Raw genomic sequence first — 72089 nt, 5'->3', positions numbered from 1 at the left:
CTGAAACCCTCGCAGTGATACAGCTCATGTGCCAGATGGCCTTCGATGTATTGTGTCATGGCCATCAACCCCTATCATTTCAGGTTTTTTACATTTGTTCTTAGGCAAAGGTAGCTTTTACAATCGTGAGCTTCCAGGAGACTTCAGACAGCTTCCACCCCAATGCTACTGCAGGGACTCTGGAGTACTCTGGGCTCCCCAGGTCATTGCAACAATCAGACAGTGTCAGTCTCCCCACACAGTGCAACTGGGAAGCCCCATAGTCCTGTTTCCACTATTTTCACTCTGAAGCCTGATTCCCAGAGGTGTACATAAGACAAAGGAGTGAAGGAAAAAGGTGTGTAACCACACAGCTGTGCGACCAGATGCCACATCACAGAGAGAAGCTCCTACCTGTGCTCACACATGCTGTGTGACAGTCACGCCCTATGAGCGGTGGCTTGGGCCAGCTGAAGCTGAGGACAGACAGTATGACTCCTAGTTTCTGTGCACTGTTTCATCTTCCCTCCTGCTACAAGGGAGAAGGAGAAGCCACAGTACTTGCAGAGCATGTTGCCATTGCAACACCATGGGGGAAGGAGACTCCTGAGTACTTCGGTTCCTTGACTTCCCAAGGACCCCATAACTGGAACGGCCTCACTGTGGTATCATCAGTCAGCTATTGATATTGGACAACATTGATTTCTTACTTTAAAACTCTTCCAAGACTGTAAATAACACCAGAAAATAAGGAATAAGGAACCTAATTCCTTTTAGAACAGTTAGACCATATTTCAAGGGGCTTTAATCAAACCAAATTGTGTGCAGTTTAGTTGTAGAGCTTTACTGTCAGTAAGAAAGCCTGAGAGGTGAGTGTTAATGCTGGTTTTCTTGCATCCTGAGAAGACAGTTTCATTCAACTTCATCCCTCAGAAGCTACACCAATAACTTACGCTTCTTATGAAGCCGGCACAAAAACCTCCTCTCAGTAGAATTAAAATGGCACATTTTTGTAGCTGGGAAGGGAAAGGAAAATGAAAGAAAAACTGGATTTGCCAATACATAACCAGATCTCCACTCCAGCTAGTTCATTATGCCCAAGTAGTACCACCACTAAATATGTTAAGGAAAAAAGGTACGCAAGCAGATGTAAAGATTCTGCTTTCCACTGAAGTTATCCCAACTGTTAAGAACTGCAGATCACTTCACAGCCTGAGGTTTTTTCAGCCCTCTACTACCGTTTCTCAAGGTGCTGCTATATGGCGGTTGCCTACCTGAACTTTCACATGAATTGTTGTGTCTTGCTATCTGTAATTTTCTCAAACGCATAGTGGCAATGAGCTCCACTCTCTAATCACACCCTGTTAAGAAAAAGTTGCTGCTTGACTATCCAACCTGGACTGGGCTACCTGGAAACCATGTAACTTATGATTAATGGAACTACAAGTATCCTGCTGACCCTCACTCAACATACTGCTTCTTTTAGGGCAACATAGAGGTGGAGTTCCACAAATTCAAACTGCTTGTTACAGATATATTTCACTTCTGTATGTGTTTCATTTTATACTCTGTTTTGTGCTTTCTCAGGCTGTGGCATATCTGTTTAGACCCTGAATCCTGCAGCGTGGAAAGCCAACCTGATGAAGGCAGAACTTCAGGGATATTCCTGAGAAACCATGAAACAAAGCTTAGTACCTTGATAGCTTCTGTTATTGTTTGGACTTGATTTGAAAATGAAGTTGGTAATCTTTTGATCATATACACTGTAAAATATTATTGTACAGCCATAAATACTATTTCCTGCCTTAAGAAAATCATGGGCTATTTTCCAGCTGCATTGTAGCAAAATGGGCATGGCATCAAAAGACAAGATCAATGAGTACAGAAAAAACATTTATTTCTTTATATATATATTTATATAAAAGGTAAATTACTTGACAAGTTTGAGTGGGAATCCTAACACATCTAAAGTAAGATTTTAATAGAGAAGGAGTGGCCAACACACTGCACAGAAATTTGTCCCTTTAACAGATGTGCTATGAAATATGTGAGATATCCCAATTTTGTCAGAAAAGAATGAGCTAAATCCTCATCTCAGTTACTGACTAGCTTCAGTTCCCATGGGATGGAATTTTGTGCAGTGAATTTAACAGGAAACAATAGACCAAACAATCTCATCGCCTGTAAAAATTAAGCACTGTATTTTCATAACTTGGGAGTTATGTAAGGAATATCTCAGAGGCATGCAGTTATAAGAGCTCCACACTCAGCAAGCATACTTTGAAGCATAAGGCCAAATGATAATTGCCTCCAGAACTTGGGAAGTATAGCGATCTCAAATAATTACAATCCCCAGAGCATGTTAGTCAGTTTGGAAGTTATTTAATGCACTTTTGGAGAGAAGATGTGGGGGGAGAAGCACCAGGGGAGGGAGGAGGCCTTTGTGTAGCCAAGTTTAATCATTCTTGCTATATGTGCACATGCTTGTCCTTAACTAGCTAAGCATCTTCTTCACCTGAAAGTGCCAAAGCATATATGTAGGCAACATATACCCATACCACTCCCATGCACGAGGTTAAATACACTCCAGTATTTTCAGAGGCAGAAACCAAGCCCCAACAACCTTCACCATCACTGGATTGGCTGTTTTTCCATCAGTAAAAATATCTACACTTTAGTCATGCAGGACAGTGGCAATCACATACACACCCTTCTGTGTGTATATTGGCTAACAGAGGCCTCAGCCCAGAGTGCTGAATCCTATTTTTAAACTAGCTCCTTTTATATTTAATATAATACACATATTTGGAAAAAAAATATGAAAACATTCATCCAGCTGAGAGACCAGATCTCATGGCTGGTGAGGACTGGGAACAGGAGATAGATAGAAAAATTCTTAAGGGCCCAGCCTTCACCTTTGTTTTGCTTCTGAATTCTTCCCAGACAATGCAGACACCAGGCCAGTGCCTTTTTGGCCACCTTGTGGTCTGCTTTGTGTTTCCCCTACATTCAGAGCTCGCTTGCTCATGACTGGAAAGCAATAGCAGAAGAAAACTATAAAGAAGTTAGATTTTGAAGAAGGGTTTGAAGAACGCAAGGAGCAGTCCGGAATGACTGGAAGGCAGCCGTAGAAAGCAGGAAGAGAGACAACAGTGGGAAGATCTCTGCCTGCAAGCCCTGTGGGGCAACCGAGGCAGATTTGTAGAGCAAGAGACTCACTGGTTGAGGACCCAGCAACTACACCATGTGCCTTTCGAGGTTTTCTTTGGATGAGCTCTAGATCGACCCTGTGTCCCATTAGGTGTGCTTCTGGAGAACATTGACAGGTTTAGCTTCATGCAAAAGGAATTCAGTCAAGCTGTGTACTCCAAGACTTGCAGCTCAATTTAAAGCACTGCAAGTGGTGATGATGGGAAGGTTTTCTTCAAAAAGCATTCCTGATCCAAGATGGGTGGATACAACCCACGAGACACGGTATTGCCAAGGCAGGGTAACCAGGAAAAAGGAGCTCTTCCGGAATTTTGAACAAGGAAGAGGCCTTTGAACTCCATATGGGTATAAACGAGGAACTTGTACACACCATGCAATCAGTTCAGAAGAAATAGTGGTTTATTGTGATCAGCTATACTACACAACTGAGACCAGGGGAAGGGTAGGTTTTCCATACTTTCCTACTAACCAGGAGCAAAAGAACCACCCTGGTAGTCCATATCCCACCACTAGGTATGCAGCCCATCCTCTCACTGTTCCTGTACCCCCATACTGTCTTGATGTGAGGGAACTCCTGAAGGTTACCATGGCTATATACATATGTTTTCACTTTGGTCTCACAGACCTTATATTACAGCTCTTTAGATGCAGTCACAACCCAAATAAAGGTGTAAATCCTCAATGCAGGACTATATAAGCCTCTAGGACTGAGTCTTAGCACTGAACAGCTTTTCTGTATGCTTGTGAGGTGCATTGGATACAGGCTGTGATCCAACCTGGGAGACATACAGTTGTCACATTTCCCCAAAAATACCCACTCAGGCAGGAGAAAAATCACCGAGCTCATTCCGTGTCTTGTCAGTTAAACTAATGCAAGAAGTCACTTGAAATATTGACCAAAGGAGTAGTCCATCTTCTTATGCTGCTCTCTACAGGGCTGGCACCACAGCAAAATCAAGTTTTGCTGGAATGTTTCACCATCTTTTTAAACATGGACTTTCTGACACCTGATCTCAGACAGAAGCCTGCTGTTTCCAAGGCTTGCTCTACTGTTTGCTACCCTTTGCTGCATGATGAGGAGAGGGAGTCAGGGTCCGTCTGAGCAGCAGAGCACCATTGCTGGATTTCTGTAAGACAGAGGGCAAGTGGGAATATTAGAAGGGAGCTGCAAAATGCTCCTGTAATCAATGTGGGAATTATGACAGGTGAATACAGGCTGGTTTTGGAGGCCACCATCAATGCTACGCACATGGCCCATGTGAAGAGTAAAGCCCCAGCTCAGGACCAGCCAGAGAGTGCCTGCTGGGGCGTGCAGGACCCCGTGTGTCTGCCAGGCTCAGAGTCAAGCACAGGCAAATGCCTAAAAAACCAAAATGGGAACAGCTTATGTCCTCAAGGCCACTTTTGAAGAGCAATGTAGTATCTAAGTAATATCTAATTATTATAATTAAGCTTTAAGAGTAAATTACTACATAATAATTCATTTCCTGAAATAGATGTAGCCTCTGTTCCTCTTTCCCACTTAATTCATCTGTCTATCTGCTTTTCTGCCTGTGCTTCGTGACAATAGGTTAATCCTCAACCCCACTAGATCAATGGGTATTTCCCACTGGCTTTCAGGGAACTTGTGGTCTCCTTGTATTTATCAATGGGAAGAAAGCATAAAGATTGAAGTAATTAGTAAAGATATGAATTAGTCATAAAACCAGACTATTTATTAATATAAATATGTTGTTGTGCTGCAGATACAAACCCTTCCAGAATTATTGAGAGATGGTTTCTGAGAAACACCACTCCATCGAAGTCAATGGGCAGAGGTGCAGAAATTCAGTTCATATTTGTGATCACAAGCTTGAAACAAAAATAAGACAAGCTGCAACATGCAAACAGGCATGTTCAGCTCAGAGTATTATATTAGAGCACTCATCCCACATACACAGCAAAGTGACAGTCAGTTATCACCCTGCACTGTCAAGCCACAAAGCATCTAAGGTGTGGCTCTTCCTGAATGAACATGAACAAAGCAGTCACCATACATAGTGGTGTGATCCTCCTTGGCTACCAAACACTGTTCTGTTCCAAGCCCCAGGATTTTTTTCCCGCCAACCTGCAGGCTCATTCATCACCATATTATTCAAGTTTCATGCTGTTATAACTCTTTTAACACCAGGCCCATAGAAACTCTGATTGCCTGCTGATACTGAAAGAAAGCACACATCTTTCCAGTAACATAAACCCAAGCTTAGTTCTGTAGTTTCTTTCAAAACAGGCTGTTCCACTGCGTACAAGTGAATGACAGCTCTGTAAATTAAGGGGCACTTGGCAGCAGAGTTCTGAAAAAGGTAAATAAAATACATTATTAAAAGTCAAAACTTGACTACATAAAGTAGTTTTTTTCATCCCTTTCTTCTACATCATTTAACTCCTGAGGTTTTGACAGACCTGTATTTGTTGTACACTTCTTTTACAACCACCATAAGAGAGGGGGGAGAAAGGTCAATTTCTTTACTAGACTATTTATTTAACATTTCAATCCAGGATATTCTCGCACCACACTCAAGAAGAATACACAATAATACTCATCAATTTTAAAATCGATAAAAGAAGAGTTGTCTTGTGGGCTTGCATTTAGCCATTTCAGCTGAAAACAACAAACAAATAGCTAAAAACAGCTGAATCCAGTAGAATGTAAATAAGAGATCCTTGCCAAATCTTTCCTGGTTTCCAAATGCTTTACCAAGTTTAAAGATCCCAAAGCGATACCTTTGTACTTTATTTATAAGGCTTTGAGTAAGCCACTCCCTTTCCATATTTGAGTTTATGCCTGTATTCCCATGACTATTGCAGAACAAATCCAGGTGAAAGGTTGTTCTTGTTTCACATCAACGTTTATCTGACTTTTTCTCCCTTTCCTGATATATTTTTAAAACTTCAACTAAAATCTTAGAAGAATTCAACCAAAATATTTGAAGTTCTGTCAGAAACAAGGCACCTTTCACAAAGCACTTTAACTGCATAGTGGGTCTTGAAGAGCTTGAAAAGGAGCTTTTGTGAAGTTTCCAAAGGAGGAAAAACTTTTCCTGCTTTTCTTATTTCTCCAGTGGACTGAGAACTCTCCAAATCAGAGTAAAGAGACCAACTATTTGGGATATCTTTTCACTTCATCAGGGATATCTGTGCAGTACTGGATACACTCCCAAAGTCCTGCCTGAACATATTCCAGGCTGAGTTGTGCAGGACTTAGGAGGGGTTCTCTGAACACCATCTCTCCTCTGCACCTTTGCTGGGAAAGCATAAATGCATTCCCAGGGTGTTACACAACTTCACCGCAGGTAAAGCACGAGATACCAAGTGGGAAGGGTAATTGGAAAAAAATCAAAACTGAGTGACCTTCCCTTAGCGCTAACATGCCACATAGTACTAGCTTTGTCCTGACATGTGAGGCACTTCTGTATCTAATCCAGGAATCACTTTACATTTCATGAACCTACATGCAATGTGAGTCAGATATAAACAGAATTGCCCAACCCTTTAAAAAATTCCATTACACTTACTCTTCCTGGCAATTCAAGTGAAAGCTGTGAAAGTTTAGGCAGAGCAGGTGACCACAACTCACTAACCTTTTTCCTTTGACATGGGAGGCTGGGGTGAGACAGTGGGTGACAGTGCAGATCGCTATATGCCTGCAGCCATCACCAGCTATGTTTTCTCAGCTCAGTCCTGCTAAGAGCTCTCTCCAGATCTCTGACACACTCCCGTCTCTGGTTGGCATGGTCTTTTTCAGGTGTCAGTCTCACTAAGTTTCACCAAGGATGCCTTTCAGGTGTCATCTCGTGCCTTGCGTTCATGGTACAGAGCTGACCAGACAGCTATACAGCTCAGGAGCTTCCCTTGGTGGGTTACACTTCTCCAACACATACCCATGCCAGAGCTGCATGGCTTACAAAATAATAGGAATTCCCTATAATCATCAAGTCTATTTTCTTTTTTTTTTTCCTCTTCTTTTTTTTATTTTTTCAAAGCCTCATGATATTTCCTGCCCACCCCAGAGCTCCACTGAAATGGAATGAAGTTATTTGATAGGCATCTCCTCTTTTGCTATTAAAAAAAAAGATCTGTGGTGGGATCTACAGCCTTGCCAGTACCTCACAGACTCACAGACAAAAAGCTAAGAGAAAACAAGGTTGTTTTGTTTGCAAAAATGGGGAAGAAAATACTTTGTTTTCAAATTCTCGGTACTGAACAGTAAAAGTTGCTTATATTCACTTACACTTTACTGCACAAGGAGCTGGCACAAAAGGTAACTGTGGGTTTCACCCAGAACTTTAGAGAAGGCTGGCTGCTATAGACCAGAGATTTGAAGTTAAAATGAAGCAAGTTCATAAAAGTTTAACTGAAAAATTTAAATTAAAAATTATATGTACTTAGAAAAATAGGCACATAGGACTAGAAAAATACATCTTTGCCCTCCACCTAGTTCCTTCCTGAAATGCTTGCTTGCTGGCTGATTACTGCCATCCTCCCCCAATATAAAACAAAATAAGAAATCTTTATCTCCGACCTCACTCCAGTGACTCACACCAAAAACATACCCTTTTACTTCCCTGAACTTCTGAAGAATTTAGAACTGCAATTCTCAAAGCCCCAAGGGAAGTTCAGCATTTCATAATAGACCAGGAGCCCCACCTGAGGTATGAAGAATGCTTTGAAACATGCCTGTGATTAATTAATTAACATATTGGCACCTAACTAGCTTTTTAACACCCCACCTAATGTTTTAGAACTGCCTGTGCCTGTCACAAAGACTGTGTGGATTGATGCCACTATCTTGTAAAGAATAATGCATTTTACATCTAAGTAAACATAACAATGTAACATAGATAGAGCAAGTTGGGTTAAGGATTAATTACAATGATTCGTAGTGCTTAAAGAGCAGGCAGCATACAAAGGGAGGAAGCAATTACTTTTAAAGACAGGGGGGGTTTTGCTTTAACATTTCTGAGCAGTTGCATCATTTTTACTCCTGACAACAAAGTCAAAATCGGCAAATTGGAAAACAGACCTACAGATGAGAGTCGCAGCTCAGCCCTTACATCTGCTCCCCCCAGTGAGGTGAAGGCATGCTCTCCCTGCTCCCCACCTAAGGCTGGAGCCCTCTGTGCCTGGAGCTCCCTGGGTAGGCGAGTGCTGGTAGGTGCCCTAACCTGTACCCAGGGTGAAGCCCCCAGTGGACAGCAGGGAGCTGAGAAGTGATGGATAACTAACCCAGCAGCCTCACGCACCTTGCTTCCTTGTGGATTACGTGACGCAGTTAATCCTGAGATTTAGGCCCCGTGCACTCTTTCCTATCAGCTGAGGAACTCGACTGCATCATTTGATTTGTAGAAAAAGATGTTTGCTCAAAAAGGGTGAATTATATTAAACCTTCCTTGAAGTGTTAACTAAATTACTTGGTTAACCAGGGTATTTTGGAAGATTCCTGGTTGTTTAGGTAAGCATAAAACCCACACAACCATAATAACAAAGTACAACCAAAATATTTAAACACAAATCCTCTTTCTCCCCTTCCAGCTACTAGAATAAATAACTTGTTTGTTGCATATAAGAGAGTCTTTGGCAAGTACTAAATCAAAGGAAGGAGTTTTGCATTTAGCCCTGAGAGTAAGGAGGTTCATGGCCATCCGTACACCTTGTGGGAGTTCATTTCACCGTGCAGCTGCAACTCCAAGGGAAAGCTGCCTCCCATGCTCGTGGCTTCCTCGTGTCTTTAATATACTTAATTAAAGTACATTAACTTTAATAAATAAAAAATAAATAAAAAATAAATAAAAAATAACTTTAATAATACAGTTAACAGATTTATTATTGTAAGGGGACTGACAGCAGAGGAGCATTTCATCAAAGGCAGTGCTGGTACAACTGCTAGTAGGTATCAAAGGTGGGATTTTTGGGCTGATTTCCATCAGCTTGGAAGGGCAGGGTCAGTCTGCAGGTGGTGGCTCTGTCTGCTGTCAGCTGCTTTGGTTTGACTACAGACAGCAAACCTCCTGAAAGACCAGGAAGCACTACAAAGTTGTATACCAGATTTGGAGGTGGTTTATGAATGTCCCGTGGATTAAATTCATTTGTATCTAGCTTCCAAATTTAAAGCACGGAAGAAAGTAGTACGCAGCACAGAATTTCTCTGGAAACGGTGTGATGTCTAGGTCTTCAAACTGTGTTCGTCAAAGGAGGACGCTTTTTGCTAGTGACATGCAAGATAAACACCAAAACTGGATCACTGCTCACAAATAAAACCATGAGATAAAAAATTTGATGGAAAACAAGCAATTGAGATTTAGTTTAGAAAAAAATGCATATAGGAAATAATAACCCTAAACCCTTTGAGAAAGAACAGCCTTACTAGAAAAGATGGAGTTGATACTGAATGTCAAAATGTTTATAAGCCTAAAAATTTATAATTCGGTACTGTTGGTACAGAACTAGGATATGATGATCTTTCTTGTGTGACTTTATATACAGATCTGGATACCTCAATACCAGAATGACAGCCACAAATTGGAAGGAATTCAGCAAAGAGCAACAGTGGAGATAAAAGATCTACAGAGACTAAGGTATGTTGAGAGAGTAAAGAAGTTAATACATAGCCTGAGGGTAAAAGAAAAAAATGGTAACTCTTACAAAATGTTTGAACAGTGTGAACAGCAAGGAATTAAACTGTTTAGATTACCATACTAAGAAATAAAACTAGTGGAAATAGGAATAGTAACTTACCCTACCCATTGTATTACTAAAGAAATATAAACATCACGTACTGAGTCGTCTCATCTGGAGGTGGAAATTAGGAACCAGATTTGTTTCAAATCTGTTGTTGCTGTTTGTTTTCCACTTTTTTACACACTAGTGTAATTTTTTTCGCTAGAATAACAGCATCGTAGTATACTGAATTGCTTCCCCAAAAGATTTTGCTCGCTCTTTCTAAATATACATATAGGCTAGCCAAGAATCAAAAGTGCAATTTTTTTTACTACTGATTAAGTGTCTGTCATTTCCACTTTTCCCACATTTCCAAACTGTGTACTCTAGGAGTTACTATGTTTCCTCTCAGCAACAAAAGCATTACAACCACAGCCAATGCCATGGGTGCTTAAGACTCAGGCATGTCCTACAGAGATGAGTCTTGACCCAGCATTTCATCATGGACCATGCAACCAACCCTATGCCCCTGCAGGTGGCCAGGTTTTGCTCATGATTACACATCTGTTGGTAGGCTTGAAGGTATATTTGTAACCAGAGCCCTATTGCCTTGACAGGATCATAAATCACAGGCTGATCAAAAATAGCGGATGACAGCATTTGTTGTTCAAGGGAAGGAAACAGCCTTTGAAGGGCATTTCCACCCATTGGATTTCATTATGCAATACTGAAATACATCTTTCTGAGCACCTTGGGATTTCACATCCTGCACCTTTATAAAGTGCAAATTTCACTCCTACCCAAAGGGATGATGGGTGAGAAAAAGCTATCAGGTATAAATTCCAGAACCTGCTTTTCTCCTCCTCCCTTAAAATTTTCAATGGTACAGTCTGAGTCAACAAGACTCAAACTCTCTAGTATGATTATATTTTTGTTAGACACTTTTCAACTTTTGTTCTCAATACATGGCACAAAATACCACATTTTTCAATAAGAATCACCTGTATAAATTGTTATATTCATCATTTAGGATTCTCAGTTTTGAAAAGGCTAGAGGAAAAATTTGAAGTAATGTGAGATCTATAGTATTCAAACCACAATAATCACAAGCTGTATATACTGATGATATATTTGTATAGAAATCTAGTCATAAAGAATCATTGAAACACAAATTCACATAGCATGCTACCAATTTCTTCCTGGGAAAAAAATTACTTGCTTATCTTAAGACCAATTTTAATTTTTGTCAAATATTTGGATAATGAAGGCAGTGAGAAATTCCAGGCTTAATTACTCTTCTTCCACATAGCTTCCCTTGACAAAAGTTAATCTAATGCTATTACACTACCTTTTAATTATAGTTGAAATCCAGCATAAGCTTGGCTTTTTGACTAAATTTTGTAGTTCTTAGTGGAGAAAAATTGCTTCTAAAACTAAAAGGAATGTTGAAAAATACAGAACCGCAAACTTCAGTCCTGTACAGTTATAAACTGTACAGTTGTTTGTATACAAAAACAGCAGTATAAATTAGTCCGAAATCGAGATTAAGAACCCTGATGCAAAAAGAAAATGTGTCCCAAAAGAGTCAGAGATTCAAGGACTTGTTTTATTATTTTTAACCTCTCAGATTCTTCTGTAAGTTCAGCCATGGGTGACAACACAGAAAAGCTGCTGCATCTCCTCAGGTGTTTGGTGGCTGTGATGTGGGTTGGTGGTCTCCGCTGGACAGCTGGCCACAACCAGAAACTGCCCCTGCAGCTGGCAGCGGTTTGTGCACTCGTTTAGGAGCAGGAGGCTGTCTCCAAAGTGACTCTCTTCTCCGCTGGGGCCTGGGCACACACTAGTGACCCTCCCCACTGCTTCTGCTCAGGCTCAGCTTCTCCCGTGGCAAAACCTCAAGGGTGCAAGCCTGAATTTGCTGGAGGCTATAGCAAGGGTTGCACTGATTTCATGCCCTTATGACTATTTCACACCCTAGCTTCAGACACCAGAATTATCGACCTGATGTTTTCCATCACATCCTCAGCAAGTAAAAAGAGAAGGAGGAGACCAAAAAATTAAGTGCCATATGGAACAAAATGCCAGGTAGTGTATGATCCTCTGTGCCTGCATCCTCCTCTGCATCCCATCCCTCTGGTGTTACAGGGACACCTGGCACTTCGCAGCTGGGAATATTTCAGCAGTATAAAAAGCCAGATTGGTAGGCAGCCAGCTCTGATAGGATTGACCTGTTGAGTTGTCCATGTCTTACCAGCAGAAGTATTAATCACTTACTGGGGATGTTAACCCAATAGCAAGAAAACACAGCTATGCCATTACTCTACAGACACCAAGGCAGGTTAATACATTGCACGAGACTGGATTCTGTTCCATCCAATAATGTGACCTTTGTAAAATGAAAGAGCCCATTAGGAATTAATGTACTGCACATAGAAACGTCTGCTTGCATTCCTCTTTCACAGACATGTGTTTGGCGCCTGGGGTATTAACTTTCAGACTTTGTTTCTTTTTACTGCATATTCGTCTGCAGTACTGTTCCCTGCAAATGGGGTGCAGTAGAAAAACAATCTGTGCTGCCTTTGCCCTTTCCCAGTTCTCTCAGATGAAAAGGTAGTTCATTCATAAGATCATAAGTGATCTTAATAATTTCTTATATGAGATGCCATAATCCAATGAGAGTTTATTTTCAATTTTGGTCAGAACTCTAACCCATATTAAGTTTCTATTTATAAGTAACATGGGGGTTTTTTAATGCTCCAGTAGCAATAAACCAAACAGCATCATAATGAATTGTCTCTGGAAACCAAGATGAAAATAACAAATGCTTAGACACGAAACTAAATGCAAATCATTATTGTTTAATAAACATACAATTGCTTCCAAAAATATTACATCCTTGTCTGGTTCAGAGCTACACTATGCGTTATTTTGATTAGGCTTCTTGCATAAATAAAAAAAACTCTTATTTTACAAACACAAGAATGAAAAATATATTCAGCAGGATGTTACTCACAAACCATCCAAAAGAGATTTTTGACCATAATACAAAGAAATCAATCTGATCAATGAACTGTACAATTTATGTTCTGAAAAAGCTCTGTTCTATAAAATTGAATTTGCTAAATTTCTTCAGAACTAACATATTTCTCAATTTATATCCAGACATACCATTAAGTTCAATCCAGTATTATTATTTTTAATATAGCTGAGAATGTGTTTTGATTATATATCTTTCCCTGTGTTCCAATGCATTTTTGGCAGTTCTACTCCTTTATTCTTATTTTGCAAGAGTAGCCATGCAGGTTTCTATTTTGACACTAGCAGGTTAAAACGCTTAAGGAATACATCAAGAATTATATAATTCGACAAGTCACTATTTATTTTTTTCTATGTGTAAAACAGTAGCTAACAAGTATTGGTACCTATGTAAAATGTATATTATATTCATGTGTATAAGGTATATCATATTCATTCAATATCAAGCAAAAAATAATTTCAATAGCAGGATGTAACTGCTTATACGTTATTAAAGGAAGTTGGAAAGAACATTTATGTGAATACTGTGCAGAAAAGAGTAACTGGCAGGAGAATACTTGGGGCAGAAGTCATTTCACCATCTTCTAACATGAGAGCAACTGTGTGTTCACATATGCACAGCTACTCGGTGCAGGAAAGCTGAGATTAAAAGCTCCTGTGCATGAATACATGTGGACAATGATGTTAACACTAGTCACTCTAAAGGGGATAAAGAGGCAATGGGTCAAAAAAAGGAAGTGACTTTTGTTAGCAGCATTATTCTCATGTATTCACTAGCACCAGAGCTTTTAAGGCTTTGAGGGCAGAATTCCTTATTCTGTGTGCTTGGTCAAAAAAAGGTTCACACAGACCATAGTAAACAAGCACTTTCACACAGTGAAGTGGTTACAGTATTTACCCTCCCAAGATGGATGTTACTGGAAATGACACAGATTGGAAAAACACTTCTTTTCCTCTACATGAAATACAAACAGGTTTTTATTATTATCAGCATTTTTTGCTCATTGTTTAAAGCTACTTCCAGTGGTCTCTGGATTTCTAGCTTAAGATCCCCTGTGGGTAATCCATTCTAGATGGATTTCATGACGATATTTCAAAAAAAGAAAATCTTTCCTTGGCATAGCTCTGTACAGTGCTATAACATATCAGTAGCCATTGATCAACTGGGTGCTATGAACCAGAGCAGTACCTGCTATTCTTCTCACAGAAAGGTATATTGATATGGATGTTATGTAGTTAATTTAGTGATGGTTTTATTTTATTTTTCAGCATCAGTTTTACTTATTTCAAACAGCTGTACAGAACCAGGTGGTGTTATTATACAGGTAATAATGCATGGTTACAGAAAAGGCTTTCTTCATTTGTAAAGAAAACCTCATCCAAACACTGTTATTTACAACTCATCATGTTTGCAAACTGAAATATGCAAATTCAGAGACATATTCCCATGCTCCTCCTCAGTTTACCCCAGTGAGAAATAAGCCCCTTTTCTTCTCTCTTTCCATGAATTTTAGCCCCTCTTCCTTCACATACACAGAAGCGGGAGCTCAAATGTGGGATTGTACTCCTTGAACTGTCTTCCTGCCATCACCATTGCCACCATCACTCCTGATTCCAGGTGAGCAGAGAAGCAACACACCAGTGAAGGGATGCAGCACCCTTCCAGTGTACTGGAGCCTCCTCAGAGAAATTGGCAACATTACATTAATGTAATGCACTCGATTACACAGATCTAAAGATGAATCCAATCTGAAAAGTTTCCTTCGGCAGCCACCCCATGGGACTTCAGCGGGCAAGAGGACCAGCACCCATGCAGCTCCAGCCCCTGTCTTGACCCCACTGAGGAACCTCCAGGACAGAATTCAAAGTGGCTTGCTCCAGCTGGGACAGCTCTGGGTCATTAAAACATTAATCACATTAAATCATTACATCTCCTCTTCTGAAAAAGATAAAGGCGAATTTTTCTCTCCCCATGCCTTCCTTGCTTTTACCCACAACAACAGGTGAGCAAAGCCCCAAACCAAGAAAACCTGACACATCCTTTCACTAATATCACTTCAGTACACTATTTTACCCTAATCAAGTCATAGTTACTTTACAGATACTTGTCCAGAAACTTGTCTTGCCTCATTAGATAACAATAAGTAGAGTTTTCACAACACACAGCTGAATCTTCTGTTAGCTGTGGGTATAAATCCCAACCTTAATGTTCTATTAATACATTTCTAAATTGAGTATCTTTTTTTCCTGTTAATTTTCAATTTTAATCATCTAGATTTTAAACCAGATGTCCTCAAGTAAGGATGTGAAAGCTGACTTAGTTCCTCTTCAAATGAAAACCAGACAGCCCTTTCTGTTCACAGAGAAATAATATGACTCACCCATTATTTTGTAAAACTACTCTGTGGAGAGCAGTATGATTGGAGTTGTTTAGAAGGAAAGAAAAGTCACTGAAAGAAAGAACATTTTCACCAGCTCCATCAACCACCAATACCTTCCTCTGTGTTCCTTACAACAGATTAGTTTTTTCTCAGAAGGAGAGTGGAAAGCATAAGAACAGGGATAACAACTTTTCCAAAACATTTAAATAATGAAAAGAAAAAAGAAAAAGAAGAAAAAGTTTTGGCAGCCAGTTATGACACTGGGATGCTAGACAACAGATGTCACTTCTGGGTTCTGTCAAAGGCTTTCTGAGTGACCTTGGCTTAGATAAGTCAAAATCTCTCTGGGCCTCAAGTCCATACATTAGGCAGGGATAACAGTAATACCATCTTTATGAACTTGTAGAGATAGTTCCTTAGTGTAATAGCTGTCTCCTAGTAAGTCCATGTCAGGCACCTACAACATTATTGACCTTTTGGTCACAGGGTTGACCCTGCTCTGTGATGTAGGCAACTATGATGATGCAATAGCTGCTCAACAACTTTCTGCATAATATCATAACACAGATATGCAGATCCAGTTAACCTTGTGCACTTATTCAGTCCCAAATAAAATTCTATGATTGTATCTTTCCTGCTGCCTAATCTCGCATGCACCTACGTCTTTGTCAGCAGAATTCTTCAGCATGCTATCTGTTGCCTGCACGTGAGCCAAAGTCACCAGCAACTGCTCTGTGACCCATGTCCTGTGATATCTACAATACCACTACATATGCTTCCTAGCGCTGCGTGGCACGTGAACACACTCCCTACACCTATAGGTGTAGCACTGGAGGAAGTATTGCAGCAGCTGCTATTTCAGTTAGAGGAAGAGAAAAATCCTGTTATGCAATAGCTTAGCAGTTACAGAAGATAAGGGAAAGCTGCTCCCAGATCCCAAGCAAGTGCAAACCCACCTTTGCCATCTCTCAGAGATAGTCTGAGGCAGGAGGCAAGGCTACGCTGCAGTAAGGGTGTCCTTAAAGTGGTCACACTGCCCATGGCATAAGCAATGCTCCTATAATTTGAGTGTGAGAAAGAGCCTGTGCCTCTCCAGGCAAGGGGTCACACACTGGCCAGGAAGGTAGAACACTGGAGTTTCCAAACCTGCTCCAGGTGCAGTAATACATAAACAGCTTTGTGTCATTCATAGTGGAAGAGCAGGTGAAGCAAATCTCAAGTACTCCCATATACTCACACATAGGCACATATATAAATGTGTCCTAAGAAAAATGGGTCACTGCACATAATTTTTTAGACGAATAGATAGGTACCTAACTCTAAGGAAGACTTCTGATGGAAGGAAGGCTCCACCTACAACCTAGAGTTAGCTCCAAAGCTGAGTAAAGAAATGGGGTTCAGAACATACCTCATAATAAAGAAAACCTGGAAAGAGCAAGGACAGATGGTCAGAGGTCTGCAAGAGCTTCCAGGTTAAGGAAGCAATCAAATAATTCAGGACTCCATAGTCTGCGAAACAGATGACTGAGGGATGTGGCAGAAGTGTGCAAAACCATTAGTATCATGGAGAGGATAGTCTGGCAACAATTTTGTACTGCATCTATCAATTCAAGGGTAAGGGATATCAAATGAAGCTCCAAGTAAGAACTCAATCTGAACTAAAAGGTGTAGTTCTCATGAAATGGGTGGAATCCCTCTTCCTATGTTCTTCCCTAGGCATCCATTTAAGATTAGTACTAGTTTGGAGGTACGAATATTTTTTATTTAGGAAAAAGAACAAAAACAGTGTCCCACATCACAAATTTTAGAGCTAAGTTCCCTGAATCTGGGGAAATCGCAGGAGTCAACCTACCTGAAGTGCTAGTGATGAGGGTCACTCTCAAAAACCACCTTCATGATCAGAATGTCTCCCTGTAAGACATGTATCATAGACTGCCTGCTGGACCGGGTGAATTCTTGTTCTGCCCTAGTGTAAGAGTCGGTCTAAAGAGAACAATATTGTCTCAACATTGCTAACAGAGACCTGGAGATGGAATGAGGTCCTCATGGACACCGAGACCCAGTGATCCTGAAGGAGAATTGCATGGTAGAAGGAGAACTATGCCATTCCCTGATACCCAGCACTGAAAGGAACAACTAGGATAAGGCCACATAACAGCTGTCCAGAAGATGAATCACAATTGTTGTCGTAACAATGAACCAGAACATGCATGATAACCTGGCTTGAGAAGGCAGAGACTGACAACATTCCATGGGCCAGAGAAGGAGCAACGTGTATTGCTCGGCATAAAAGATGACTCCTCAGCAACCGAATTTTAGGAGATCTCCCCCACCAAGGAACACGACGATTGGAAGGACCAGCAGGATGCTGCCTGGACCTGGGACCACAGGGATGCCTTGGACCCGTGGTGGTAGCTATAATCCTCTTTCCTTTTCTTTTTACTTTATCTTTTCTTCACTTTCTGTCTTTCTACCTATCGCACGCCACTTTACGGGCAAACAATAAAATTATACTGTTTGATTGAAGCATAAACCCTTGGCGTTGTCACCTTGATTTTTTGTGCTTCGAGATCATAGTAAATGAACCATCATGAGTCCACTGAGTGGACCGTGACACCCAGCACAGCCATTCTTACGTTCAACCAGCCCCATGGTATCTCTGGTGATTATCAGAGTGTGCTGATATTGACTATCAGTATCAACTTGTTTCAGTACCTAAGTCCACACACACCCCTGCTTTGGCATCCATTCAATAGGTACCACTTACCTAGATGATACATTGGCATTGCAGGTTTGAGTGCTGCAGCTTCTATTTGGAGCTAATGCTTAAAGCCAGCTTCACGTTGCTTAGCAGGCAGCCCAGCACCTGAAAAATGGACCTTGTTAGTCTGTTAAGACATTAAGATGGGAGCCTAGGCATCATATGGAGTGGGGAATGGTGTTCCTGAGGAATAGGCTAAGAACTTCTGCCGAGGGGGAAGTTACCTAGAGGCAGCCAACAGGAAATAATTGTTTTAAGGAATATACTAAGGGCCACCCTTTCTGAGATTTAGACACACTAAATACTTCCAGTGGGTCAAGATGCAGATTTTGAAAGGTAAATGAGCCTTTCTGGAACAAGGCATAGGTGCTGAAATAAACATTCATCCTCATACTCAACTGCCTATGGCCTTGTAGCTTTGAAAGTTGCACAGGTTTTATAAACTTTCTCCTTCCCCAACTTCTATCTGGATTGCACAGGAAGTGTCAACGGGGTATTTTGGATCTTGCCGTTAATACAAACATGTCTTGAGAGGAGAATCAGTTAGCTAAATACAAAGAGTCTGATGAAAACTTAATTAAAGTAGATGGAAGTAACCCCATTGTACATCCTACTCTGGGAATATATGAACCTTATGGTGTTTGAGTTTTTGTGAACCTAAGGGATTTTTAAACTCTCCAAGGGCTTGCAAAATGAATTTGGTCTCTTTTTACTCTGTCATTTAAACTCATAGTTTGTTTTATTTCATATAAGGATAATTCAATTTTTTTAAAAAACCACAAAAATGTTTTTTCTAGCTACAGACAATCATGTGCAATCTATTAAGGACAGAACAGTCTCCAAGTCCAAGGTTTGGCACAGTCTCAGTCCTAAAGAGACATACTTGCAAAAACTGGGACTTTTTTCATTCCTTTTTCTCTGTTGCTTTCCCAGGGTGTCTCTTTTTTTTTTTTTTTTTTCACACAGTCAGTTCTCTGCTTCCTTTCTCACCCTGTTTTTCACCATATATGCCTCTGTCTTCTCCCTTTTTCATAGTCACCCTTAAAGAGATAAGTAAGATGTGCTCCCAGTAATGCTGAAGTCAACGTCAAGATTTTTAATGAATACTCCTTCAGCAGGTTTGCAATCTGTCAGAATGTTTTAGCCCACGTCTAATAAGAACAGGATGTCCATGGATTATTTCCAGCACTCTCTTCTGAGTTTATTGCTTCTGATTTAGAAGCACTGCATTTCGAATAGCACCAGGCCAAACCTGCAAAAAGTATTCACTCGAATTAAAATTTCAATTTGTTTGGGTGTCTTCATGCTCCCTTTTGCATTCACTCATCATTAATATGCCAATACATGAAACGATGACAGAATTGATCAGAGTAAGTTAATTTTAACTACATACATAAAACATTCAGCAACTGGGAAGGACCCAGAAAGTTTTTTAACAAAATTGAGATAGCTGCGAACAGTTAATGGGGATTTCTGTAAGAAAAAAAGAATGTAAAATTTTGAACAGGTACATACCAGTAAAATACTCAGCACGAACATTGAGCATTCTTTTTGCCAAAGACAATGTTGAATTAATCGTCCATTGAGCTACTCCAAAGCAACAGCCCAACCTCCAAGGCCACCAACCACTGGCACCAGGAGGAACTTTAAAGCCAAACTCAGCTTCTACTATTGTGGCACATGACCATGCACATCATCAGTAGTGGCACACATCTCAAATTTCACCTATCTTCCCACAAAAGCATCTTAAAGTCTAGGAATTTTATTCCGTATTATTCATCCTGGGATAATGGAGTAAAATCACAACATTTACATGAAGGATGGAGCAAGAGCTACTGGTTTCTAACCAGCTTCCTTCCTCAGAGACAGACAATTTGAAGCCCAACAGCACCTTACAGATGAAGAAAGAAAACTTGAACATTTATAAAGCAGGGTAACTTCCAGAGACTAGTACATAATGTGCTATCAGAGGCCTAAGTTTCACAAGCCACATTTTTTCTGCAAATAGTAAACAGAAGGTGCATTCTCATACCAGCAAATGCTGTCATTCCTGAGCCTGCTTTGCACAGAGGATGCACTTTATTGGTTCTTTCCTCTGTCACAAAATGTAAAGTAGTTCACAGAGCATGGTGATTCAAATTCCCACATTGTGAAAGACCAACTGCTTCTCCAGACTGTAAAATAAAATCCTTTTATTGTGTCCCAGTGCAGAGCCTCATGCTTACATGACCAGCAGAAGATCAAAAGGGTTGCAGTACTGGCAGCTCTGCACTGGCTTAAATATCCAGGTTAAAAAAAAAAAGGGGGGGGGGGGGGGGGGGGGAAGGTGTGCATTGATTTTGAGCATACTTTATTTCACACATGTATACATTTAAAAACATTTATTGCATCAAAGCTACTGCCAGAAACCAAGTAAGCAGATTGTTTATTTGAATTTACCTTTTTGTTGCTTTTTTAAGGAAAAGTCCTACAACACAGGTCAATCTAGTCTCAGCTTACAGTCTTTTGAAGTACAGTGATAAAGTCCCTATTATTGACAACAGCGTTAGCATTAGCATCTGCCTATTACTGTGTTGCCTGGGAAGTCCTTGGCAGAAATCAGGATCCTGCCTGTTCACATGTTGCAAACAGGACTTCATGAAAAGGTCAGTATTAACCATGATTATTAGAGTTAGCTGTAACCAGAACCACTGCTCAAAGGGAAATTTTGGAAGACCTTGGACCCTCATTCAAACTAGCTGCTCGGGCCACTTCTGTGGCAGCTGCTTAGTCTGCATTCTTGAAACCCTTAGTTGCTAACCCTGACTGGCGTTGAACAGGAGCCACTTTTCCTGTCAAAATCCTGAGACACAGAATTTACAGAAACAATGGAGGAGAAGAGGATGTTACTCTACTTCACAAAGTATTAACTGAACACAGAATAAGGACAGAGGCTGCACTGAAATGTAAGGAAACTGCAGTTTTATGTATTGCAGGCAGTAAAGTGCCTACATCTGAAAGGTTCTTTCTTTTTCTCTAGAAGCAAAGAGGAGGCTGTATACACAAACAAATGGTAAAACTAATATGAACAAAACAGGAAGAACTAAAACAAACAAACAAAAAATCACGGAGTGGTTAGACTCTGTCTCTTAAATATTTAATGACCATCTTGCATTGGTATACTTGCATAATCTCAAAACACATTATTATTGAGAAATGAACACAGATTATTTCCTTTACAAATATGACAGCCAGGATAATTCTGTTACTTCATAGGAGGTTCTTTTCCTTTACAAAATGCCATGACTCCAGTCAGCAAACAATACAGTTTTGTTAACTAGTTACCCAACCTCATATGCAAAGCAATCAACCTTGTGATACGTTGCTCTTGCTCCATAAACTCTCCGATAGATAAATGTCTTTTGATGATAAAGAAGCAGTATCTCCTGTCACCCTTGAGCGAGTATGTGTCAGTTCTTCAGCATTTCTGCGCTACAATGAATCTACAGAAAATATTTGAGGCAATGGAACAGATTTCATAAAGTATATTACAAAATGTTTACATTGTAAATTCCCCTGTACCCACAGTTACAAAGGACATGTAGCAGCTTGCTGTTTTACTGTAGGAGAATCTGCAACACACATGCAAAATGAAAGAAAACAAATATTTTAAAGGACCTGATCTTGCAAGTTGTTGAGTCACCACCAATGATTTCCATGGCAATGTTTTGCTTAAAGTTAAGAACATGCTTAAGAGCTTTGCTGAGTCAAAGCCAGAGTACTCAACTTCTCACCACATTTGTATTTCTCCTCATTTGAAACTACAAAGATGATCTTGACGCTCTCCTCAGCTGTTCTAATTGGTTGGTGTATTCTAGATGTAAGCAAGTTAGAACAACGTGCTTTCTCTTTCACTTAAAACTGCACTTTTTCCTATGTGCCTGAATACTTTAAGAAAACTGCTGCTCTGCCTAACCTGAAAAGAATGCGTTGACACATTATTGTATTTCATAACTAATTAAAGCGAGTACTTTGAGTATGTGATTTACCATGTGTTTTATCTGATTGCAGTTGATCTTCCTGGCCTTTTATTCAAAAGGGGAAATAGATTTACCTGTGGTGAAAACATGGCACGATTACCAACTGCACCTTACTTTCTAGAATGTATAAGAACTTTTTGTACCTACGTTTTACAACTGTACTGTGAGTCATCTTCCCAGCACAGAGATGTCATCATGTTTATGACACCATGTTTTCTTTTTCTTGCCCCAGTTTCCGTTCCGGCTTTAACTGAACAGTTTAACCTTCAACTTTCCCCATGGCTTCCTGTGCTAAATTCGTGCTGCTGAGAACTCTTTGCTGATCTCTTAACCTCTTGCATTCACATTTACTATGTATTGCACAGTCATTATTAAAATTGGTAACATTTCCTTGGAAACATTTTTAAGGCTGTTGAAGTATTTTGGACCGCTGCCTATTAGTAATCTGCCTGCAAAAAATGCTGTAAATCAGTGCTTGGCCAGTTGAACAACGATTGTTGCTTGTGTTATTGGTGTTCTCAAATGTTCTCATTCTCAAATGACTGGGAATCTGGTTGCAACAGGAGCTTCACAAATTCCGGAAGAAACAGTACAAAAGTACCCACTGTTGCCCAGATGATACAGGTTTTAAAATTCTAACCAAAATGACACATGACTTTCATCAACGAACAATGTTGCAATGATTCTCGCACTCTTGGCCAGGGTCAAAAGAGCTACTTTTTAAGAGCAATTTTCTTACAGAAGCTCAAATATTAAGTCAATGCTTTAGTTCTTATGCTCCTAAGTAGAAAATTTCAAATGCAAGTGGTTACAATAATTAGATTTAACACATCAAACTGCAATGTACTCTGGATCTCAAAGCCAAAGCCAAAATTGGGTTGCTCTTGTTTTGTCATGGTGAAAAGCATCATAAATGTGCATGTGTTCAGACCATTTGTCCTAAAAAAGCCAAAAAAAAAGCCCTAGCTGTGTCCAGCCATCTGGACAATTTATAGAACATTTTAACATACTTATCCTAGAATAATTTGAGGAATTATTGTTCCAGTGATTGCTTCACTTGTCACTGGCTTCAGCAGCAAAACCAGTTTAAGAAGCCTGGCTTCTCTTTCACCACACCGGTTTGCTGCCTCCCCAGCAATACCCACAGAGCTGTTGGTGGGACTCTATGGGAAGGTGGATTGCTGAAAGGTTCTTGCTCAGGAGTAACCCTGGAGTGGTTCATACATTGTGGTGTAGGGGTAGGAATGGGAGATGAGCAGAAGAGGCACATATGAGGAGGCAGGACTCCTTGAACTGACATTATCTTCATAACACAGACTGACATCCTGAGAAATATCCTCCTGTGGCTGGGGAGCAGCTGTGGCGAGGTGTGAAGAACTCCGCTGCAAGTTCCTAACACCTTCAGTGAAGGGGAGAAGGCACCAAGTCTTTAGCAGCAGTTGTGACTTCCAAAGGCAAGTTAATCACAGCCATTATAAAGGTTACAAATTCATCCCCCCAACTCAAGGTCTACAAACTACAGCTAAAAAATTCCTCCCTTTCCTGGGATTTCTTGTTCCTCCAGATGTTGTGATGTTGCTATTTCACTGATGCTGCTGTCACCTTACACATTTTTCTTGACTGAAAAATACACTGACCGTGAGGCTAGATTTAAAGAAAGCCCAGCCAGACAAACTTGTCTGGCTGTGGCAGACCCAGTGTCAGTGGTTACCCAAGCAGACCTCCCCAAGCTGCTTACTCAGGCCTCACCACCCATCCTGGGCAAGACGGCTGCACCTTTCCATCTCCTGGCATTACTGCATGCATAGTCTCCTCTAACCTGGTTCTGTCAAAACTGATCCAGGGCTTTTTTGTTTAAATCCCTCACTATGGAGTACTTAAACTCACTCAAATCATTTTGACAGAATAATGTTAATGAGTAACCAGACATTCAATTCTGCTGGAGGCTGGGTGTAGGGAGGGGGACAAAAGTTTCGAGCTGGAAGAAAGTGGCAGGCAGGTGACAACAGCCTGGATAAGTCAGTCCCTTCGCCTCATTGGCAGTCACCATATGTAGACTGGTCTCACACTGGTTAACAAAGCTGGACCTAACCCTTCAGTTAACTAATCTAATCTAATTAAACTAATAAAAGCATCCTAACTGGTGCTTTTCAGTCAGTCAACAGCATCTGTTACCCAAAAACAAGTAGACAAGACAACTCAAGAATGCCCTAGCCCAGACAGTATCTGGATTTGGGGATAAAATGAAAAAGTAATTTAAAAAAACAAATTTAAATGATACATTGTCTGAGGTTTTGTTTACACATCATAAAGTATAAAAACCTGAACATATCCATTTCAGTTTCAACTTTTCATTCCAAGTAACAATACTCCTTGAAATGCAAAATACCATTTTTGAATGAGAGTTGCAAAACTACAGGGCAAGTTAGTCTCTTAGGTTGCGCATTTCCAAACTTTAATAAACCATGGAGAGGCCACTGCCTTATCTTATTGTCTTGGATTTCTCAAGTTCTTTTTTCCATCAAATATGTTTCAGTTGTCGTCATATGTCATTGATTTGGTAACTACATTTGCCCTCTTTTGGAGTAATCTTGTATTGAGCAAACCCTGAGTTAAATCCAGGTCAGTTCATTCAAAATTTGGCTGTGCCAGAAGTGGATCTCTTCAGTGGCAAAAATCACTTATTTATTATTCTAATGTTTGAGATACTATGGGTGTGATTCTGGTTTTCTTATCCTGATACAATGCAGTGACACTCAGTCAAGAGCAATATAAAGCAATATAAAGCAAAACATTGCTTTATATCAGGCAATACTGTTGTTTACTGAGTAACACAGCAGCAAGAATCAGCCTCCCTGAATCATTTATATCTTAAGGGAAAATCACCTGGCTGACACATCATTCTTTAATGTAATTTTTCCATGTCTTGCTCCTTTAAAAGGAAATGCAGGGATATACTTTAGAAACCATGTAATACATAGCAGGTGTGGTATTTGGTAACTTCACTTGCATTAAATAAGCAAGTACTCCTAAACAGCCCTTACAAAAATGTAAGTTTGGTCTCAGGAATCCTCCCTTACCATACCTAAATCAAAGGAGTTACGTATAAGCATACAATATTTTTACAGCTGATTTCAAGGTTGATGAGTGGGCAAAACATTTTAAAATGTTTGCTTGTGAATCTCTTCTTTTTCATATGCTGAACTAAATGACAGAAAGTATAAGTGCCAGTGCACCTCAAACTATTTATCTTCTTGTAACTGGCCTTGGAAAAGAATGCAATCATTGTTAGGAAAAACGGCATATCCATCTTCATCACAAGTTTAGACAAGGAAAGACTTTACAGGAAGCTTTAAGAAAGGAAAGAACTTTCCACAGCAAAATATATTGCCAAAAGACCATTCTTGTAAAGTATCTCTTTATTGGAAGTTATTGAAAAAAATAACTGTAATAGAAACATTCATTTAAAACACATGAAATTATGAAAAATGTGTGTGAAATCCAAATATATTGGGTGCCTCATTTTCATGGAGAAACACTAATGAAAATGAAAAAAATCCTTGTCAACATTTTTTTGAGAAAAATAAAATTTTCTAATGAAACATGCCATTTATAGCACTTCAGTAAGGAAAAAAAAATTATACTTCCAAAAAGGAAAATTAATACCTTTTCCATGAGTAGGAAAACGTATACTCAGAGTACAACAACAGCTCCAGCTCCTGAATGTTTGTTCCCTTCCAACAATACTTCTAGTTCCTGCTCCTATTTCTAGCTTTCTTTCTCTCCCTACTTAAAATTGCCCTTTTTTTCAGATAAACTAGGCTGAACAATTTAATTTTTCACAGAACAGTTTAAATTATGAAAATACTAAAACAAAGTTACCTAACAATTATGTAGGGCTGATTTCTACATTCACAAACACAAAGAGGGAGGGACCACAGCAAATATAATTCCCCTGGCTGTGTGGAAGAGGCAGTGATGCTTCAGGCTATTGTCTTTTCAGCTTTGGACCTCATGAGGGCTTTCAGCACTGTTGCTGAAGATGCTCAGCACTCCCAAGGCCTGGACAGCTTGACACAGCTTTGTTTCAACTGTCTCGACTCACGGCATATTGGTAGGATAATTCTCCATTCACATCATGCCTTTCCTGTGAGCTTCCGTAATGAAAAGTCACTGATCAGGACATTCCATACCTATTACATTGTACAGTATTTATCCCAGATCTGGCATTTTTCAGTATTTTCTCTAATGATTTGTACAATGGAATCGATAACACTCGTATCAGCTTTGCAAAGAAGGCAACGCTTGGAAAAGCTGTAAGCCCTACACAGACAGCAGGATTTGAATTCGGAAGGATGAACTGAAGAAATAGAGATGATGCATTACCAGACTAAGATGCATGTGGTCATTAAACAAATGGAACGCATTTCACTAAGGACAAATCCAAAGCACAGCACTTGGGAATAATTCACTGAACAAATATAAGAAGGGGGTGACCGGGCAGCGGTTCCACAAACGGGATCAGAGGTCGCAGTGGGTCACAGACTGAACATGCGTCAGCGATGCCACAAGGTTGCAAGAAAAGCAAATATCATCCTGGAAAATGTCAATAGGAAGGCTTTGTTCAGATGAAGTACTATCTTCAGTCTGAAGCATCATTTCCAGAAATGCCAGGAATCAAATGGAGAGAGTACAGAGGAAAACAGGTAGAGCTCTCCAAGCCTGGGAAACAACGAAAGGACCAGGCTTTTCATCATCTACAAATGAGAAGACTGTGGGGAGACATGCTAATGGTCTTCAGACATGTAAAAGGCTACTGCAGAGAAATGGGACAGCAATGGATTTAAATTGTAACAAGGGAGAATTGGACAAATCTCTGCCAAGAATGATTTAGGCATCCTTAGATATGCCTTGAGAACAGAGGATGGACTAGCTGCCTTTGAAGGGCTACTTTCTTTGCCTGTTTTCTACAACCTCTTTAATAAAACCTTTTAATTGCTCCAGAAGCAAAACACAAACATGTCAGCAGCTTTGGAGGGTTCTTTTTCAGTGTATATGTAATTTAATCTAATACTCCCCAACTAAAAATTACTACCTCTAAATTTAAGAAATAGTCAAACACCAACTTCTCTACTGTCTACACCAATTGTGAGAAAAGATAGAAAGTAGAAAAACTGCTTCTTGGTAATTAATAGAAGTATTTTCAAAAAAAAAGAAAAAACACAGTAACAAGATGATTGCTCAAAATACAACTGTTAATGCCAGACAACTGTATATGAATGTGTAGGACTTTTGTAAGAACTTGCTTCCTGACAAAATGAATCAACAAGCTTGAGCAAAATAACTATTTCTTGTGTAGACGCAACATTTTAGAATAAAGTATTCACCTTGTTCTTCAAAGTAATTTTTTTCTTGGAATAGGTTTTCTCACAGGAGAATTTTAGCTACAGATTTAGAACAGGTTAATTACTCTAACTATTTTACTACCACCCACAAAAGGAAGGAGACTGGCTCCTTAGGCTTCCAATTAACCAGAACATGTTCTTTGGACTCCAGGGTATGCTCAGTGTTCCTTTTTTTTTTTTTTTTTTTTTTTTTTTAATCTAAATAAATTCTAATGGGGGTTTTAATTGAATTATCCCTTTGCTTGGGACATATTTCCTGGTATTGTCTAAGTTGGCAGGACAAAAGAAGGCAACGCTTTGTGTCAAATACTTCTCCCACACAGAAAGGACCATGTCTCTGTTGTCAATTCCATCCACAAGTGCATGTGCACAGAAAGGCATGATCTGTCTTTCTAAACTTAGAGAAAGGATTGCACAGATAATCTGGAATAAATTCGCTGAACAGCTACAGACAGTAATATTAGCAGAGAATCTGCCTCAATATAGACTCTCCCTTGCACTGCTTGTATAGTAGTATTTGATGATAGTCAACAACTGCACCTGATTTATATAATTGTTATCTTACAACTACAAGAGTACAGTATCATCAGAGTAATTTCATGCTTTAAAACTGTGAGAGGATAAATTTTACAATATCATTTTGCTAAACATTCAAGCGTAGTTATCTTTGCACCAAAGTAAGATAGCTGGGCGTTGAAACAAAAGTTTGTGAGACATCAATGAAGAATTTTACATTTGAGATGCTAGCAGAAAAAGAGAAAGACAGGAAGGAAGGAAGGAAGGAAGGAAAAGAACTACCAAACCAGTTAGAATTTCAGATTTTGCAGCAACCAAAGTAAATATATCACTAACTGGTTGAACAAGCCTCTGTGCACCTTTAAGCCTCCAAATACATTTAAAATTTCACAGTAAGTAATTATTCCATCCAAAATATGGAATATCTTCCTCAATAATATACTGTCATAAAGACCGAAACAGCACACGAAGATCAAAGTTTAGTTATTTTGTGTTTCATTTCCACTGGAAATAGGAGATTTACAAAAATAGAAAGGCAAGAATATCACTTATTACTCACATAATCTTTTATTTATAGACCTGGAGAATGATGAGATACTATACTTAAGAATGCATATGCCATTACAAAACTCTATGTCAGCTCTTCTCAGGAAATTCTGATACTGTTTTGCCTGTATATTTAGGCATGGTATTAAAGATATCTGGTTGTAGAAATGCATTGAAAATAAGAAGTAGAAACAACCATTTTAATGTTTGATAGTTCTTTTCCTGTATCTCTTTAAGTTACCTGGAGTAAGCAGCACTTGTTCATATATCATAAAATATATAATTTTTAGTACCCTTCATTCTCTTGCAATTTCACTAGCTTTAAAGAAGGTAATATTTGTATTTGAGTATTTAAACAGAAACAAAAATTTTAAATGTTCTACCCAGCACTGGGCATCACAAACTACAACCTTCACTCCCGATCCCAATGCCTGCATGCCTGAGAGGGACCAGCTGGCTGCACTGATCTCCAGGACATACATGCCCCACTGAATGAAGTCAAATGGTTAATAAAAGTAGAGCAGACCACATCACCCCATGTCTCTTCTCTTCCCTTCATTTGCACTCAAGAACACACCGTGTATCTCAGCTCAGCCCAGCTACAAGAACAGTTACCGGTCACCAGATGTTTGCAGTCACAAATTTAGTGAAAGATGCTATGTCCAAAGCTGAGCTGATGAAACACATGTGAGCTTCCTTTATGCATTTCATGCAAAATAGCTTGGGTTGTTTAAAATTATCCTGGAAAGTTATTGACTTTGCACTGAAATAAATGAGGAAACTTCACAGCTGATTTGGCTGTGGAAGCAGTGACACCCCAACACAGCAGAACCTTTCTGCATCGAGTTTCTTATCATGGCATTAATATGTGTTTGGAACCTGAGACCATGCTTGGCTCAGAAGGATTACAGCTTCAAAGACAGCAGCTAGGAAGAACTGACTGAAGAAAATCCAACTGCCTACCCGCTCAGATTTACACTACCAATTTTATTATCTGTTCAGCATTCCTGTGTGCCTAGCTTCTACATGATTATCCATAGATAGATAAAAGGCTGAATTAGTCATACAAGTCCTGATAGTGTTTAACAGAATCGCAGGTTGGTTATTGCAGCTGCATACATTTTACAGGCACGTAATAACAAGAAAATTTGTAATTTCTACCACGGGAATATTTTTTTAAATAATTATGTGGTCTTATACAGCAATAATCATCTACATACGGTAGTGCGTATGCATGTATTTGTGTGTACAGAAGCATGAAACCTGATAAGACAATACTGTAAAGTTCTACAATCCTATGTGCTTTAAAAATATTAGCATAGTATTTGTATAGTCCTGTTAATTTACAGAAGCAGAATTCTCCTTGTTTAATTCATTCAAAAATAAGGAATAAAATACCTTGAGAGAAGATGTTACAACAAAGTTACTGGCATGTTTTGCACTCTCTAAACTAATGTAAGATGGTACTGTCCTTCAATACTTTTAGCTTGTGGAATTATATCAATTAGGAAAGAAGAACAGCTATACTTTAAAATGCAAAGGCCTTTCCATCAAAGTTGGGTTTAGATGCTCACATAGAAACTGATTAACTAAGGTATGCATGTAAAAATAGATCATCACAATCTAATACTATCTTTATCATGATTTATAAGCAGCTGAAGCTTCAGACTTGAACTAACTTTTTTTTTTTTTAAAGTGTAGCACTCAGTCAGAAAGTATTTTGTTTACCCACAAAAGTTTGCAGTGACTCTACACAGAGACACTCCCACACCTTCCTTTTAATAACTGCAGGATTTGGGACCAGATCCCTCCTGAAGGTCTTCAAATACAAGCAACATAATATTATCTAAATACAAAACCCCTACAGTAGTAAAAGGTGTCTTTAAGTGCTGTAACATTTTGGAAAAACATTTATTTCTGCTGCGTGTACTAAAAGTTACCAAGAAAGACACAACTAGGTAGCACAAAGCTGTAGCACCTTTCCAGGAGTCACAAAGGTTAGTAGACTTGAAGGTGTATGTAGAAGCTGGGTCCATCTGAGGGTGTGTTCTTACCAAGCTGCTTGGTGAAGTTAGGCAGTATCAAGAAAAGACACAGATATATTTTGCCGCAAGGAAGGATGAGCTAGGAGCCTATGGAAACCCCAGGACTGGCATGCAGAGACCCCCAGCACCCCCAGCAACAGGGCAGTCCCACACCCAGATGGGACCAGGGTGGTGGTAGGGTGACAGTCCACCAATGGTCCCAGACATGGGTATTGAATAGGTCCGTGGTCCATCCCGGGAGTGCACCCTGGTGCTCCTGCAGGAGAGCTCCAGGGATAAGGCTGCCTATCATGTGAGTTCAAGGTGCGGCCAGGAAATAGGGCTGGAGACAAAGCTGCCTATAATGGTAGGTCCAAGGTCCAGCCAGGAAGGCAGCCAGCAAACCTTGACTGCAAGAGAAAGAGCTGGACACAGCCACACCTGCAACACCATGCAAGCAAGAATGGGATGTCCAGACTGGAGCTTAAATAGGCAGGGTGGGGGTGGGGGTCCTGCGGGGGGCTAGTTGGGGCAGCTGCAGCCTGTACAGAATAACACAGGTTTCAGGATCCATTTAACTGCAGAGGGAGGTTTCTTACAGGACCCAATTCTCAAGCAAAGGGCTGACATCCTGACTCTGGCACCAGCTCATAGCCAGTTAGTACCCAGGTCCTGCCCTGTGTTTCCTCCCATTGCTTGGGGGGATTTTGTTACAACAGCAAAGGGCTGCCAGGACAAGAGGGTATGCAGCCCATTCTGGGTCGTCATAGACCTTTAGGGACGCTGGGAATACATGAAAAATTTGTGCCAGTCATAGATAGCCTTACTCTCAATGGTCCTTCAATTTTGGGGACAACGGTTGTACGAACGTTTTGTGCCAGTGACTGGCAACAAAATTATACACATGCAAGCAAGAACTCAGCCTAGGGAGTATGGCAGTAAGGGGTCCATGACAAGATCTCTATGGAAATTTAGTGAAAAAAGTGATGATCTGGTCTCTTGATGACTTTCTTGCTTCTCCGTGACTCCTCCTAATGAGCCCTCCTCTGCCTCTAGCCTCATTTTTTTCTCATAAAACTTTACTCTAGGTTTATTTCAAAACTTCCATAAAATCAAAAACAGAAAAGCAGTTTTGCTATGCCATTAAGGTTTTAAAAGGTGCCAATCTGATCTGAAGAGTAAGGGTCCTGGACCTGATGCAGACAGCAAGAAGCAAAGCAGACAAACAACAGAACAAAAGATATCTCTTGCCAGCACTTAGGGGAACTAGAAGGATAGGTGTGGAAAAGCAACATTCTTAGTTTTGTTTAATTTTCTACATGTTTGTATGATTTTGTCTAGGTCAGTTACTCTCTATTCTATGATACTGTCTCATATATCTACTGTAAGAGGAAAAAAACTTTCTGAATTTGTGTGTTATCTAAAACCGTTTTGGCAACAGTGAAGATCTCCAAGTTTCTATTTGGCAACAAATGGTATTTATTACATACAAACCCAACTATATTAAAATAAAGGATATTTGTAAAATTTGGGAGGAAAAAATAGTTTATGGGCATGTCTAGTAGACTGATATAAAAACCTACATTCCCTTCATCCTGTGGCAAAATTTTCACTTATATTATTATCTCAACAATTTTATTTTTTTGTGACACTTTTCCATTTCAGACTGTTTATTAGAAAATTACACCAAATTAGACCATGACCTTGAGAAGTTCTGTAAACTAACATGATGTTAAAAATAACTTAGGAATTCAGAACAGAAAGGAACAAGCTGTGTTTAATAATAGCATTCACTAGCCAAGATTAACTCTAAAGTCCCATTAAAACCAAGTTTCTCTTTTCGTTTTAAATATATTACCTGTTTTGCATTAATTAGTGAATCTACTTAACAATGTCTCACAAGGCAGTATCTTAAATTATGTTGAATTTCTCATTCAGGGATTCCGTGCCTTCCTGTAGCTTCCCTGTTCATTAACAGCAGCCAAGATCACCCGCTCATAAGTTTGTCTGCATGTGTATGTGTGCACGTAAGTGTACTGTATGTAGAATAAAAAGGAGAGTTTGTGATCTCCACTTCGCACTCTTCCTAATTTGAGGTGGTTATGAGTTGTGTAGATTGTTCCACGAGTGTGCTGATGAAGAGTTAAACCACAAAACATCATTATGTGTTCTATACACATTAGTTATTTATAGAACTGTCTGCTGTTTTAAATTTTTTCAGATAGTTTGTACAATTTATAGTTACTTTTTCATGTCACACCACAATGAAAGCTTAAGATTTCTTAGTATGGCATGACAAAATCCTGTATCACATTCCAGTGCCATTATTTCAATAAAGTATACTCTGTCACAAACACTGCAACATGAAATCCATCATGTCCAGTCCTGCAAAAGCTTTAGTACATGCACAAAATCAGGCGTGTAAAGGCTCTATGACTCTGTTCAGATGAGTAAACTGACCACACAGTGAAGTCTCAGTATTATGCAACTGAGGTACTCACGGGCTATAAGAAAATCCAAATGATCTGAAATCCATACCGTAATCTATTTTCAAGCCAAAGAAGGCTGGCCATCCGAAGAATGGTATAATAAGCACTTCCATGACAACAACCAAATAAATGCACTCACTCTTTCCCTGCTGAATGCACTGACAAACCTTTTTATGGAATACCACGGGAGTATGGAATTATGAATACCAATATATCTCAAAAAGATGTGAGTTTACATGATAAATGACAGTAAAATCTTTAATGGTCAAAGGTAAATTTCTGTCTCTGTTAGAAGATTATAACCATACATTAAAAAAAAAAAAAAAGCAATGGCTGAACAAACATGAAGTACCATGCTGTTCATGGAATAATTATGCTTCTAGTGGCCACATAAACTAACTACTGAAAGGATTTTAAAGTCAGTAATAGCTGCAGATATTTCTGTAAATGTAAACTGGATTCTGCTTGTCACAATTCAAACATGTACTAATGCATTCAAGGTAGAGAGAATTGAAAGTGTCGTATAGGTAGGGGAAATAAATGTATTGGACATATTTATGGTTCCATAATAAAACCTTCCTACATTTATGAAGAGGAAGGCAATGTTTACAGCTTCTCATAATTTATTTTGGCCTCACAAATTATTCAATATAGGTTATATATTGGTACCATAAAGTGTAGATTATGTAGGTTTAGACTTAACCACTCTAGTTATGAACAGATTTTTCTTTGTTCAGGAAACATTGCCAACAGAGAGCACCATGTCTCTCTCAGTTCTATTACTGCTCATATATTCAGGAAAAATTCCCTTTGAATAACTGCACCGCAGAACTGCTAGTTCAGCACATTGAAACGAACGCCATTATATTATTTTCTTTAATAACAAATTATCACTGCCAGTAAATAATTTAGTGTGGATAGATTATGATTTGTTCTACATGGCTGCCTAAACACTTTTCCATTCTCCTGCTTATAGCATTTTCAATGTAGTCTGCTATAATGCTGTGTCATGCTTTCATTTCCTAAGTAAGGGGCGTAACACTGCTCGCCTGATACACAGGAGACAAGGTTTACCAGTTCTTAGCAGAAAGAGGAGCTGTCAGTCATTCAGTGAAACCGTGACTCAGCAGCTGCTTATTCTGCAAAAGTACTCTGCATGCAGGAGATAAACAGGAGGGGCGATGTCTCTACAAGCAATAAAATTCTCTGGTACGTATACAAACAAAAACGTCCTTCCCACCATACTGAATTTATGTAATAATTACTCATTTCCAATCTTCTCATTGCATATAAGGGAGACTGTATAAACTGGTTTATTTAACCATCCATAATTTTTGCCAGGAATTGATCCATGCAGTTTTCTCTCAGTAAATTAAAGATGTCTATTTTGCTCACTGAAAAATCATACATACTCAGGTAGAAGAGCGACTTTTCTTCCCACAAGCAAAAAGTTTACAAATGTTGCTCATAATTATTTAAAACTAAAAACCATCTTTCCAAAATAAAATATGGCTACACGTTTTCCACATGCGGACACCTGCCAACGTAGAACACAGAGACCTACAGCAAACACCCAATCTAAAAAGCCAGGGGGAAAGTCCTTCCCCTGAGTGTGCAGATGCACATACACCACTCTGAACACAGAACAACAGCAAAAACATGTAAAGATGAAATCTGCTTATGGGCACTTTATAAGAGACTCTAGGTCTAAATTTTATTCTCTAAATGAGAAGACACCTGTAACATCTTGAACGATCTTTATTTTCTCTAGTACAGGAATTCACGGGAAGTGAAGACATGAAACAGTTTCTATCAGATTGACCAGGACTCCTCAGCTTCAAGATGACCATGCGAAGTATAATAAAGGTAGACAAACCCCAATTCTTACTGTGCAAAACTTGGGGATCTCAAATGAACTGATTGGGATGAAGTCTGGGGAAAAAAATTAACAAATGGAGGAAGTTTTTGTAAATGCCTATTGTAAGCTTTGCCACCACTTACAATAAATATCAAATTAAACATGGGTTCAAAAGTGATTCCACAATTTCATGCAAGTAAGTACCAGAAACTGTTCAACACAAACATGTGGATACAAACTTTGGCTCAGTAAATCCTAAACATCAGAGTGCTAGAATGTGTAACTGTATGGTCCTGTGCTCCTTCCTGCCTTTTGTCATAGAGGAATCCTCTACCAGCCACTGTGAGAGGAAAAGCATCAGATTTTAGGGACCTTTTGTCACACTGGATTCTTGTGCTTTATGTACTGGAGATGAAAAGCAGAATTTTAAGTTCAGTAGATAATGGTTGTTGTCCACAAATTAGGATCCAGCCCTCAAGTCATACAGTCCTCAAAATATTTATATCAGCAATTTTCCAAAAAAAAAGATAACGCATACAAATTTGCACACATACTTTTACAGAATGGAGATCCAGCTATAATACAATTTATTGCTATGTGTTCTCACTGTATTTTTTGGCAAGAAATACTAAGTGAGGAGCTGATCTTGCTGGTTCACTGAGGCTTAGTTTTCCCTCAAAATATAGTGCTTGTTGATCTCCTGCCCTTTTTCGCACCACCAGTGTATCCACACTTACTCTAACCAGTAAAGCACAGAAACATCTTGGTAACTACACAATTATTCCAGTTTTGTTGCCTTCTGAATACAGCTTCTGCATAGAGCCTTGCCTAGAGAACTCCACCTAATTTCTTAAAGATACACTATTTTTAAGGAAGCCACAAAAATGCAAGTGACTTTTCCAACATGTGAAGCATTATTTAGTTGACAAACAATGTCCTCAAAGATCTGCTGACATAATAAGTGATGCTGATGTACAGACTGCTGTAATTATGGCAATAACATCTCTGGAAATCCAAATGTATATCTAAAATTGAACACACTGCCACCAGCAAATGGCAGAAGAATAAAAACAGTAGCTTTTATTCCCGTAAGAATTCAAACAAAAATATGTGGGATGGCTTATAGAAAATGTGTTTCAATTAATTAACAAATACCATTTCCAAAGCTTTTCTAGATTTGTAATAGAGTACATATATGTATATGTAAACATTTAAAAGCTTATGTTAATTTCACACAGGGAAAAAAAAAACAAAAAACAATGTTTGCTGAGCGGAAAAGATGAATCAAGATTAATGGAGACATGCTATTTTTAAAACCCGTAGAAATGTTACAGAGTTAAAAATACGAAGTAAAATTTATTTTTATAGCAGCTGGCAATGTCCATTTAAGGCTGACAATTTCTTGCAGATGACTAGTACTATGTATCTCATGCAGCATCCACCGTTTTGAGTGTATTGCAGTACAACAGCATAATCAGATGGCTTTAAAACTCTCAGATGGCTCAGAATCTCCCTATTTTTGGCTTAAATCCAAGTTATAATTACAGTAAATGTACTATTTTTTAAAAGAATGCTGCTGCTCATGTTCTTAACATAGTGATTTTGCTGTTTTCATATTGCAAAACTGAAACTAGACTAGAATAAACACAGAGGGGAAAAATTAAGGCTTAAACCGAGTTTAATATGTAACTCCATTCACCATCATGAAGCCCAAGAGGCAGGATATGCAAACCTGCATTCCTTACACACTCGTAATACCTCTTGGCTTCAGTGGAAGTTTTGTTTGAGAAAGCATGTAATCAGAACCTATAATTTCATTAATTGCTTGCCACAGGCAGTCCATGTGAGGTAAGAATAAAGAACCAAACTGGTTGGAAGGGCGGTGGAAACCTTAGCCCCGCCTGCATCTTTGTGGACCACTGAGTCCACACAGCAACACCATGAATCCTCGTTTTTCCCACTCGCCCACACTTGAGCTCTTCCTCGTGACAGACTGCGTCTGTCATGTAGAGGAGATTACAGTGCAGATGCCTCGTTGGGGACACAATAGCACTCCCAGGTCTCTGTCACTACCTTGCATTACCATCCTTCCCCAGGCTCCTGGCAGTACTAAGGATTTCACTCGATGCAGATCCTTACTCTGTTGGGATTTTCATATTATGTACTAGGCACAGGAAAATGAATGTCATGTAGCTATTAGTACTGACTGTTTTGAATAACATATTGCATATTTCATTAGATATCCTTTGAGCAATTCAGGAAGTATCATCTAAAAACCATGTGGATGGACTTGAATTTTACAGTATTACTGTACACATAACTTTTCAATGCATACCATAAACATAAATGACTCTACTGGGCATGTGCTACAGACAGTTTTACAGTATTCCACAAGGTTTGTTTATATAAGTAGGAAGAAATAGCATGAAACAAGAACCTCCCATAGTATAAAAACCTTTTATTTGCTAAAACACAAATAAAGAAAAAACACAGGTACTTGCCACCTACTTCTTCTTTTTCTAAACATAAAAACAACTAATCCAATTTAAAAAGAGACCATTCACAGGCTAAGAACTGGTAGGCCATGTTACAGTGAGGGGTGAATCTACAGTGCAGTCTCGGCTGCAAACTGACATTTAGAAGTGCAGAGCACATAGCTCTTCAGCTACAAAACCCCTGTTACTTTCCTGCACAATAAATTGAAAGCTCTAGTTCATCTCTTCCTGTATAACTGAACACAACTCAATTTTTACAATACCTCACTAACACCTAACTTACAGTTCCTTTTACAACATCCTTACAATAACGTATCTTGGGTTTGTTTGTCTGGTTTTGCTTTGTTTTGAAAGTGTAAAGCGTCACCCCCTTAAATGATTATAAGGTATTTCAGCAAGGGAAACGTTAAGAACAAGACACATCACTCACAGCTCTATAGTAAACAAAATACAGAAACCTGAGTTTGGTATTAAAAAAAAAAAAAAAAACAAACAAAAAACCAAAAAAACAACAATGTAGCAGTCTTTAGTCTCCAGAATTGTGCTGGATTATCTTATGAATACCTAAAGTAGAAACAGAAATTTCACCTTAAAAAAAAAAAAAAACAAAAAAAAAACCCAAAACACACACCATAAATTATTGTTAACTATCCTAAAGGCTTAAACTTTGTAAGGAAGCCTGCAATGAGTAGATACACACAAAAGAACAAAATAAAAGGCAAACAAATGGAAGGTATAAAGATGAGTGTGACTGACAGATAAGCAGGATGAAAAGAAAGGGAAGGAAAAAAGAAGGTAAGAACACTTTAAAAAAAGGGAGAAAGAAAAGCAAGACAATGAAAACAAATGAATCGTTGAAACTATGGTGGGAGGAACTGATGAATGTTAACTTTTATTGTTCTGATTACAAAATACATTTCAAAATTGGCTTGAAACACATTGTATGTATTTTTTGCCAAGGACATTCTTGGCAATTACAAAGTCAGGAAAATTATAATTCAATCAGTGAGGCATTACTTAAAACCACTTGAAAAAGCAGACCATTTGAACCATCAAACAGGCTGCATGGGTAAAGATTTCAGACAGTATTCTGGAGCAGTGCAGATTGCACTCCTGTGTTGCACATTGAACTTTCCAATAATGAGGCCATTGGAAAAATAGCAATTTTTATTCCTGAATATATTTTACCAATTTTTCTTCTCATAAATGAGCAACAAAGCCTCATCATTTTTCCATACAAAATGAAGGCAGTTCTAATATAAAAAGAATTCAAGCACTTGTACAGTAAAACTTTTATTTTGCTATAAAATCTGGTTTTAACTCTTTACGAAACTGTACTGTTCATAGCAGCCCGGTCACACCTATGAGGATGGCTTCTGTATTTACCAGATGCGTGCGGGGTACTTCACCATGCACCAGATCTGTGCGGTGGCCTTTGAAAAGGATGCTACAGTCCTAAAATCGTTAGGGCTACGGCATCATGTTTGTTGCTATGCTAGCAAAACCCACAATAAACAGGTCACCTTGACCTCTCTCACGTAAACTGTAATTTCACAGAAGTGCTAACACCTGAAGAATGGGATTGAGTGAAAAATGTGCCAGGCATTCACCGTTCCCATTCGGAAAGGCGTGTGACTCGCCTCCCCCGCAGTAACGCGCATTTACGTATCACTGTGGTCGCACTTGGAAGCGGAACTGTGCAGTCCCGCGGCTTAACCCATCCCCATCAGATCGCCGTAGCCTTTGCGAACTGCCCGTTGGCAGTTCTCGGGATGCCGGTAACGCCGGCAGCGGCACTCATGGTGCGGCTGTAAAGCACCGCACGGTGATGCGGGCCCCGAGCGGCGGCAGCCGGCCCCCAGACGCCGCGAACCGGCGGGCGGTTGGGGCGGGAGCCGGTTCAGCCCCAAACGCCCTGAGCTGGGCTCCGCGGTGACTTCAAACCCCGCTGCGGGATCGCCGGTGCCCGACCACCGACCACACACGCACCCCCCGCAGGACACGGCGCCGGTGGCTCGGGACCGGCAGCGCCCGCCGGCCCCTCACAGCCCCGGCCAAGGCCAGGAGCGGCGCGGGGAACCCGGCGGCGTCACCGGCCTGACCTGGCGCCAGCCCGGGGCACACACGCCGCGGCACCGGCCCCCCACGGAAGCAGGTGCGACCCCCGCCGCCGCCGCCCCTCCCTGCCCGGGGCTGCGCGGGAAGGCGCCGCAGCGCGCCCCGCCCCGCCCCGCGCGCCGCCTCACACCACGCCGGGCCGGGCTGCGGGGGGGCGGGGCGTCACGCGCCGGATGGGGGCGGGGGGAGAACTGCAGTGATGGAAAATTTTCGGCTCCGCATCTCTTGCGCGTGCCTTCGCCGAGGCCCGCCCCCCCCCCCCCCCCCCCCCCATCCCAGCGGCGGAGGCGATCCAGAAAGTTCTGCGGTGGTAACGGTCGGGCTGCCGGCGCCTCGCGCCGCCCGGTGGCTTCCCGCCCGCCCCGGTGGCCGGCGCCCAACGGCAAGGCGGGGGGGTGCGGGCCAGGCCTCGGGCAAGCCTCGTACCCGGCAGGGCCCCGGCGCCGCGTGTGCTTCAGTGGGGCCAGAGGCGCGGCTGGTGGCGGGGGCTTCGCTGCCCCTCGAGGGTGCGAGCCGCCCGTGTGCCTGTGGCCGGCCTGACCCCGGGCAGGCAGCGCGGCTGCGCTGCCGGCTGCCCTCGCACCCTCCACCGCTCGTCGATGCCGCGGGGAAGGGAGAGAGGGAGGGAGGTGACACAGAGGGGCCCAACGACTCGGCGGCCGGGCGTCCTCTGCACTCGAGGGCAGCAGCACCAGAGCGGCTTGGGAGTGTCCAGCTGCCGCGGGGACAAGGAGCAGGGAGGCTCCTCCAGCACCCTTGCCTCACGAAGCAGTGGCTTTGTGGCCCCTCGCCTCGCCCGCGCCAGGGCTGCCGCCTCGCCGCCTGTGTGAGGGGCTGCAGTAGAGCCCCCAGCCCCCTTCGAGGGGGATCGAGCAGCGAAGCCCTCAAAGTTCGCGGCGTGATCACCTGAGGAAAAGGAAGCGAGATCTTATCTCCCCCCGCCCTTCCCTAAAGTGGGTTTTATCCTGCATGGCATCACTAGGAGGAGGCGGTCATTCCGGGTCGCTTCCCGCACGCAGCGCTTGGGGCCTGTGGGCTGCCGCCGCGGCCCGCGCTCGCACGTGCACCACCGCTTAGCTCGCGTATTAAAAATAGCAAGTGACTGCAGCGGGCAGCGACGGGTCGGGGGCACCTCGTCCCCTGCCGCGCACCAAGACACTGGGAAACGCCAGACCCGGAGCGCGGCGGCGCGCCAAAGGCGGGCGCAGGGTGGAACCGGGGGGGGGGGGGGGGGGCCGGCGGCCCCGCTGGGCCCGTACCCGGCGCTGCAGTCCGGCTGCAGATGCTGCGCCGGGCAGGTGGAAGCACCTCTCAGACAGGGCGCTCTTGACAAGCGCCGCAGCGTCCCGTCTCCGCTGCGAAACGCAGTTGCCCCCGGCGTAAACACGGGAGAGATGCTCGCCGCAACGACCGCTGTCATGTGCCGGCGGCCCCGCTCCCGACCCCCCGCCGGGCACACGCCGGTGACCGGTTCCACACCTCCCTCGGGCGCGCCCCAACCCGCCGCCGCCCCCGCTGCCCGGCCCGGGCGGAGGGTCAGTCGGGCAGGGAGGAAGGCGGGGGGCGGCGCGGCGGCGGGCGGGCGCCGCGCCCCTCCGCGATGACGCGCCCGCATTCCTGCCTGAAGAGCGGCGGCGCCCCGAGGGGGCCGTCAGACCAGGAGCGACGCTGCCGCTGCGCGCCGCACGCCTCCGCCAGAGCGCCACGGACACGATATTTTCTTTCCCTTTCATACCGCTGGCTTCTTCAAGTGATTTTTTCCTACCTTTATTTATTTAGCGTTTTGTTTTCGCTGACGTTTTATAGTTAAGGGGATTTTTTTTCCCTGCAAGAAGCAGCAGCAGCGGGCAGAAGAGCATCTCCTTATTCCGAGGCTCCGGGAGGAAACCTCGCGTTCAAGCTCCTGCGGAGAAGGTACGGCGCGGCGCCGGGTGCCGGCTGTTGGGCGGCCGCCAGCAGGAACGGGGCGACTTTCGGTGGCAGCGCGGCTCGTCCTTGGCTCTTTGTCTGCCGGCAGCCCCCGGCCCGCCGCCCAGCACCCTGCCGGGCTCCGCCGGGACGCGCGGCGGCGGCGGGCGCGCGTAGGGAAGGTGGAAAAACCCCAGGCGACTGCGGTGCGGCGCAGCGCCGTGACTGACCTGCGCTTTTCCATTGAAAGCGCCGGGATGCCCGGTGCCGCCGGCGGGGAGGGGGGGAGGTAGGACACAGCGGCGGCCGCGGGACGGGAGGCTCCAGCGGCCGATGTGACAATCGTCCGTGGGTGTTGCATCAGGCTGCGCCCCGCTATCGGGGAGGGGGAGGGGGGGTAGTGCGGCGTGGCGGTGCCGCTGCCTCGGCCCGGTGCCCGGCGCCGCCGCAGGTACCGGCGCGGGGCGCACCTTTGTCTGCGCGCGCCCCCCGCCCCGCGCGCCCCCCGCCCCGCGCGCCTGGTACTTTTCCACTCGGCGGCGGGCGGGGGCCGCCGAGCCGCGGGCGCGCGGTGGCCACGTGACGGGCCGCGGCGCCCGCTGCGGCACTGACGTCGCCTCCCACCTCCGCAGGCGCGGCGAGCCCCGCCGCCAAGGACAAAAGAGCGGCCGCCGAGCCCCGACCCCCGGCACCGCCGCCGCCATGAGCAGCGCCGAGATGGGCAAGTTCAACATCTCCCCCGACGAGGACAGCAGCAGCTACAGCTCCAACAGCAACGACTTCAGCTACCCCTACCCCACCAAGCCGGCCGCCATGAAGAGGTGAGGGGGGGGCTCCGCCGCCGCGGGACGGGCGGCACCCCGCCGCGGGCACCGGCGGCCGCGGCCCCGGTAGAAAGCGCCGCCCCGGGCCCGGCGGCGCGCTGCGGAAAGGCGCTGTGCCGGGCGGGGTGGCTCTCCTGGCACCGTTACGCCGGTGGTCTCGCTCCCCCCGGCGCTGGGTGGGAATGCTGAACGCGAAGCCCGTACGCAAGTCGCCCGTGATAGCCGCTAACGATGCAATGTTTTTTACAGCCACTATGCGGATATCGATCCAGAAAATCAAAATTTCTTGCTTGACTCCAACCTTGGAAAGAAGAAATATGAAACTCAGTATGTAAGTACATAGCAATGACATTTCAAAACAAAACAAAACAAAAGCTTCCTTTATGTTGTTTTTTTTAATTCTGAAATAACTTTCCATTAATTTTTACCTATCTCCCTTTTCTCAGCATCCAGGTACTACTTCCTTTGGAATGTCAGTATTTAATCTGAGCAATGCTATTGTGGGTAGTGGCATCCTTGGTCTTTCGTATGCCATGGCTAACACTGGAATTGCTCTTTTTGTGTAAGTATCATTTGGTTCTTAAAAAAAAAATCTTTCTGCTGTGCAATTCATAATGGAAAAATACTTGATATAAGAATATGACCTTTACAAAATACCTAGTCATTGCCATAGGTGCAGAACTGCATTCTAGGATTTATGGCTTGTTTTAAATTAAGAGATCGTGATACATTCAGAAGTATGTGCAAAAACAGACAGATTCACTGCAAGCTCTGTAACCCACGAAATATTTTACGGTGAATTTTCCTTTCCTTAGCTGTAGTTTCTCCACAAATAACTGATAGACTTCCCTTGAAAATTCCGTTATCCGGGTGGAAAAGAGAGGTTGCTACTTGACAGACTGAAGTCCGTGCTAGCTTTTTCCTTCAGAGTTCACTGACTGAAATTAATGACAACAGAAACTTTTCAATTGGTGGAAGTCATAATTGCACAAAAAGTACAGGATCAGGCTGTAGAGAAAAGAAAAAAGTAGGTAGAAGGGCATTAGCTTATTTGCCTCTTGTAAGTCTGGCCATGACTACTCTTAAAATTTCTGTGGCCCAGTCCTAACAATCAGGGACATGGTTTCCTTTTCTTCAGCTGACATAGTTGTGTTTCTAGAGGTACAATGTGCTTACACCAATAAAGGAATCCTTTTTACTGCTGTGCTTTTACTCAATTCAGGGAACTGGTTTCAGCTACACCTGTAAAAAATTCTGTCTCTCTGCAAGGGAGGGTTGTGGAATAACCAGCATGTCTTTGTTGGTATTGGCAAAAGCTTTCAGGTAGAAGACCGGACTAGTAACATAATCGGAAATGGCATGAGGAAACAATTATGTACAGTGCTTCTAAATGTCTTGGGAAGGTGCGTTTTTCATACATTGGAGGCAGCTCAGCTCACACAACATGTAGTATCACTGACTGAGAGCAAATGGGAATCTGTGGATATGTTTCAAGGAACTTGTTATTTTTATCCTGGAAATAGATAAATGTGCTGAATGTTCAAGAACAAGTGGAGAATAACATTTAGTTTGAAATTTGCGTTACTATGTTGCCAGGTTTCCAGAAAGTTGCAGGCCAGATTTACTTCCAGATATTTTGCAGTATATCAGAGTGGCATTCAAGTTTCCTGAGGAAACTACCAGTGTGTGAAGTTTTGACCTAAAGGATTTTATTTTAAATATATGGCGATATGTTGATTTTTTACTAAGACTTTTACTTACTTAGATGATGCTAAACTGAATGAACAACTTAGCAGCATGAATTCAGAAGATGTAGATACTTTTGTCTCTCCTACATGTCTCCTATATGTCCTCTAAAGATGTTTTGCAGCACATAAAAAACCAGCATAATGCACATTAGAACATCTGAGGGGGGGGGGAAGAATTTAAGGTTAGATATTTGAGCAGATTTGCATATAATGGGGGTCCTTTCTTCTGGAGACAAAAAAAAAAAAGGTCTCAGACTGTCAATTTAATGACTGGGTGCTGAGGTCGTTTAGTTACCTTTCATTTCCAGATACAGCACTCAGGTCTATTTGCGTTAGTAGTGATTCAAAGATAAACTCCTTAGTGGAGTTTGTATACTTCCCAGGTGGGAAAACAGTCAATCACTGATGTTACTGAGGATTTGTGATGACACTGAGGGCGTTATAGACATCCTTTAATAACAAGGTTACAGATTCAGATCCAGATACAGTTGATTAAGGCAGTAAATTCTTTGAAGACTCTGTGGAGTCACTTGTGTCAGTTCTGTGACTTGTCACTCGTGTCAGCACTAAATGAATGAATGATACCGTCTGGAAGCCAGAAACCGATTGAGCTTCAAGATGAGTTTGCTGACTGATCTTGCCAACACTGTGGGCAGCCCTCCGAGGTTAGAACTGAGGGGTGCAGGATCTATGCTGTTTTAATGAAATGTAACCCTTGCACATCTCACTATGCTGCTTCTAGTCGATTGCTGAACTAAATACTGGTTAATCTCTACCTGTCAAAAATAAAGAGGTTTATTTGTGTGCATGTGTTGGTGCTAATTGACACAGTAACATGTTTCCTGGATTCCTTGGAGAGATCTGTGAAGCTTTTCTCAGATGTTCTTGTTTCCAGTTCTTTGTGCTGTGTTTACAAATTTCACCAAAGTTAAAAATGACAGAAAAGGAAATGTAAAGAGTACTGTGGGAGCTCTAAGTGGATCTTGCTGTTTTTGAGCAGATGTGCTGATTCTTAGCTTTCCTATAAAGCAGAATGCTTGTATTGGTATAAGAAAGGCCAGGGTTTTTTTGAATATCTTGTAATTTTCCACTGTGTTCTTCAGCAGTTGAGAAGTCCCCCCTAGTGTGCCACTCCGGGAAGTGCATTTGTTGTGGGAGAGATTTGTTGTTGAGAGATCCGAATTTTAGATGTTGCAAATGGAAATAATACATATTGCATGTAAAAGCTGTGGGGAAGATGAACAAGCCACTAGCGATTCCCATGTAAGCACACATGAAGAGTTAACGTTTGAGCAAAGAATTATTTTTATTTTTTTTAACGACAATAAATACGTATTTTCATTTGAACATGCAACTCTTGATACATCTGAGTTTTCAGTCAGTTCTTTAAGGCTTTTGCAGTTTCATCCCTACATAAAAAAAGGTGTCACACACGTTTAAGCTGAAAAGCTTATTTGTTTAAGACCAAGAGATAATCTTCACTTTAGCTACAGTTAGTCACAACTTCATGTTTGGTACATGCATGACACCCTGTTGAAGACAGGAGAAATACAGTTTCTTACCAGGATACAAAACCATTCCCATCGATACTTTGTAAGTTATTTGTATCAGATGTAGCCAGTTACAATGGCCTGAGACTTGTCAGTGCTTATGACACTTTACACTGAAGTGTTGTTGAATCCTATACTAGAATTTCTATGCCTGCCTCTGAAATGCATTTTAGTATAAAATCCTTTCTAAACTAGGCATTAATAGGGTTTTCAGAATGCTTTTAGCTGCCCATAGCATCTGTGGGTTTTCCTACATAATATTTTAGTATGATTAATTTTTATGTTTTATCTGCATTTACTTAATAAAGTTATAATAAGTAATTTATGGCTACTAAAACTTTGCATGTTTTCCCCTCCCCAGGATACTCCTGCTGTTTGTCTCAATATTTTCTTTGTATTCAGTGCATCTCCTTCTGAAGACTGCCAATGAAGGAGGTAGAGCAAATTACTATTTTACAAACATACGGTATTTATTCATTTGGTATTTTTGTGAAACACACCCTCCCAACTGATTATTTTTGTTTTCTTTTAGGATCTTTATTGTATGAACAGTTGGGAATGAAGGCATTTGGTATGGCTGGAAAACTTGCTGCTTCCGGATCAATTACAATGCAGAACATGGGAGGTGAGGACAAGATCTTAAAATGCCTGCACTGTCAGTAGTTCCCTACTTATTCTTGGAGACTTTTTTTTCACACAACATGTGTTCATTAACTGCTTGTGTTCAAGTGAAGTTATGAAACATGTTATGTGATTCTTGCATCTTGTGGCATATTCTATATTTGTAATGATCTATGATGTTATTCACCTACAGCTATGTCAAGCTACCTCTTCATAGTGAAATATGAGTTACCATTGGTCATCAAGACATTTATGAACATCGAAGAGACCACAGGGTAGGTGTTAGAACTCCTCATCAGAGAAACTATTAGGAGAAACAAATACGGAGACTGTACATATTTTTATATGAAGACCACGTTCGTTACACCATAGGGTAGCTTCTTACTCAGACAGAGATACAGTAAGTTTGCCCTTCCCCTGAGTGCTCCACTTCATTTAGATCCAGCCTGTCCTGGGAAAAGGGTAGAAAAACACAGGTATCGCATCATATTACAGAAAGCTGTTCTCTAAAGAACATAAGGTAAGTGTTAATGTATGTACCAGTGAGTACATACTTTCAATAAGGAAAGGTAAATGTGGTTATGGTTGGTGGTTTTTTTTCTTCCTTTTTTTTTTTCCCCTTACTGCATTCCAACTGGTTTGGACTGATTATTTTGGTTTTCTAGTGTTAATATTGTGGAAGGTGATTAAATATAAGACTAAGGTGCGGTTATGTAAAGAATGTCTTCAGGAACGGTTCTCAAAAAAGCATGAGGACTAAACATTGAGCTAAAACAGAGTATATAGGCCCAAGACTAAAGTGGTGGATGTGTTGCCATTTAGCCCTGGAGACTCCTTGACTCCGTAGTGGCTTTCCTGCTTGGCTTTAAAAGTGGGTGCCTCATGTAGGGTTCATTTTAGCTAGGCATACCATCTGAAAGTTAGATTTTGAGCTCACCATTACTCTGGTCTATGTATAATCAGTGGAGAAGGGCAATTCTCTGTAGTGGTCAGTTCAGTGCACCTGGCTTAGACACCTGTTTTGGGCATCTCCAAAGAACAATTTATTATAACACTCTATATGGAGAGGTTGTGTAAAAACAGCTATCTAAAACAAGATGCCTGACTTCAGATGGATAGAGTTAAGTGCTATAAATCTCACTCTTCAGAGTTGTACTTCTGTGCCTTGTCCTGAAGTGTCCCAGTCTTGAGAGGGCTGAGCAGCTCAAGACTCCAACTTACACCTAAGCCTGAGTTCAGAAGGTAGGCATTTTTCTGCCTCTGTTCCCCAAGGGGTTCAAGCCATTTGGTGGTGTTCATACAGCTTACTGATAGATGTTGTCATGACAACAGTGCTAGCCATCTTTCTTTTTTTTTGTTTGTTTGTTTGTTTGTTTTTTGGGGGTTTTGTGGGGTTTTTTTTAATGTAATCAAAGAACGCACCCTCTCCATTTACTTAGTAGTGTAATATTTACAAATTCTTTGCTGGGAAGGTTCATTTCCCTCCTTTGGCTGAATTGAAGTCCTTATTTCACACTTCTTAAGAAAGTCCCTGGAGTAGCCAGTACTTAAGAGGGGTCTTGGAGGCAAGTATTTTTACCTGTCCCATCTTCAGAGAAGAATTCAAAATCAGTTGCAGTTCAAGAGGGAAAGTTAAAGGCTGTGAACCTCACTGGATACAGCTGCTGCTATGCAAATCTGGCAGACAAAATTAAATTGAGATTTGTATTTTAAGTGTTTTCTCGTTGGCTAGTACTAGGTAGCTGTACAATGATTTAAAGTAGATCTTTTCTCAGTGCTCTGGCAATTGTGGACCCCATTTAACTGACTGTCTTCATGCATTGCTTAGGGGAGTCTGGGTGGCTACCATTGGCATGGATTCCACTCTGGCAGCCTGATGCCTAAAATGTAAGCACTTACCTGTTTAAATGTCCCAAAATAATGCTTACTGTAGAAGATACTCTGGAATTCTGAGACCATATTACAAATACTAGTTCCATTGTTTAAATTAATTTAGCGACTTTTAAAATATTCAGCTGTATTTAAAAGCTGTGCAATCCCATTCTTTTCTCTTCAGCACAGAACAACTTTTAAGTCCTTGCTCTGAAAGTCCTGATGGCCTCCATGTGGGGCATGTGCAATAACAGTGCACATTCTTGTGACTGTATTAAATGCAAGGAATCTCTGTGCTGCGATTTCTTTTGAAATTTACTACAAGACTACTACATTTAAAAAAAAAAGACAACAAAAAGTACATGATATTAATGTCCTACACATCCAAACTTTCTCAAATGCAGTTTTTGCATTTAGTTACGCCAGATAAAACTGGGGAAGAGATGACCAAATTGTTTTTGCATTTACTACATAAAGCCAGAGCAAGTCTGTTAAAGTGATTCCATATTTCCAGTACCATATGCAGGCTTATAATTCACCTGAGTTTGAATGCACAAATTTCCAGTTAGGTCATTATTTTGTCTTTGTTTACCTAAATAATATACAGTCAGTTAAAGCATTAATATTTGGGAATAAATGCTTAGTGTTACTTTAATTGCTTAGAGCATATAGGATGAACCTGTAGGACACAGGAAGAAAGCAGTTACTCTGCCATGATTAAATATTTAAGATCAGTTTTTCTGTTAGTTCAGTGAAATTACATTATATTCAGACAGATCTAACTTTTGTTTTTGTGTGTTTCAAAGGGAGATGTTAGTCTTCTAACACTCCAGAATGTTTTTCAGAAAATAGCTGCTGCTTCTTATGGAATAAATGGTAAAAATTATCTGAAGGAAAGAAACTTCTGAGGTTCTTACCATAGTTTCCCTGCTGAAAGGGACTAAACGTGCCTCCAGGAGACTCCCAGTGCTCGGTGGAGTTTTCTCAGCCAGTGGGCCTGAGCTACTGCCTTAACTCCAGCCCTCACCTGTTTTTCTTAAACTCCTGCAGGGCACCCAACAGAATTTTATTCCCATTAAAAGTGGATCACCACCCTGATGGGTCCCTGCAATATCCTAATACATCTGGAAAGTTGGGAACCAGCATTTAAATAAATTACTATTTTTGCCATGATTGATCCCAGTTGACTTTTTTTCTAACCAGTCATTTACTTTCCTGTCTTCTGACTTCCAGATGCATATTAATTTTAGAAAAGGACACTAAAGGAAAGGCACAATGCAGATTTGGGGTGAGATAAGAAGGAGATAGGAAGGTATTGTAAGGCTTTAGGTCCATAGAGTAAGTTGAATGCTAATCCTTGTGACATCAGGTATTACTTTTTTTAAGAAGCCATGTGTTGTAGAAGATGAGTGAAGACTCAACTGCAAATGTCATAATTTCAAATACTCTGGTTACTTACAAATACTACATTTTTTCTACAGAGAATGGTATCTAAATGGAGACTATTTAGTGCTGCTGGTGTCTGTCATCCTCATTCTCCCCTTATCCTTACTGAAAAATTTAGGTAAGCAATAGAGAACAATTAAAATAAAAATGCATTGTAAATACTGAGGGGGAATGGGTTGATAGAGTGTTTGAGTCTTGGAAGTAAGTACTACGGGAGCTAACAGCTGTCTCCAAGCATGTCTCTTGGGCCGAATCCATGTTTAGATAATTGCTGTCAGTCTACGTAAGAAAAAAAAAAAAATCAAGACAAGTATCTTAAGTTACAGATGTGTTTGTGGAAAATGAAGGGACAATAGCTAGGGTAGCTTTAGACAAGACTGAGCAGTAACTTTCTGTTTGTGTTCTTATAACAAAGTTTGACCTGTTTCGGTCAGCAGTGAAGTAGTATAAAATTGTTATTAGCTAATAGTGTTATTAACTATCCTGTAACAGTCTGAAAAGAATAGGGCTAGCCCTGGGCAGTTAAACTGTCTTTGCAACATAAGTGGAAGTCACCTTTTGCATTTTAGATCCCAAGCAGTAGTAAAGCATCTCATACAAGATGCTTTATCTGAAATAGCTTAATTCACTGACAAATGTGAATAATTAAGCTAGCACACTAGTTTTTTCAGAGGATCCGGTAGCAGAACCTTACTAACTGAGAGGTTTAATGTGAATTACTTTCTCAAGTTACTACGTATTACAAGAAAAGTGAGTTAATAAAAACATAAGGGAAAAGGCTAAATTATCTCATAGTGCATTCTATTAGAGTTAATCCTATAATCTTCCTTAGTATATAATAAAACATTCACATAGTTCTTGGTGGGGGAGGTTGTGATATTTGTTTGGTTTTTTAAGTTATAAAGTTTTAATATTACAGACTCGCTGTATGTGTAGACCCTAATATGTCTGAGAACTTTCAGATCTGGTTTAAGATTAGCAGAAAGTCAATGAATAATTAAAATGGCAATCCATTGATCACTGACAGAATATATTTTGTCATAATGCTATGACTTGAATGGTGTTTCTGTTCATTGTACCTTAGATTTTTTTTATCTTTCTCGATCGCAGGATATTTGGGCTATACCAGTGGCTTTTCCTTACTTTGCATGGTCTTCTTTCTGATTGTTGTAAGTATAATCTTGTATATTTCCAGTGCTTCTAAAACTGCATTTCAAAGTGAAATTAAACTCAGTTTCTGAAAAGTTTCACATAGTGCTTTAGTCAAAGTAACCATAAATACATGGCTTTATTTCTAGGTAATTTGGAAGATGTTTCAGATTCCTTGTCCTGCAGACAGTGACATCATGAACATAACAATAAATATGACACTGGCACCTTTGGTAGATGAAAACATAACAAGTGATGATGTGTGCAAGCCAAAATACTTCATCTTCAATTCACAGGTAACTGACTAAAAATCAGACTCTCTTGAAAAGAAGTAACTTAGCCGATGAATTAGGTCATTTTTCCTTCTAGTAATTGCCCAGTTATAAACTTGGGATGTGCTAAGACTTCCTGTTCCAGTAGAGTTAGGCACTGTTTACCTCCTGTAGACTGGATGTTTCCACACTACAAATAGATAGAAATTAGAGGAGCTTGAGGTGCCTGCCTGAGTTGAGTGGCAATAGACACAGCTATTATTCTTCAGCACATCACTTCTCAAGCTTTGCCAAGTTAAGTTAGTAACACATTTTAAAAAAACTGATTGCAGAAGAGGATGAAGTAAATAGTAAAAGCTTGCAAATGGGAAGTTTATGCCAGGGTTTGGAACAGACTTTAAGTTCCCAGCCATAAAGTTTGGACTTCCATGAGTGCTCCCAATTACTTGTGTAATTGTTCATGTGTGGTGAACCTCTGCACATGGGGAAGAAGTACATCTAATGACCAATACCCGGCAGCTAAGATCAGGCGGCAATGGCTTAAGCCTATGAGATGCAGAACATAATTCTGAATGCAAATACATTCAGCTTAGCATGGACTTCAATGAGATTTGAGAGTATTTGCATTTAAGAAAATGTGAACTTGTTTTAATTTTTGCCAAAGTTTCTGTTGTGAAGAATAGCTAGTCTTTAGCAAAAACAAAACTGATGCCTAAGTCAAAACTGAAAAATCTACTGATGAATATTTTAAGACTAAATTTCTAATGTCTGTTGAGATACTTAAGAAAGATACATTTGTTTTTCAGACTGTCTATGCTGTTCCAATCCTAACGTTTTCTTTTGTCTGCCATCCTGCAATTCTTCCAATCTATGAAGAACTGAAAAGGTAAATGTTAGATATGTGTCTGTAATTTCACTAAACGAAAGTAGTATTATAAAACAAAATGTTCTTGTTGCTAATGTTTCTTTTTCTCCTTTTTGTAGCCGAAGCCGTAAAAGGATGATGAACGTGTCCTATGTATCTTTTTTTGCCATGTTCCTCATGTACTTATTGGCTGCTCTCTTTGGATACCTGACATTTTATGGTGAATATTGCCTTCTCTGCTTTCTTTTAGATGAATTATGCTCTGCAGAACCGCAGTATTATTTTTAGATTCGAACAAGCAAGCATTTGCTCTGGGTTCTAAATATATGCTCTTTGTTGGTTTTGGGTTTTTTTAATACTTTTGTAAGTGCATACCCAAAAGGAGATAAGTAGTAGAATTAGGCCCAAGGCACAGGATTAAAACTGGATTAAAACAGATTCAGTGTCTCCAAGTTATCCTGTGTAAAGTGGAGGCGCGCTTACAGGAGCTGTTGAGGCTTTCAATTCATGTTGCTGTGACTGCAAAATTCACATAGTATTCAGAGCAGAAGTGGTTGTCTAAGAAATGTCAACTATATCTATTTAAAATACTGTTTTCTTTATAGGAAAAGTTGAACCAGAACTGCTTCATACCTACTCTGCTTATCTGGGTGCTGATGTTCTTCTTCTTATTGTGCGTCTTGCTGTACTTATGGCTGTAACCCTTACTGTACCTGTAGTTATTTTCCCAGTAAGTGATTTATTTTTTTGGTCTTAATACCATTCTTTATTTTCATCACCTGTCCTGCTACAGTCATTTACTGATTTGGCAACTCCCATTTATTAACAGAATTTCTCTCTTAACTGAAAAAGGAAATTTAATCTAATAAGCTTGAGGACATATATCTATACTGTTAATTCAAATAAATTAAATAAACAGACAACATTTACAAAGCAGTAGATATAAATACATTGGGTTATGTTGTTTTCCCAGTATGGTTTAATTGGGGAGATGGAATAGATTGCCTGTTTATAAAAGTATTTGCCCTACTGTATTATCAACTTTAAAAAGTTTTTTTTTGAAAGTACATTGTGAATATAAATTCTGGTTATTTAGTTATATATTGTTGAGCAGCATCCTTAGATGTTACAAAAAATCCCTGGGGTTTATTTTTGTTCAAGACAGATGTTTTTCCTTGGGTTTTTTCTCCATTACTGGCTGTGCTTTGGAAATCTGAATCATTGAAAAGAGAAACAGACTAGAAACACAGAGCTGTCTCTCAAGTGCAGGAAGTAAATATTAAAAAAAAAAAAAAAAAAGAGAGAGAAATTACTTTCATGTCTTTCAAGTTTTATTAAAATCTGAAGTGTTCAGGAAAATTACATTAACATACTTTCTGAAGGAAAGTCTAATTCAGGTGGCGGTCACTAACTTCCACAATGAAGACTGAACTGTCTTTATTTTTTTTCTTTTTTCCCCCCTTCTAAAGATCCGCAGTTCCATTACCCAGCTGTTGTGGGCAGGGAAGGAGTTTAGATGGTGGCGTCACTGTGCCATTACAGTTGCTCTTTTGGTGTTTACCAACGTGCTTGTTATCTTTGTCCCTACTATTCGAGACATCTTTGGATTCATTGGTAAGCATTTTCACATCAGTTCAAGTAGTCTTTGAAATCTCAGAAAGTGCAGTTTGGATTTAATTAAGTTATGTTTACTTATTTATGAATATTTATTTCTATGCTTTTTCAATACAGGTGCATCTGCAGCAGCCATGCTGATCTTTATACTTCCTTCTGCCTTCTATATCAAGTTAGTGAAGAAGGAACCAATGAAGTCAGTGCAAAAGATCGGGGTATGTATAGACAAATATGTCACAGTCATACTTGCTTACTAATTCAGAGCAAGAACTTTGGCTTTTTTCATAACAATGTAAGAATTTTGAAGTCCTGGTGAAGGGCAGCAGTGCGTCAGCATTTAATCTTCTCTTAGTTAACACCTCGGAGTTGCACAGGTACTCAAAACTGAGGAGACAGCCATCGTAAGGCTCAGTTCACTCCAGTGACTTTTCTCACCCCCCAACCCGCTATCTTAACTATTGTTGGGTCGCTCTGTTGCTGATAAGAACCGGATTCCAACAGTTTATCCTTAAGAGCTATAGTAATAGTCTTGTTCTCCTTCAGATTTTCTGTCAAGACTTATTTACATAATTTACTCCAGAAAAGCTGGTCTTCAGTATTCATTTGGGTGATCCTGACTGATCTTGGTGCTCTCACTGACCTTAGACATACTGACTCAGAATCAAATTGTAGACATACTGAGTCAAAATAAAGTCAGCGTAGTGACACAGCCTGACTGGTATCAGCAGCTGCATTAACTTCCCTCAGCTGAGGGTGAGGTCTGCTACACTTAAATGTACTTTTTTATTTGAAAAAGGACCTCAAGTATGAGAAGGGTACCTAGCTTGTTACTGTTTTCCATGATCTCATCTCTTTCTTCGTCCTCCATGAGCAATGGCATTTGTGCCATGTATGGGTATGACTTTATAGCAGAATCTGAAATCTTTCTTTTATGTTTTCTATTTTCAGGCTGCGTTCTTCTTCCTAAGTGGTATACTTGTGATGACTGGGTGTATGACACTGATTGTTCTAGACTGGACCCAGAATGTTGCATCTGATGGCCATTAACTGTCCTGGTTTAATCTCTAATACTCCACTTCAAATGCCAGTGTTCACTCAGATACCTACTGAGAATGAAAATGAGCTATTCAGCTTCCTCTAAAATGCAGATTCTTTGTTGATGGTTCTTCTGATGGTTGAATACCTGAACTCTGTCTTTAAGAAACTATTCGCATGGTGGAAGTGGATATAAACATCAAACCACATGAGTGTCTGGCTGAAGGAAGTGACAACTTTATTCCATTCCAGAGAATGGACAGAACTCTCTGTAGACTTTTATCAAGCCATGTTTGGCTTTCGTCATTGTTACTTGGATATTTTGTTATTTTACTTGAATGTGCCTAATGGAACCATTTGATGTGAGAAATAACTCTTTAATTTACAGCAAAGTGTTTAAATAACCAATGAGAGAGAGAGAAAAACACTTATTTTTTGTACCAAAAATTCTTATGGACCTCAAAAGCACTATTTTGACTTTAAGAAACATTTTTCTAAAAAGAATGAAAGAATAACATAGGAGAGCTCATACAAATATTTAATCAGTGTCCTAAATTAAATCTAGGTTGCCTTTCTGTAGAGGCATAATTAGAAGAAATTTTATTTTAAAAAATACTTCTAATGACCAAAACAGAAAATTAACCAATTCAAGTAAAAAGTCTCTAATGACAAATGCTTCCCATGAAATTCACTTAGTTTGAAGTAAGTTTGAAGATTCAGAAAATCATTTGTCAGCTTAATTAGCTACAGTTACCTTAGTTCCAAAAAATGGTGTGGAAACCCAAATTTCCGAGCTTTAAAAACCTCACCTTTTAGAACAATTATGTTTTGACAAAAATATAGTTAATCTAGAAATCATAAAGACGGCATTGACATTTCCCTTCTTGAGGTACTCAGTAGTGCAATTGAGTAAAACAGGGTTTGGGGGTTTTTGCTTTATTTTGGGGTTTTTTTTCCTGTTGTAGATATAAATTCAGTGGCACTGGAGCATATGATGCCATTAATATAAAACTCCCTCCTGGAGTTCTCTTTATTAACAAGGTCCATTACCAGTTGTAGCAATGTTTGTTGGGGTTTTTTTTCTGTCCAATCTTATCTTGAAACACTCTGTAGGAAAACAGAAGGGTCCTAATGTAGTTTACTAGTTGTATAATATTCAAAAACTGTACAGTATTTCTCAAATTACTCATCCATTATTGGATTTTGAATTACTTGACTATTCTGTTTCTGAGTCAGATCCACAAAGTAACTGCACCAGTATTTCATGCTTGGTACAAACTCTCTTCGCATACCTAACTGGGATTCCTCTTCCAATTTATACTGTATAGTAGTATTGAAGATAACCTCATAGGCTGGATAGTCATCTCATACTTGTTTGCTTCAGAAATAGGTAAGTTTCTTATGAGCCCTAGCTAGCTAGCTGATGAAGCAGGTGCTGTATGGTTGTGATTAGCTGTTTTGTTTCTAGTGCATGTTTACTCTTTCATTCTTATCCCAGGTTGAAGAGAAGTAACATTTGTATAACAGCGTACTTGGCTTATAAGGGGTTCTCAAACACAATATCGGGTACAAAAGCCTAGATAGAGATTATTAATGAAATAATCATGGCAATGTGGTCAACTGTCTTCATCTGACATGATGCTTTAAAAATCTGATATACAAAGTTCCACTCGGTCATTATGTCAGAGGGAACAAGTAAGGGCCTGTAATCCCTTGATTAAACAGCGCCTGAGACTTTTTTGCTCTTGTAGAATTAATCAGGAACAAATCCAAATGATAGTCACAGTTTGGCAGATCGTGTCAATCTCTGCCCAGCCATTTAAAAATCTTTGAAAAGAGTTGCAGGTATTTTGTATTGATACTTCTGCATGACTGTAAGTACTGGTCACTAAATCCATAGTGTAAAACTGTAATGAGAAGTTATATTCCTCTTGTGTTGTTTGTATTATTTTAGTGGTACTCAACTGGCAATTAACAATCCTGGAGTCAGCACTGACTAACGCTCCTTAGGTACTTCTCTGCCTCAGGTACTGTGCATTGGCCATCCATGGCTTACTGCCCCATGTTACCTGATCTCCACAGAAGCGCTGGGTGCGTGCCTCCTCAGTCCTTTGGCAGCTTGTCTCTTCCTCTCCTCAGATGGAGAGAGGTGGAAGAGGATTAAAATGTCGTCTACCTTTGAGCAATTTGTAGCACATAAGGGATGAAGTACTTCCTCAGCCAGCATTTAGAAAGAAGGAAACAAAGAGAAACAGCCTCCTTTCTGTCAGTGACCACAGAAGAGGAAGGAGGTGTAAATGAGAAGTTACTACACAATCCTTCTCAGCAGCCAGAGAAGAGGGAGATGTCACTTAATTCTCTGAATGTAGCAGTTTCCAGATTTTACGTGTTACATGATTTGATGACTGGGTCTCCACCTGCAACAGTTGAGTTCCACTTGGCTGGGTTGATTTCCAACATGTGAATTATTTAATTATGGGGTTTTTTACAAACCTGTCTGCTTAAAGTTACCTACATTACAAACCACCTAAAAGAGCAGCTTCAGTATTAAACCACTGTCTTGTCACCTCAGTTAGACATTACTGTCTTCCATGATATTTCAGTCATATATGTAGTATGTTATTTATAAAACATTAATCCATTAAAACTAAACCTATTTTTCAATATTTATGATAGTCTATGTACATAAATTGTATGTGTGTATATACTGTAATTATGATGTATATAATGTAGGTTTCGAATCTGGGATTTATGTATATATTCCTCTCATTACTGATTGTTGCATCATTTCAAGGAGTTGTTCATGTTGTACATCTGTATAACAACAGGAAAGATTCTTTTACAACAAAATGTAATGCTTACAAAAATGGAAGAAATGTGTTATACCTAAGGTGTGTAAGAAAACACTAAGACTGTATTTATTACAAATGTATATGTTGCAATAAACACAGGAGTCACTTGGGTCCATAAAAAGCGTTGTTTCAGGTTCACGCATACTTTTCCTCTAAAATTTACCATGGATGTTATGATTTCCTGAATGCAGCACTTAACAACTTTGATGATCTAATGTATTTGTTAGGCCACCAAATTCAGGCATCCTACGGTACATCCGTGTACATATGTAAATATCCACTGTATTGTTGGAGGCCAACAGTCTAGCTATAGTTGTTGGCAGAGAGTGCAACACAGTTTCAATGAAACATTGTATGTTTGTTTTAACTGAAATAAATAAACAGATAATCCTAAGCAATGTTGTGGTGCTTTTTTTTTTTTTTTTTTTTTGGGGGGGGGCAGGGGGGGAGCATTTGAAGGATTTTCAGTGTAGCTTTAATTTTGTATATGTTTTATTTATGAGCGTTTCTCAGGAAGGGGTGGGGCAGGGAATAGCATACAACTAAGTCCACAATTTATGGTACTACAAGAGTAAACAGAACAAGTGGACATTAAAGAAAACAAGATATTGCATTACACAGGAAACCTGTATTGTGTCATTTGTTGCAGCACAGGTGTCTGCAGACAAGACTCAATGTGTTAGGTCTTGTAGAAGTATAACAAATCAGTGAGTCTTGCCAAAATTCCATGCCATTTTCCTGCAACTGAATCTCCAGAAGAAAACTGCTTCTGCAAAAAAATTCAAAACCGGTGCATCTGTTTCTCTTGTATTTTAGCAGTTCGATACAAACCAAGTGCGGCCTATCAGTTCTTTGTTCTGCAGAAACCTCTATGAATTCATATGAATCTTTGTCTTTCCCAAATATTAAGAACTGAGTGAGAGAGACATGGAAAGTGTAACTTGGTGTGTTAAGTAAGCAACAAAGCACTGTATAAAAGGAATATTAAAGAGGCATAGTTAAGTACCCTGAAATTAGGAAATGCCTCAATTAAGGTTGCTTTAATTACATGATTGCATAGTATTTTTCACTGGAACCCCTACTGAGTAGCTATTCATTATTTTTTTATCATGTTTTCTATGTGTTCACTATGTTTTTGTATTTGTTCAAAGTCCAAAGCCCATCCTGATGAGGGATGAATGTCCTCATTTCTCTAGTTCTCATTTTAATGTCATCTTTGTGAAATACAAATGATTACTCATTTTCACAGCATTGCAGGTCTGTGAGAAGGCATTAAGCAGTCGACACCTCTGGGGACCTGAAATGTGGGGAGGCAGCACTGTGAAGCAGCCATGCATTTGAATCCACAATTTAATGACCTGCACTTGCTTAGTTTGTACTTCAGCATTTGCTTACTTGCCTCTGAAGCGTAACTGCAAAGAGATTTTGAGTTATCATGAACAAGAATCCTAAGCTTCAAGTTAGCCACTCGGTAATCGTGACTGGAAATGCTCAGTGTTGTAACTTGCCTACCATCATACAGGAATTTCATAGCAGTAGAGAAGCCCTTTCCCCAGAATGCCACTTGACAGGTTCAACAATTAAGCCCACATCTCTGCAATCAGGTATTTCCATCAACTCAATAAGTGAAGTAGTCTTTTCTACGCACTTCAGATTCCCCTTAAGGGCTGGCTCACCCTGTGTGATGAATGAGACTGTACAATACTTTAAAAAAAAAAAAAAAAAAAAAAAAACACAAAAACACAACAAACTTAAATAATTACATTGTGCAACAGTGCCTAATGATTTGAACATCTTTACCCACCACAAAGCTTTTGCTCCAGAAGAGGGATAAGCTGTCGCTTAGGGTTTATTCACAATACTGAGATTTGGGAATCTCTGTATGCCTCTGCAGGTGAGATATGCCTTCTTTACTTTCTTCTGGTTCCCTTAAAGTTTACCTCTTTCTTCCCCCCTTGCCTTGCCAAGTCTGTTCTGCCCCAAGGTCATGCCTAGGCAGCTCACTCCCATGCCCAAAAGGTCCCCCATAGTTTAGCTCATATACCTGTTTGTAGGGCAGCACAGCTCCCATTCGGTCTGTGTGCCCAGGTTTCCTTTCAGGAGAAACAGAGGAGAGAATGGCCAGTGTATACCCAGGTTTAAGCACCAGAAGGAGCTGAGATGTCATGAGGGAGCCCCCAACCCTGTCCTTCCAGGAATGTGGGCATGCCATCCCACCTCCAGTGCAGATGTACCCCGTGCCTGGTTCCTCAGCCTTTCTGGTTTCAGTCTCTTGAGCATGACAGTCTAAACCCCACCTGCTTTCATATGCATTTCCTTCTGTCTTCTTGCACAGCTGCTTTCAGCTGTCACAAGGTAACTCCTCCTCAGCTCTGTCACTCTTGCTCTGAACCCAATCCCAGTTTGCCAGCTCCCCATTAACACCACCTCTCCCAGCTCCTCCTGCGAGCCACCTTCCCTCATCTCACTACCTTCCTGACTACGTGCCTGCCCAAGTCCAGCTCCCACCCTTCCACATTCACTTTACCCAGGCACAGGTAGGAATATCTGCCTTTGATTTTCCCAGCCTTTGCCCAGCTAGTCTCCTCATGGCCCCACTCTAACTACAAACCTTATGTTCTTGCTCTCTGGCCATCCTTCCAGTCCCAGCTCTCCAGCAGTCCCCATGGACTCCTTCGGCAACCCGGAGAAGCCCACTTCCACACTCAGTTCAGGCACCTCTTGCCCCTCCAGCCTTTGGCCGAGTGCAAAGCCCAGCGGTAGAGAAAGGGAGGGGCAACTTTTCCCAGGAAAAATGATTCATTATTTCACTATGGGAAAACATCCTCTTTCCCCCAATTTTATTCTCAAATGGGTCAGATCATTTAGGCTGATTGTTTTTCCACACAGATGCACAAAAACACTACCCTGCCGCAGTTACTCATAATGGAAAATGTCAGGAGAAACATCAGAAGTAGGTAATGTTTGAAAGAACAGAAACGTATTCCAGTAAGAGCAGAGTCAGGTAATCCCAGTAACAGCTGGATCATCAACCACATTTGAAGAGGTTTTTTAAATTAGAAATAAGTGCTAGCTTTTATTTTCATTCTTACTTTTAGATATATTAAAAAGAGGTGGGGGGGAAGTTTTTTCCAATTTTCAGAACATAAATTGATAGGTAATATATGTTGAATAGGTACTAACAGTAACATAGAATTTCAGTATGAGTCTTGGAAAGGAAGGGTAGCTTATATTACTAGCTTTTTGGTGATCTTTAAGAATCTTGTTCACATCACCTCCAAACAGCTCAGATTGCAGGAAAATTAAATGGAGCCAAGTGAGGTACTGTGGGTATTCTCACTCAGGAGTTATTGAGCCAACATGGTAAATCACATGTCTACTTTTTTAAAAAATAAATACCAGTTCATGAATAGCCAATATTGTTCCTTCCTGCCCACTTCAGCAGTATAATTGAACATGTCAGCAGAGCATATCTCGGGGCTGGAGCCCAGGTCACTACACGGGACGAACAGCCAAGTCTCATGACAGGCGGTGTGGGCTGGGAGCTACCCCCCGGGCACCTCCCCCTGCCCGCAGCAGTGCCACTTGGAGGTCCAGCCTGAACCCCCACCGAGGATTTGGGTGATGAGTAAAACTGGCAGGTGCTTCCACTGTGGGCAGGACATGAGGAGCGTGCCCCAGTGCCATGGCTGAGGAAAACGCTAAGAAGGCAATCAAAAAGGCCACAGGAGAGTGACAGCTTTGTGGAAATGTGGAGAGCAGCCACGGAGAGCGTGAACAGTTTCCCTCTGTGTCAGACAGAAAACAGTGGCAACCAGGAGACCTTCAGAAGACTGGTCTGAAAATAGCTGCCACTGAAATATTTGCATTTGTGCTTGCTCTTTTGACCCAGCTGGGGAGGCATCAGCTGTGAAACTGTTGCTCTGCAAGGATTACTGGACTCCAAATGAAAACGGCATATGGGGGATGTGTTTTTTCTGTGGAACGAGTGGGGAAGTTCCTAAGATTACCAGCTGCAGGAAATGGAGCTGTCACAAGAAGCTGCAAAAGCATTACCAGAGGCCAGCGCTGGGTGCAGGTATTTCCTACCAAGGAGCAGCAAGCCTGCTGCATACACCAGCCTGCCTGCAGAGATGGAGCCAAAATGTCTTGACTGCAGGAAATTAAATCTGCACTAACACGGATCGACCGCCCATGGGGACGATCCGTAGCTCCTGCCATCACCCAGCTCTCACTTGTGCAGGATTTTGGCACTTGCCTTCTTCCCAAAGATTAGACACGTCTCCTGCCTTACTGCAAAGATGATGTTTCTGAGAACAAATAAAACTTACAGTCTTCTAATCAGATTACTAAAACCATGGGTGTCCCAGGAAACATTTTGAAGTAAATGAGTCATGCTTGATGTAATTGATCACGGTTTGGGGTGAGTCTGTGTGTGTCCATGCCTGCATCTCTGTGTGCACACTAGGAATAGAGGCTATAAGGGCTCTTCCAATCTGCTTGGATTTACTTGGAAAGACAATTAAAGGTCAAATGGGGAAGTGAAACCCACAAGTTCTCCTCCTAGTAAACCAGACAAGAACCAATTTTGATTCTCACAGCTACATTATTTTTCTGGGTCCCAGAAAGGTCCAGGATTCTCCAAATTCCTCTTGCACACTGTGCTTTGGAAGCCTGTACTCCGGTGGCCACTGCAAACTGGCCTTTAATCTCCATGTCTTCTTGAGAGCACTCATTTCAGCTATGTTGTATTTCACATACCTGGCTCCTTCAGAACTTATACAGTTAACTTAAATACCAAATTGATTATAATGTAGCAGCCTTTCCTTTCCCAGGACCTAGCTCTATGCTGGGCCATGTCACCAGCTGGGTTACACTAGCATATGAGCTGTTTCAAAACCAAATCAGTAGTTTAATGTAAAACAAATGGTTTTGTTTTTTGCTGCCACAGATTTCCAGCCATCGTGGTAGGTCAAATGCAGCACTTCACTATTCCTGCACTTAACAGAGCTAGTTTCCATTTTGTGGTTAAATTTCTCAACCCATTTAAACAATCCGTATCTTGGATCAACACACTGCTTATCTCAGAGTCCCAGTGGAGAAGTTCTATGACATTTACTATGTCTAAGCATGGCTAACTGCTAGAATATTCATCTGTCCTCCCCTGCAAGTTTTAGTTTGGCATGGAACAGCAGTCCTCTTCTGCATTTTCTAGCAGCAACTTGACCAAAACTAAACCTCTGAAGTATTTCCTTTCTTACTTGTAAATGGATAATTGTGGGAAAGAATCAGATTCTATCTCTGTCATCCAGAAACTCTGGAGAACCATTAAATCTTTCTGGAAAATGCATCAACAACTACTTGGAGTAACTACTTTGATTGCCTTATTGTTTTTATAAATATGAGAACATTTAAACACATGGAACCTAAGGTACTTTTACAGATTATTTTGTTTCTGTCAGTTCTGCTGTTATCCAAGTGAAGTTGCCTGTGTGATTCAGACTTTTCCCTTGCCTAAGTGACTAGACATGGTGCTTTCCCTGTCTGTGCACAGTGTGTTATTATACACAGTCCAATAACAGAGATATAACTACAGAGGTTCCTCTGCAAAATCTTTCCTACTTTCATTTCTTTCACTCTCCTTCAGACTGATGCATGGTAGCTTTCCCTTGTCCCCTCCACCACAAGCACCCTAAACCATTCACTTTTCAAATTCTCACAAGGTTTTGCAAACTTCTTAGCACTTCTTTTTTCCCATAAATAAATATCTTTGCTTTTCACTTGCTGTGCAGTTTTCCATATGATCTTCTCATAGACTGCAAAGACTAACTGATTTCAGAGAGGAAGTACATAAGTCCTTTTCACCCAGTCCAGTGAACTGACTACCATATTTTATAAAAATATAACAGAGGGGGAAATTTTGAAACACTCAGTGATAAAGAAGCAGTAAGAAATATTGCAATATCACAGCAGTGAGTACGACAGCCAACTGATGCATTAATGTTACTAAACCACGGTTTGCCTTTGACACTGGAAAGCGTAACTGAAAACATAACTGCACAAAGTTTTCTCTGCATCCTCCTGCTGCAGCTTGACCGTGATTACCTGCTACCCTGTGGACTGATCTGGCTTGAAAATCTTCAGGGTTTGTGCTTTTGTTCTTTAGCCTGTGTTAGGTCCATGAGCTCACTCACCCTGCAGCCTTCCAGGGAGCCGGCAGATGCAGGGCCAAAAGGGTGGGCAAGCCGCTGAGCTGGGTGCACTACACAAAAGAGAAAAGTGTCCAAGACAAAAACTTGAGTGTGTGCTAATGAAAGGGATGCTTGACAAAAGGTCCCAGCCTCGTGGTGCCTGAAGGATGGGAGCAAGAGCTGCCAGCAGCCAGCTCTTCTGCACAGTGAAAGCAGCCATCACTCTTGGCCAAGCGCCTATCACAATGGGGGCTGCTAGCCCCTCAGGTCTCCTCACCCTTCCCAGCATGCGTGCTCACAAGCAGGTTGATGTCACCAAGGGCTCCCACAAGCATGAGTGAAGACACAGGCAGCAACTGCACTTTTGGAGTTGGCAATGGGGCTCACTGAAGATGCAAGCCACAGGAGGAAAACAAGCCAGAAGAAACACAGGAGGAAAAAAAGGCCTGGAGAGGAACAGAAAAAGAGAATAATGTCATGATTGTGAAGAAGAAAGAAAGTGGACCCGCTGACAAACAAGAAGGGAGACGAGAAGAATGTCTGTGTATAACATCAGAACTCCCAAAGTGATTTCATGGTTATTTGTTTGCCTCCTTGCTTTCCCTGAACAGGAAAAGAGGAAGGACTTTGTGGAAATAATCCTGGCTGAGGTACTTTATAACAGAATGTGTGAAGAACTGAACATCAGCCAGCCCAGCCCATAAAGCAGCTCAATTAATAAATATTCATAATAATTTGAAATTACTTTGAAATTATGTGAAAAAAGGTTGGAGAAAACTGCATGTGTTGACAGTCTCCAAGGGAAACCTGAGTCATTACTTTTGTTACTTAGCGCCCACAAGGCTATCTTCTATCCCACTGGCACATTAACGTAAGTAATAAATCACTATCAGCCAGAACCCTTTCCTTCTGACTGTGAGCAATTACTAGCATTTATATGCTCAGTGAAATCAAGAAAATAGTTCATCCAAGTAGCAGGGAGGTCCAGATCACCATCTGAACATGGATTTTTACAGCTGATAACCATTAGAAATAAGCTAAAACAGGATGAGTAAGTTTTCAGGCTTCACTTGTTTCTGACTTTTACCCAAAGATATATAAACCTTTCCCTGTCCTGATTTTCAAGCTGACTATGACCAAATTCATCCTGGAAAACAAAGGAGCACTGGGTCCCAGCACAGCAAAGCGTCTCAGGGCAGCCAAGAAGCGGTGGGCAGCCACAGCTGGTACAGCAGCCACGGCCTATGCACCAGCCAGTGCAGCCACACAATAGCCCTTACGGGCAAACTGCAGGCAAATCATTCCTCCTCCTTCTAAACAGCCACAGATCAAATATACAGACATGTGTGTGTCCCCCTCACCAGAAAAATGTTTTCTCTTGTTATGGAAACCTTTTGCAATGATAAGTTTTTGTGCTACAAATGTAAGACATAAAACTTACTCATTCCCTAGGGAAATGGTCAGCCTGGTCCGTAGCTTTGAGGGACCCCAGGATTGTCACTCTATACCAAATTGTACCAGTGATGCTACATGCTTTTCTAATTGCACTCAATTATTATATTCTAAATCACAAGGATCATGCAAAAATTTGCAAAGTCACAAACAAGGTTCTGACCTTGAGCTAGTAACTTCACTTCCTGAAAATAAATCAACAAAAAACAGTGGGTTTGATGCAATTTTCTAGGAAGCAGATAGGAAGGAAAAGACGGTAAGTATTTCCTTCTGACCAAGAGACTGATGGTGATATTTACATTTGAAGGAAGGAATTTGCCTTGACTTATTGGAAATGTCTTTGTTCTTGGGGATTTAAAAACAGGCTCTGTGGAACAAAACAGATGGCCTGAACTATGCCTGTGTTTTGAGGAAGGATAACTTTGTCTATTAAAAAGAATAACAAGGTGAAAAAGTATTTTGATGGAGTATGAGGGCATTTCCATTTTTCTTTATAGCTGGCTGCAGCAAAGGCAGATGACAGTGGTAATTTTTTTAAAGAGGATAGCAACACAGAAATTGAAAGATGTCAAGATTTTGAATAATTAATTTGGATTATGTTGCTGTTGTCAAGCTCTTCACTTATCTAGAAGACACAAAAATGGATAAATTCTTTGCTCTATAGGCATTTTAATCTAACAATGGTGATCTCATGTAGTATCAGTACTAGCTGTCACATATTTACCCCAGCTCACATTTTTTAAACCTACCACAAAGTTAACAAGGATTGCTTGAGACAATAACAGAAACAGCTGCAAATCCCCTCCAAAACCCAGTGAAAGTGCTTGCTCATCTTCTAACCAACTTTCCTATGCACAAGAGTGGCCAGGGCTTATTAAAACCATCTTAAAACCTGCCAGCATCATTATTACAGTCCCAGGGTTGCTTTGTTTGCTGGAACATAAGCATTTGTACCACAGGTGCTGGAGGAGACCAGCAGCACTTGGTCCAGCTTTGCCTGAACTGTAAGGCAAAGTCTGCATTCATTCTGCACTGTGCTTGGGGCTCTGGGAATCCAAATTAAGTATATGCTTTAAGCAGATTGAATGGTCCCACTAACTTTAACACTTACTTTAAAGTAGTTTTGGACTTGAGCCTAAAATAAGTTATTTTTGTACTCAAGTCCTCCTATATGGAATTAATACAGAAACTGAAAAAGGAAATGGAACTCAAACTTGCACCGCAACAAGTAAGTAACTTGGGCACGTGCTGAGAAAGGTGATGGAGAAAAGCCCTGTGGCATAAGAAGAGTTACCCCAACTCCCCAGCCTGCTGCTGACACCTAATCCTATTATGAATTGTGCCTGGATTATAATCAAAACTGTTCTCATGATATTTTCCATTTCAAAACCAAAAGGCCTGAATGTGTTTCATAGCATCGGACATGGCACACACAAGGCCAGGCACAGCACTGGCATGGCCAGGCAGGCCAATGGTGGTAAAACAAGCTGTGCTTCTGGGACACATTTGCCAAGTATTTGGCCTTTGAACAAACCACCTTTTCAGTTTTATGGCCTCTTGCAAAAATTCTCAGACTTGCTCCAGCTGTACCAGTGAAGGAATTTCTCACAGATGCCCTTTTACGGTAAATGTTTTGAGGAAATCCTCAGATAACAGACCTGAATGTATTTCAGGGAAGACAGGGCCGCTTTTGGAAGGATACTTCTCAGCAGGGGAATTAGGAAGATTAAGAGAACTGCCTCAACGTGGCTGCCATGTGAATATCTTATTTAACTACTGGTGCGGGCCTGCAGCCACCGCCACGCATGCAGGCGCCCACACACAAGATGGCGGCAGGGCAGGAGGGCAGCAGCCACGCTGCCGTTGCTGGGCCTTCCCCAGCCCCTCACGCAGGCTGCCAAAGCCACTGTTATCCCGTGGGCGAGGTCATATGACAGCACAAAACAGTATTTCTGTGTTTCCTTCCCAATGACTAATTAGTGGCCAATCTGATACCTAAGAGAAATTAGGACAATTCCTGCCTGCTGCTTCTAAGTAGTCAAGCTATGAAAAAGCAACCATTTCCTTTAAATTCTCTTCTCATTCTCCTCTTGTTACAAACATCTTTTCATTCTGCTGTGATATAAGACCTTGTAACATTTTCTGTCTGTTAAGTTTCCTGTGTGGGAAGCATCGTCCTGGCACACTGTATTAATCCTTAAAGAGGATCAAACAAAAAAAAGATAAAAATATTCAAATTTCAGAGTTATTAGAGTCCTCTTGAGGATGATTTTCTTGTTTTCCATTTCCTGTCAGAATTTAATTTTGCAAATGAAGCTGACATATGCAAACCCTGATCACATCTTGCTTTATATTTAGACTTATGAGCATGATTTGGATTTAGCTTGGGATTATCAGAACTTCAGCTGCTCATTTCTTTAACTCTGGGCTCTGAAAAAAGCTTTGCAAGGAAAGCGTGCCTGAGGACAACATCATGATAGATCAAGAAGAGTATTACATGTCACAACTCTTTTTAATAAAGGTAAAGACACATCCCACTTGTCTGAAAGGTGTACACCTATCTCCTGGAACAGCAAAAAGGAAAAGAGACAAAACTATATATACCCCAAACCTGGATATATATAGCGAATATATACACACACACACACACACACATATATACATATACATATACATATACATATATATATATATATATATATATATATATAAAATACCAAAACTGATGGGGAAAACAGAAATAAAGAGCAGAATTTTCAATTTGGATATCAAAGAACTAACATTTAAACCTCTCTATACATCTTAAACAGAATTGCAAAAAAACTGCAGTGTAGCAGAGGAATACATATTCTCAGAAAAGTCTGTTATAAAACCTGAGGTATCCCATAAGAATCCTGATTTGATTTTGTTACTTCCCTCTGTGAACTTTGTCACAAGAACATAATATCTCCTTCACATGCTGTAAAATGGAAAATGAGAATATGCTACCATATGTATCTAAGTAAGTTGTATCAAAAGACATAGTAGTATTGTAGCCAAAAAGTCTTAAGAACATAAACAAGACAAATTTTTTAGGTAGAGGAACTGGTCTAATTTTTTAAAAAAGTAATAAAAAAGGAAAAGCTTGCAGAAGCACAAGCTCTTGTGCAGGTCTGAAATAGGAGCAGCAAAAGTAAGTTTGCTATGAAACTAAGTTTCATTGCACATCACAGACTGCTCCTTTCCCATCCTTACATCAGGTAGGTGATGTATTACCCCGTGCCACGCTTTAGGGATAAATTTATCAAACCTCTCCACTTTGCTGCACAAGTATCAGCTATCTTTTCAGTCAGGTGGCCTAACTTAAACACACCTAATTTGGCTTAGAGCAGCTTTGATCCACTTCTGCCAAGCTTTGAAGTTTACTTCTCCATCTCGCTTGAAGAAGGCCATGTGTGCTCAAAAGTTTGCTTTACTCAGTGTACAAACCTCGGCTTGCCAGCACGTGTTGGTGCATGCCATTGGCATGAACTGTGTCCCGGGTCATTGCCATCCTGCGTGGTGTGCTAGTACAGAATAATCCAAATGACTAGAAACCAGAGTGCAAGTTTTAATGCAGCAGCATGACAATGATATGAACAGTTCAAGCATTGAGCATAATGACATTAATAGCCTCGTGCCACTGGCATAGGAGAAGATAAACACTTTCGCAGTACGAAATAGTTTCTTATGGAAAATGATAGGCTTGCAAACAAAATATGAGTGAATTCTGTATGACACAGTATTTTTAGACTGGATAAATGCTGGGGGGGGTGAAGGGCATCATTTTTTGTTAGTAGTCGAATATTAGATTGAAAAGTTATTTTTAAAAGTTTTATTTCACTCTCCAAATGTGCAGCATGGACTCCAAAACTCTAAGAGAGCATGCATATAAATATCCGTACTCAAGCAGCCCCGAACAGACAGCCTTGGTTTTGCACATCATCACCAAGATGCCGAAGGGTGCAGTGCGTGCTTGCTGTCCCTGTGCCCCATCAGGCATACCAGGGTGAAGTACGGATCATCTCTGTGAACCCAGCACACTGGGCAAGGCGGGTGAGCTGTCAGCAGGGTATTTTAATTAGCAAAGTGTTATGCCCCGAAGGTAGTGGAAAGAGAAAATTTTGTCTGTCCTTAACTAATGACATTGGCACTTCACCCTTTCCATGATGTAACACGATATAATGTTATCTATGATAAAACCTAGCCTTAATAAGGGGGGAAAAAGTAAGGAAAAAGGCAAGGGAAACCCCAAGAATTTTAACGCTGGGATTTTCCAAACATGAGATTAAAATTATGAGGAAAAAATGCCTCCAGTTTTAGAAGTCTGAATACAACACCGTTGCATACAAAAGGCCTGAAGAAGGTGGCCTTTGTTTGTGTTACCATCGTCTTCACATTACACAGCTCATCAACTCTGTTGTCACAGCATTTTCAGGCAATGGATTACCTGGTTAGGAAACACAATTTAATGAGTCATGAGCAGCAGTGTTTGTTGTCAGTGGCACATGTTTGTTTAATCCATATGAGAAATTAAATTAAAAGCATCAGTAGCCATTTCAAACTAGCTGAACGTCAGAGAAAAGCAAATAGCTTTATATATGTAATACTACACGCTGGCACTGAACCCTACTCCTGCGTGAAAACCAAAAGGCAAACAAGGAGCAAGTGAATGCTTGTGCCCATAGAGTCTGTGCACATCGCCGGCAACAGCTAGCCATGAAATTGAAAGCAAATATTTGCTCTGCTTAAAAGATGTTCAGACTGCAATAATTGCATACTGCTGTAAGCTTCGAGAGCTTCTTGATTGTTTATGGACGCTGCCTCTCTGCCTGCTGAATATTTACTGTGAGTGGGGTGAGGTTCCCAGCAATTTGCTATCAGTCACTCCCCTGTTTAAAGCCGGAACACTTCCAAACACAATTATGCAAGTGAAACAATACACCGTATTTTTCCTTCCCTAGTTCCCTGTAGCACAGGCTGCTGGTTTTGTTTGGGTTTTTCCCACTGCAGGCAGCGGGTATGCTCCAAAGCCTGATAATTTTTTCATTTAAGGCTCTGATTTGGGATTCTTAAAACCACAATCAAAATCTTGACATTTCCTACGTCAGGCGTGCTCCAAGCATTAGGTGGTTTGAGAAGAGTTGTGGGGCTGGATTTGCCCTGTCTTGGCCAAGAAGAGAGGAAGGGGGTCTGTGGCTGTGCTTGGCTACCTTTTGGCTGTTGCCGCTACCAGATCTGCCAGTTGACACCCAGGTTTTTCACACCTGTCACCTTTGCACTAAACCAAGGGCTTTAGTGCAAACCCCAAAAAGTGCAAATCTCAAAGAAAATTGCAGAACTGCTCCATTTACCTGGGATGCAGGAATAAATGCAGTTTGATAACCCGGAAAGCCATGAGGCTCCTGTAGTCCTGCGCTCCCTGCTGCGAGGAGCCGGAACGAGCTCCAGTGCTCCCTCCAGGCTGGCATATAGAGCATCCTCTCAGTCTTACCAGAGGTTTGCATCACCAGCCCCTTCCACTCTATTTTCAGGCAGCCCTCACCAGGTCTGAAAAAGCTGTGACCGTTGTCTGAACCCAATCACCCCAGCCCTGCCCCTGTCACCTCATGTTGGTGTACCCCTGCTGAGGCTGCCCGGGTCCCAGAAAGGGACTTGCTCTGCTGAAGGGAAACAGCAGCGCAGTGGGGACTCCTGAGCACCCAGTCTGGGAAGGGGTGGGAGAAAAAGTCTCTCACCCAGCAGTGGAAACTTGGGTCCCAGACAAGTCCTTGCAGACAGCTCACGTGGGTTAAAAAGGCTAGGTCAAGCTTCAGAGAAGCAAAGTCACCTGTGCACCACCTGCCTGTTTCTGCCTCTGTGCTGGCCCTTCTGTGAACTGACCTGAGCTCAAGGCTTGGGAAAGTGCTGTTCTTAACCTGGTTGTGAGCCCCAGCCTGGCTCAAAGCAAGAGATGTCTGTGCAACCACAGGCTACAAGGGAGGCATGCTCCTCCCCAGGTTGCTCCTTCCCCCTGGACCCTTGTCACCTCTGAGCAACTATTTACATCACTATGTCCTGGTCTCCTCGTTATGGACCAAATCTGGGGAAGTGCTTCAGCACAGGCTATGTTTTATGTACCTGTCTTCATTGACTTCAACGAGCTTCCAGGTAACCCAAGCAGTGCCTGCGATTGCCAAAGGCAGAACTTCCCACCCCCCCACCCCCCGCACACAGGGAGCAAGGCAGGGTGATGAACTCTGCAAAACTGGCACCACGACTCTTTCTGAAAACAGCATTTTTAGATTACAATCTTCTAGGAAAGCATCCACAACCTGAACCAGGTAGCATTTGCAACGAACATGAACATTTCAGAACACATTTACAAAATGCACTTACTCCTTCCTTTTACAATGGCATTAGGCCATGATGGTAATACTAAAAACCTATCGGGTCAGGCAGCTTTGCCTATGCTTGTCCGTAACAACATCTCCAATGTGACTTCAGTACTTGAGTGCACAAAATGTGCATGATCAGGCTATGATTTGCTGCCAAGGCAAGGCTTTAGGAAGACAGTATTTTCTAATGGCCGTTTTGGACTAAGAACACTCTTAACAATCAACAGTCAGGTTCATTCATCAAATGCAAGTTCTAAACCCACTTGCAGGATTTTTTTAGATTCACTAAAAGAGATATAATAGACATTTGCTAAATTATAATATACACTATATAAATCTGTAAATTTTAGCTATAAGATAGTAATATATATAAATTTATATATACTACATATTGTAATGTATCTTCTGCCTTCTGGTTACCCGGAGCCTTATACACCAGGTCTACTGGTAAAGTACATGTTTTGTTCTGGTCTTATAAGAATTTTTTCTACTATCCCTTACCTCAGGATAATTTCTTTTAAACCAACTTTTAGACTTGTGAGTCTTAGAAATTTTATTGCACAATTTCTCTGATACAGTTTTGTTAAAAATTTCCCTGTTTTCTTCATATTCTGATTAAGTAATGTGAAACAAGGACTTGTAGACGAGATAGAGCAGTGGGAATCAAAACTGCTGAACCCCTCTGCTGATGTGAAGAACCTCTACCAATTTTGAGTTGTGTATTTTCCACTGATAATAATTATCTTGTTTGCTGTAAGAATG

The 72089-nt window shown here is 41.0% G+C and overlaps 1 protein-coding gene across 3 annotated transcripts; it reads left to right on the top strand.

Moving 5' to 3' along the window:
* Positions 1–40776: 40776 nt before the first annotated feature.
* SLC38A2 (solute carrier family 38 member 2) lies at positions 40777–57683 on the top strand. Of its 3 annotated transcripts, XM_080392564.1 has the most exons (16): positions 40777–41447; positions 42074–42262; positions 42515–42596; positions 42712–42827; positions 45925–45998; positions 46096–46188; positions 46378–46459; positions 49538–49620; positions 50613–50671; positions 50801–50947; positions 51730–51809; positions 51908–52008; positions 52394–52518; positions 53258–53402; positions 53520–53617; positions 54351–57683. In XM_080392564.1, exons 2-16 carry the CDS (start codon positions 42144–42146, stop codon positions 54447–54449), a joined length of 1503 nt encoding a protein of 500 aa, XP_080248690.1. In that variant the 5' UTR covers positions 40777–41447; positions 42074–42143; the 3' UTR covers positions 54450–57683. The 3 variants fall into 3 exon arrangements, with proteins under 3 accessions (XP_080248690.1, XP_080248692.1, XP_080248691.1); XM_080392566.1 differs by lacking the exons at positions 40777–41447; positions 42074–42262; positions 42515–42596 and adding an exon at positions 45120–45276; XM_080392565.1 differs by lacking the exons at positions 40777–41447; positions 42074–42262; positions 42515–42596 and adding an exon at positions 45117–45276.
* Positions 57684–72089: the final 14406 nt, after the last annotated feature.

Source organism: Falco punctatus (assembly GCF_963210335.1).
Source record: "Falco punctatus genome assembly, chromosome: 6".
In the NCBI taxonomy this organism is placed as follows: domain Eukaryota; kingdom Metazoa; phylum Chordata; class Aves; order Falconiformes; family Falconidae; genus Falco; species Falco punctatus.
This window is presented reverse-complemented; position numbering and strand designations above follow the sequence as displayed.

What these genes read in the sequence shown, in the direction of transcription:
- SLC38A2 (XM_080392564.1), top strand. Translation starts at nt 42,144, where the DNA reads ATGAGCAGCGCCGAGATGGGCAAGTTCAACATCTCCCCCGACGAGGAC. An exon ending in ACTGGAATTGCTCTTTTTGT is followed by an intron (nt 42,828 to 45,924) that starts GTAAGTATCATT and finishes TCCCCTCCCCAG; the next exon opens with GATACTCCTGCTGTTTGTCT. An exon ending in ATCTATGAAGAACTGAAAAG is followed by an intron (nt 51,810 to 51,907) that starts GTAAATGTTAGA and finishes TCCTTTTTGTAG; the next exon opens with CCGAAGCCGTAAAAGGATGA.